We start from the raw sequence: 70,355 nt of genomic DNA on the forward strand, positions 1-70,355 counted from the left end.
GCCCTTGAAAAGTAAAAATGGTAAGGAAACGAGCATTCCCCATTCTTTCTTCCTTATATATTTTCCAGTTGCATTTATTTGCAATATCTGTTGTTATAATTCCCAGGTCTAAGCAAGAAAAACTATTGTTGCATTAAATCTATAAAATCATGACTGGTGTGGAGAAAGTAAATAAGGGAGTGTTATTTACTCCTCCTCATAACACAAGAACTAGGGGTCACCAAAGGAAATAAATAGGCATCAGGTTTAAAACAAACTAAAGGAAGTATTTCTTCACACAATTCACAGTCAATCTGTGGAACTCTTTTCGAGAGAATGTTGTGAAGGCCAAGACTATAACAGGGTTCAAAAAAGAACTGGATAAATTCATGGCGGATAGATCCATCAATGGCTATTAGCCAGGATAGGCAGGGATAGCCTCTGTTTGCCAGAAGCTGGGAATGGGCAACAGGGAATGGATCATTTGATGATTCCCTGTTCTGTTCATTCCCTCTAGGGCACCTGGCATTGGCCACTGTCGGCCAACAGGATACTGAGCTAAATGAACCTTTGGTCTGACCCAGTAGGGCCATTCTTATGCTCTTAGCTGAGGTGCCATCATTTAAAAACACTAGATTGTTGTCATCACCAGACTTTTCTGAGCATGTACCATGTTTACCAGTTGTATGTCTTTTTTATGACTATTTAGGTCACCACATGTAACACATGGTCTGTGACAGGGTCCACTCACTCTCCTGGCCATCCTGGGGATTAGCTCTGACAGTTGGCGTGTCCCCATCAGGTAGTGCTGATCCCACTGTCCTCTCACCTTGCAGACCTGCCTCACTCCAGGAACTACACCATCATCTTCATGACCCGGCCCTCTGGCTGGATCACTCCGTGTTCCCCCCTTCTGGGGTAGCAAGGTCTCTTCTCCTTAGCAGTCCTAAGGAGTAACTGCAGACTCCTCTGCAGTCCTCAAACATTCCTACCACTTCCCAGGGAGTAACTGCCCTTTCCCAGCCACCCAGCTCCTGGGCTTTCTAGGCCCCACCTATTCCTGCCCAGCTGAGCCTCATTTACTCAACTCCCCGTGCTTAGTTCCTCCTCCCGCAGGTGCAGCCTGGGCAGTTAATTGACCTACCTGGCCACTTTAACTCCTTTCCTCTTTCATGCTGAAAGACAAAAAAGCTGCTGAAAGAGAGGAAAGGGCTCATAGAGGGTATATGGAACTGCTGGCTGTGGAGGAGGGTTTGCCAGATGCAACAAGAAACTGCCAGACTTAAGCTCCAAGTCAAAAAAGCAATGGAAGAACAGCAGAAACTGTATCATCTTGAAAGTCTAGTTTATAACAATGTTGGTATGTTGTATTACTCTGAACAGTTGTCTGTGTTTAACCAGTTTTGCTATGGCCAGGAAGAGGGTGAATTTAACCTGGTGAGAAAGGTGGCAAATAGCTGTTCGTCTGTGAATGAAGTTTATGAATGTTTGTCTAATGTCTCAGAAGTGAATCTGGAATTAGATCAAGCACAAAGAGCTCATTAGTCAGGAAAAAGTTTCTCAGAAGCAGATTAAAGGGGATGGTCAGGTTAAAGCCCTAGCTGAGGAAGGAAAGTGTAGATTTTTGATGGGTGATGGATTGTTGGCTAATACATTTTATAAAAGTACACCTGAAAAAGGTGACTGTGATTTGCTGGAAGTAGCTCAGGCCATGTCTACATCTAAAATTTTGCAGCGCTGGTTGTTACAGCTGTATTAGTACAGCTGTATAGGGCCAGCGCTGCAGAGTGGCCACACTTACAGCAACCAGCGCTGCAAGTGGTGTTAGATGTGGCCACACTGCAGCGCTGTTGGGCGGCTTCAAGGGGGGTTCCGGGAACGCGAGAGCAAACCGGGAAAGGAGACCAGCTTCGCCGCGGTTTGCTCTCGCGTTCCCCAAACCACCCTGCAAACCGCAGGGAAGGAGACCTGCTTGCTCGGGGTTCCGGGAACGAGAGAGCAAACCGGGAAAGGAGACCAGCTTCGCCGCGGTTTGCTCTCGCGTTCCCCGAACCACCCTGCAAACCGCAGGGAAGGAGACCTGCTTGCTCGGGGTTCCGGGAACGAGAGAGCAAACCGGGAAAGGAGACCAGCTTCGCCGCGGTTTGCTCTCGCGTTCCCCGAACCACCCTGCAAACCGCAGGGAAGGAGACCTGCTTGCTCGGGGTTCCGGGAACGAGAGAGCAAACCGGGAAAGGAGACCAGCTTCGCCGCGGTTTGCTCTCGCGTTCCCCAAACCACCCTGCAAACCGCAGGGAAGGAGACCTGCTTGCTCGGGGTTCCGGGAACGCGAGAGCAAGCCGGGGAAGGAGACCAGCTTCGCCGCGGTTTGCTCTCGCGTTCCCCGAACCACCCTGCAAACCGCAGGGAAGAAGACCTGCTTGCTCGGGGTTCCGGGAACGCGAGAGCAAGCCGGGGAAGGAGACCAGCTTGATTACCAGAGGCTTCCTCCTTCCACGGAGGTCAAGAAAAGCGCTGGTAAGTGTCTACATTGGATTACCAGCGCTGGATCACCAGCGCTGGATCCTCTACACCCGAGACAAAACGGGAGTACGGCCAGCGCTGCAAACAGGGAGTTGCAGCGCTGGTGATGCCCTGCAGATGTGTACACCTTCAAAGTTGCAGCGCTGTAACTCCCTCACCAGCGCTGCAACTTTCTGATGTAGACAAGCCCTCAGTGTAGTGTGGAGAACAGCAGTTTACCTGATAAGTAAGCTGCCCCACTCTCCTGGTATTTGTCTGTAACCAGTCCTGTGTGCTGGGACAAGGGAGAGGAGGACGAGGAAGGAGGGAAAGTTTGGATGAGCCTAGGCAGCCTTGTGAGCTGATGGCTTTGTCTAGTCAGCAGTTTGGGAAGGCAAGGATAGTGGAAGATGAGTGTCCCTGTACCTTACCTGTTACCTGTATGCAGAATTGTGACAGTAAAGGAAATGTCTGTTAGGGGTATAGACTTGCCTATGGAGGGAATTACCCAAATCTCCAAGCTGTTGTCTGTGAACTGCCCTGTGTGCTGGGACAAGGGAAATGAGATCCCAAGCTATTAAAGGGGAATATTTCTCCAGCTCTTCTTTGTCTGTGAAGCAGACAGAAAGTGCTTCCCAGTTTATGCTACTTGACAATTTATCAGTGGTCCCAGAATTGGTTCTGGATACAGCTAAAGCCCAGAAAAGGAATGATCCTAAGTTTGTATCTGCTAGGGAGAATGGCACTGTAACAAGGTTGTATCCACTTAGTGTCCTAGCAAATTCTGATGCTTGTATTTTGCCTGTGCTAATGTGTCGCTAGGAAAGGGTGTAGCAACTCTGTCAGTCTGTGTGTGATATCTTAGGTGGGGCACAAGAAGAGCACAAAAGTGATTTGATTGTGTTACCTACTGACAGTTTGAAAACTTCTAGCAAGCAGGAAAAGATTCCTGAACTTGTGTGTGGCAAAGGGAAGGAGACTGCTTCTGACCTTTTGACTATGAAATATAGCAGCTTGCCTGAAAGGGGATTCTGTAAGAATCCATTGCATGGGCCAAAGGTGATTCTGGATGTAAGTGAAACTCAGAAGCAATGCTTCTGTGGAGCAAGGTAAAGGTGAATTGGTGCTTAGAAAGATTCCTGAAGAGAGATTTTCAGGGTAGTCTTTGCAAGCAGTTTGTTGCAACTGAAGGGTGTGGAAGTGATTTTAATCAAGGAAGTTTCAGTTCCTAACAGAGAAATTTTGTGTTGTGAATGGATCTGCTGACTTTCCTTTTGATCCAGTGTGGATAGCTTTAAGAAGGTCTCAGGCCATGTCTACATCTAAAATTTTGCAGCGCTGGTTGTTACAGCTGTATAGGGCCAGCGCTGCAGAGTGGCCACACTTACAGCAACCAGCGCTGCAAGTGGTGTTAGATGTGGCCACACTGCAGCGCTGTTGGGCGGCTTCAAGGGGGGTTCGGGGAACACGAGAGCAAACCGGGAAAGGAGACCAGCTTCGCCGCGGTTTGCTCTCGCGTTCCCCGAACCACCCTGCAAACCGCAGGGAAGGAGACCTGCTTGCACGGAGGTTCGGGGAACACGAGAGCAAACCGGGGAAGGAGACCAGCTTCGCCGCGGTTTGCTCTCGCGTTCCCGGAACCACCCAGCAAACCGCAGGGAAGGAGACCTGCTTGCTCGGGGTTCGGGGAACGCGAGAGCAAGCTGGGGAAGGAGACCAGTTTGATTACCAGAGGCTTCCTCGGTGATGCTGGGATACCTGCTTATTCCACAGAGGTCAAGAAAAGCGCTGGTAAGTGTCTATACTTGTGATCCAGCGCTGGATCACCAGCGCTGGATCCTCTACACCCGAGACAAAACGGGAGTACGGCCAGCGCTGCAAACAGGGAGTTGCAGCGCTGGTGGTGCCCTGCAGATGTGTACACCTCCTAAGTTGCAGCGCTGTAACTCCCTCACCAGCGCTGCAACTTTCTGATGTAGACAAGCCCTCAGATGAAGAAAAAGCTGTTAAGAGAGTTGGACAGCCCCATAACCAAGAGGCTGAGTTTGACCAGTTTGTTGGAAAGACAAGGTTGCTGGGAGAGGAATGTCTCCATGCCACTTCTGTGAGTGAACAGTCTGTGTCTCAGGTTCAGAGGGAAGACTGGGTAGCTCAGTCGGCAGAGCAGAACAGCTGTGTAGTTAATCTCTCGAGAATGCAGGGGATGGCAGGTGTACTCTCAGCTCTAGACATTTGGGATATGACTGTAGTCTCTCAGTGGACTTAACATCTGATTCCATATGGAAGCAGAGGTTGGTAATGAAAGGACAACAGAACCTTGCATTTAACATGCTAGTAAAAATGGATGGTCTCTCTTTAAAACGGAGTCCAGCCTTGGAACTGGTAACAGTTAATGATCTGAAAACTGGTAAAAGGCTTCTGTCTGTTTGGATGCAAATTGGCTGACAGGGAGAAGAAAGACTTGCTCCTAGCTGCTAGCAAAGAGAGCACACCCATTCAGCCAGTGGATTCTGTTAAGCAAGAGAAATCAGGGTTTGATCCTTCAGGATAAGGAGGAAAGCGAGATCTTAATTTTTGCAAAGGGAAGCCACAAGGTAACCCTAAAAGGCCCAAACACCAATGGTACTGAGCCAAAGGTGTGGCATGACAAAAATGATTGTAGATGGACACTTGCAATGGATTCGTTGTTATTGCTGATGGTGATTTTTGTAACTAATGTATTGCTATTACCAGAAACTGTAAAAATGTACAATGTGCCTAATCTTTTGGGAAAACCCTTGAACATGTTAAATCATATGTAAGAACACACTTCATGTTAAAAGACCTTGTGATACAGATGTTTCTCAGTTATTGCCTGTAAACAGTCTCGAAACTTTTCACAGGAGAAAAGACATTCCAGACCTGATGAGCGGTATGAAAACGGAAACTGAGGCCTGTTACCACATTGCTTTCATAGGTAAATGCCAAGATTCCCGTACTATGAACAATCCACTATTGTTCTATCCAAGTTTTACCTTGAGTTTGTAAAAAGATTCAATCATGTTATTGAACATGACTTTGATAAACCATTTCTGTTATACACTTATACAGCTTCTTACCTCATACTGTAGTAAGACAGAACCAAGGATGGGGAGCTCTTGGGATGCAGTCAGCGATGTTTGTATCATCCCTTCCTGCATCAATTTTGTGTTGGGGGTATGATGTTATTGACATGAACTGTGACCATATAGATCATTGTTGCAACCAAGGTCCTATAGTTGCTCAAATTTTGTACAAAGAGGTCAAGTAGGGAGTCTATGAAAAGGTTGTAATTTTCTGGTTATGATTATGCTGTCTGTATGTGTGTATCATTTTTGTAATTGAAATTATAAGTATTGGCTAAGCACTTGTAGCTCAATGTATTTGATTCTAAGTGGCATTAGTGAAGCATTTGGTCAGCTTCTTGAGAAAAGAATTATCAGATTAAGTGCCCAATCAAGAAACACTTAACTGACAATGGATCTTGGGGAAACTCCAATCCACAGATGAGAAGCCTTCCTGGGAACACTCAAAGTAGCATGTGAACAATGGCTGCTCTACCTGTAAAGAACTGAGTCATGCATGGACATGTGACTCCAAACTCCACCTTGCTATTATGATTTTCCACAGTAAGAACAAAGGGGGCCTTCCACATGGCAGAGGGTATAAAAGGCCCTGGAAACCTCTCTATTTTGTCTTCAATCCTGCTTCTCACCTCTGAAGGAACTTTGCTACAAACTGAAGCTCTGAACAATGGACTGAATGACCATCCAAATCTGTGGATGTACTCCAGAGACTTAATTTGTGCCAGCAGTTTATTCCAACATTTCTACAAGCCTGAACCAGGAACTTTGCCATTGCTGTATGTAATTGATTCCTTTAACAATTTTAACTCTCATCTATATTTATTTGTATTTATGAATAAACCTTTAGATTTTAGATTCTAAAGGACTGGCAACAGCGTGATTTGTGGGTAAGATCTGATTTGTATATTGACCTGGGTCTGGGGCTTGGTCCTGTGGGATCAGGAGAACCTTTTTTCTTTTACTGGGGTATTGATTTTCATGACCATTCATCCCCATAAGGAGTGGTCGGGTGATACAAGGGAACTGGAGTATCTGAGGGAATTGCTTGTATGACTTTGGGTTAGCAAGTGGGGTAAAATGTAAGTCCTCTCTGTTTGGCTGGTTTGTAAAGGATGCCCAGCCTTGGGCTGTGACTGCCCTGCTCCAAGCAGTTTGTCCTGAGTTGATACTCTCAGTACTGTCCTGCCAGAGGCTGCATTGCTACAGGAGTCATCCAGGATTTCAGCTGGGAAGTCTCTGAAGCTCAGGACGTGCTACCTCAGCTAGGGAAGTATGTAACACACACACCTTCTGCGTGTGGTGGTGTATCCCATCTAGTGGCACTGAGACCACTCAGGGCTGGTCTACACTACGGGGGAAAATCGATCTTAGGCTACGTCTACACTACAGGATAAATTTGAATTAGCTTAAACCAATTTTATAAAACAGATATTATAAAGTTGATTGTGCATGTCCACACTAGGCACATTAATTCGGTGGTGTGCATACATGGTCCGAGGCTAGCGTCGATTTCTGGAGCGGTGTACTGTGGGTAGCTACTGTAAAATAATGAGGCCAATAACTTCGATTTGCATCCACACTAACACTAATCCGATATAGTAATATCGATTTTAGCATTACTCCTCTCGTTTTGTAGGAGTACAGAAATCGATTTAAAGGGCTCTTTAAATCGATATAAAGAGCAGTGTAGTGTGGACAGGTGCAGCGTTGAATCGATTTAACGCTGTTAAAATCAGTTTAACAGCGTAGTGTAGACCAGGCCTTTGATACGCAACTTCAGCTACGTGAATAACGTAGCTAAAGTCGAAGTATCTAAGATCGAATTACTCACCGTCCTCACCGCATGGGATCGATGTCCGCAGCTCCCCCTGTCGATTCCGCAACTCCGTTGGGGTTGGTGGAGTTACGGAATCGATATAAGCGCATTCGGGGATCGATATATCACGTCTAGATGAGATGCGATATATCGATTCCCGAGCAATCGATTGCTACCCGTCGATATGGCGGGTAGTGAAGACGTACCCTTAGAAAGAGAGAGAAAATGAGTCTGCTTTACAGCCTTAGCTAACAGCCAATTGGCTTTTAGCTCATGCTGTACAAGCTCATGCATTAAACTCCAGAGGTTCCTGGTTCAATCCCACTCACTGATCAATCTGCAACATTACAGAGGCAGCTGCCACTCCAAAAGGGAGAGAGCTGCCATGCCACGTCCGGCCATGAAGAGGTGCCGAGCAATGAGTTGACACCCTTCAGAGCCTCCTGTGATTGACTGCAAACTTTGGACAATAGCTGGTGAATAGGAAGTGTCACACCCTGGTGTTGCCCTCAGAGTGTCTTGGGTCAGAGTCCAGTAGGAGGCCTTGGGCTCCCCCACCATCTGCTGCACCCTTCTCCCCCTGGCATGTCAAAGGGCCGAAACCCTGACCATTAGGCAACATCTCCATGAGCAAAGGCCATCATGATGCACCCATCTTTGAAAGTTTGCAGAGGCAGAAAGGGGAGGGATGATGAGGGTGGCTTCTTGGGGAGAGGGAGAGCGGGAGCCTTATGGAAATCTCTTGTTTACTGCCATCTATCCAATGATCAGACAATTGATGCCTAAAACGTTCCCTGACATCTTGTAATTGATTGGATCTAGACTGTAAAATAGTTACCACATTTACAGATGCAGAAATATCAGCGAGTTGAATGGAAGCCCATTGCAAGCTCAGCTAATTATGCAATGTGGCTCCAGCCCAATTTTCATTCACATTGTTTTTCTCCAAAACACTTTCACTAATCATTTTGGTCAGCTTTGGAAAGTTAGACCTTTCAGTGTACCAAATATCAATATTGATGGTTGGGACTGCCCTCTATTGGTCATAAGAACAGCCAAGGGTCCATCCAGCCCAGAATCGTATCCTCCCACAGTGGCCTGGCCAATGCCAGGTGCCCCAGAGGGAATCGACAGAACAGGTGATCATCAAGTGATCCGTCGCCCATTCCCAGCTTCTGGCAAACAGAGGCTAGTGTTACCTCAAGGGGAATAAGGCAACGCTTCAAAAGGAAAAAACTTAGAAATGGTAGGGGAGAAACAGGAAAGGAAAGCCCCTTTCTCAGAAGATACAAACTCGACTCCCTCCTGTATCTATCACCAGTGGTTTTAGCCTCCCTCTTTGTGTGGTGCAAATAAAATAAAGAGGAGACAAGGTGATTTGGCACAAACAAAGGTAAGTGTATTCAGGGTAAAGGTACAGAAAAACTGGGAGGAATAGGGGAAAATGCAAACTTAATTAATACAATGAAACAGTGACTGGTTTTGGGAGCTTAAAGCTCAGGCCCATATACCCTCCCTTGGAAACTGGAAAACAATAAATGATGCCCCAATACCTTTTCCTACTGTTCAGGTGCAGTGGATACCACGTACAGGGGTGATGCCCAGGACCTTCCACTCTCCGGCTGATTTAGAGCCTTTGAGGAGGAGCACTGGGGAGTCCAGACGACTGTTGGATTTTGTCGCTGGCAGGGAGGCCCTCTGGGATGACAGACACCAGGAATGCAGGATGGCAGGAATGGTGGTGACAGGCCTCCTGTTCCTCAGTCTCATGGCGGGACTGATGGGGTTCTTCACTCTTCAGCTCGGGAGCACTGTGAAGACCCAACCGTGTACAGGCTGTCGCTGGGGTGGGCAGCCCTGCGCAGACGCTGAACAAGTCCTTATATCACTCTTGTGGCGGGAAAAGTTCTGAGGAGACGGAATGCTGAAGGCTGGTTTTGGCGAGAAAGAACAGTTTTGACTGGTTTGAGCCTGTGTCTTGATGGTAAACAGTCTGCTCTCAGAGATGGAATCCAAGGGTCAATAGTTCATATGCTCCATATTGGATCTTATTTTAAAGCCAGTGATTTACCTCATACACACCTTATTAAACAATTAATTGAACATATTAAACAGTTTATACTTCTTACACCTAACACCTCATTGTTTCGTAACTGTACCCATCCTGGCTAATAGCCAATGATGGACCTATCCTCCATGAACTTATCTAGTTCTTCGTTGAACCCTGTTATAGTCTTGGCCTTCACAACATTTTCTGGCAAAGAGGTTCCCCAGGTTGACTCTGTGTTGTGTGAAGAAATACTTCCTTTGGTTTCTTTTAAACCTACTGCCTATTAATTTCATTTGATGACCCCTGGTTCTTGCGTTCTGAGGAGTAAATAACACTTCCTTATTCACTTTTTCCATACCCATCATCATTTTATAGACCTCTATCATATCCCCCCTTAGTCATCTCTTTTCCAAGCTGAAAACTCCCCCCAGCCTTATTAATCTCACCTCATAGGAAAGCTGTTCCATTCTCCTAATCACTTTGGTGGCCTTTCTTGTACATTTTCCAATTCCCATATATCTTTTTGAGATGGACAGACGAGCTCCAGTAGTCAAGATGTGGCATACCATGGATTTATAGAGAGACAATAATACATTTCTGTCTTATCTATCCCTTTCCTAATGCTTTCCTAACATTTGGTTTGCTTTTTTGACAGCCGATGCACATTGAGTGGATGTTTTCAAAGAACTCTGCACAATGACTCCAAGATCTTTCTTAAGTTGTAAGAGCTAATTTAGACCCCATCATTTTAGATGTAGAGTTGGGATCATGTTTTTCAATGTGCATTAGTTTGCATTTATCAACATTGAATTTCATCTGGCATTTTGTTGCCCTGTTACCCAGTTTGGTGAGATCCCTTTGTCACGCTTTACAGTTTCTTTTGGACTTAACTTGAGTTGGTTTGTATCATCTGCAAATATTGTCATCACACTGTTTACCCCTTTTTCCGTATCACTTAGCAGTATGTTGAACAGCACTGGTCCCAGTACTATTTATCTCTCTCCATTCTGAAAAGTGACCAATTAGTCAGACCCTTTCTTTCTTGCCTTTTAACCAGTTACCTATCTCAGAGAGGAACTTCCATCTTATCCCATTTTGCTTCAGAGCCTTTCGTGAGGGACCATGTTAAATGCTTTCTGAAAATCTAAGTATACTATATCCACTGCATCACCTTTATCCACATGCTTCTTGAGTCCCTCAAAGAATTCTAGTAGATTTGTGAGGTATGATTTCCCTTTACAAAAACCATGTTCTCTTCCCCAACAAAGTGTGTTTATCTATGTGCCTAATAATTCTGCTCTTTACTATAATTTCACCCAATTGGCTGGTACTCAAGTTAGCATCAGTGGCCTGTAATTGCCAGGAGCCATCTCTGGGGCCTTTTTTAAACATTGGTGTCATATTAGCTATCTTCCAGTCATCTGGTACAGCAGCTGATTTGAAGGATAGGTTACATACTAGTTAGTTAGTTAGTTAGTACTGGAATTTCACATTTGAGTTTCTTCAGAACTCTTGGGTGAATACCATCTGATTCTGGTGATTTATTCCCTTATTCTTTATCCACCGTAAGGAAGCCCACAATAGAGTTACCCCTAGCTGGGTACAAAAGTTGGTATTAGAAAAGTATCTATACTTTTAAAAAAACCCTCCAAGGATGATTTACTCCTGGCTGTGTGAGACCTCCCCTATCTGTTTCCCAATAGGAAGTGCCCCATGCTAACCTCATTTCTTCCCACAAGTCACAGACAGGTACAAAAGAAGAAGTGTTTCCTGCTCTCTGGTTTGGATTCAGTGAACTGTACCAGTCCCCCACTGTTCCCCTGATGGGCTGTGTTAGTTAATTAGCAGATTGATCCCTGTCCATTTGGGGTCCTGGGGTTGTCAGTGACCAAGAACATCAAACAGGTTATGATGTGTCTAAATGCAGGGGTTCTCAAACTTCATTGCACTCTGACCCCCTTCTGACAGCAAAAATTACTACATGACCCCAGGAGTGGGGACCAAAGCCTGAGCTCTCAGAAGCCCCACCGAGTGGGGAGGCCAAAATCAAAGCCCAGGAGCTTCAGTCCCAGACAGGGAGCCTGCAACCTGAGCCTGACTGCCCAGGGCAGAGGCCCTCAGGCTTTGGCTTCGGCCTCAGGCACTGGGACTCCTGCTTCAGCTTTGGCCCCAGGCCCCAGCAAGTCTAAGCCAGTCCTGGTGACTCCATTAAAATGGGGTTGCAACCCACTTTGGGGCTCTAACCCACAGCTTGAGAACTACTGGTCTAATGTAAAGTGTCTCCCTGCCCAGCAACACTAACGTTCCAGTCATACACATCATCCAGCCGAGTTTCCCCATTTCCCTTTCCCAGAATGAATTTCTGACTTTTCCTTATTGCCCAGATTCCAGTGCCAAGAGCAGTGATAGCAGCAAAGAGTCCTGTGGCACCTTATAGACTAACAGACATTTTGGAGCATGAGCTTTCGTGGGTGAACACCCACTTCGTTGGAGTAGTGTTGTTTCCCTTCACAAGTGATGTCTTGCAGGGCACATACACCACAGCACAGCATTCCCCCGAGTCCACACTTGTGTTACTGCAGGATGGGTTATCTGTAAGCCAGGGAGCGACTCCACATCATGTGTCCCTTTCCTCCCTCCCTTGGAAGGTACCAGGAGAGAAAGAGAACGTGTCCCCAGGGCTGAGGCATCATGGGATTGCTGGAGTTGCCGCATGGTCTCCAGGAACGCTTAAGCCTTCCCTATCAGTTTTGCAGCATCAGAACAGGAAAGCCTGGATTGGAGCAAGGGAAAGGCCTGTTTTCCAAAGAATCCTTCCCTACAGCCCGGAGAATTTAGAGCAGAAACCCCTGTGGGAGTTCATGTTGCTCTAAAAACTGCTGCCAAGGGGTGTGCAGCTTTTTGACAATACCACGCAAAGTGATCGGTTTGTAGAGACGTATAAACCCTGCACTGACATGTGGCTCCTACCTCGTCCAAAGTAACCTGCCGTACTCCCACAAAGAGCCATATTAACAGGCAACACTGCAAGTGACCCCCAAGCCTTTCTATTTCTATGACCATATGTATCATGTCCTTTTCCTCGTGGCTAGTTCAGAAAAAGAGGACAAGAGCCCACTACTGTGACCACCTCAGGGATTTGTTGGGTTGAGATCAGCTGGCACAAGCATGCAATAGTGACAGGATCTGGGACTTCAAGCCCCTAGAGTGATCTCTTACCTTCATAGATCTGCCCTTTCATCAGACACAGCTATTTTAAAGGTTAGTGTTATAGTAAAGAGACCCCTTCACCACACAAGATAAAGCCTGCAGTATTCATCATTAACTCTTTATTTCAACTCCCCTGGCTCCCAAAGGGCTTTTCCTCCCTACAGCAGCCAGCCACCTTCGAATTCTCCCTCTTCTCTCCCTGGCTCTGCTGACTTGATTGCAGCAGATGGTCCAGCTCTGCTCTTTCACTTCCATCCTTCAGTTCTGTGGATGGTGTGGCTGCATTTGCCATTGAGGCTGCATTTGCCATTGAGCAGCCTGATGGAAATACCTGAGTCCTCTGTCAAGGCACGCAGGCCCAGCACCTAAAGCCAAGCCCCACTGAGAGCAGTGGGAGATTAGCCTTGAGTGTCAGGAGTGGAGGCTTGGCCCATGGGGATCCAAGACACTGCAGCTGCTGCCACCTACATGGGGAATCCTCCAACACATCGCCAAAGGGCTCTTCCACATTCTGCAAACTGGTCTCAGGGACTGACTGTCTAGGAGAACAGAAATCCTTTGTTAGAGCAGGAGAGTCTCTTCAATGCAGCATTGTTTACACAGCTCCCAGAGTGTCACAGTGAAACACCAACTAGTCTGGAGTCTCTCAAGGAGTTCTCTGCTCAGTCACTTGGCACTCACTAACAATGGTCTCTGATGTGGCATTGCAAAGAGGAAGTGCCCAGATTCAGTCCCCATGGATGCCCAAGGTGTCTATATGTGCCCATGGTTTGACTCACCTAGTATTACAGGCTGTTTAGCCTGGTCCTGGCCATGTGTGGTGCATCTGCTCCTGGCCCTCTCTGGCACATAGCTCCATCACACACAAGAACATAGCCCACCAAGGACAATCTATCAGCTCCCATCTGGGGTTCAGCTCCAAGACAGATAGGGAGCCCTAGTCAGACCGTAGAAAGACAGGGTGATGTTCTTCCATGGAAACTGCTAGAGCTTCAGCCTCTGCTCCCACCTCTACCCACAGGCTAAGGGCTTCAAAAGTGGTCCCTGATCCCAGGTAAACAAAGTAACTGAGCTGAGGCCAGGGTGGGTGGAATTATTGCTGGGACTGATCCCAAGAGAAGAGCAGATTTCTCTTCTGCTCTAGGGAGATTCCCATAGGAAAAGCAGCTGGGGTGGGGGCAATACAAGCACTATCCATCAGCCCTTGAAGAGCAGGCAACTGGGACGTGGGGAGACAAGGGACTGGTGTATCTTGCTGGAGAGCAGAAAAGGGCATTGGAGAAACTGTACAAAAGTCAATGTCATGGCTGGGTCAAGGGCAGCCAGAACTACTGGTCAGAGCCAGAGTCCACACTCACATGACAGGAGTCGAGAGTCAGCTGGGTCAGGATACTGGAAGATCAGAAGCAAAAGACAAACTTGCGATCACAACCACAAATCAGATGCCAGGAAATCAAGCCAGGGGAATGGCAGCAGAAACAGGCAGCAAACAGACCAGAACATGGAGCACCTCCGGTCTTCAGTCAGCTTCCTGTTTCTGCTGCTGCCTTAAGCAGGGCCAGGGGGCCAATTAGCTTCTCTGGGACTTCTCCAATAGGATTTCAGGAGTGGAGCCTCAAACTGGGGATGAACTTCATGGGTCCTAGGTAAGCAATTTCCAGCAGGCTGTCAGGTGGAGGGTTGCACTGTGGCTTCTCCCATGAACCCTGCAGACCTGGGTTGAAGACCCCTGGGTCGTGAAAGTGAGTGATCTCTTCCCCGCTCAAACCTCCTGCAGAAAATATTCTCCAGGATCCTGGATACATCCTCTGAGAATAACATGAGGATATCATGATGAGAAATAGGTCTCTGTACCAGGGCTGGGATCCAGGGATAGGGAAAGCTCCCAACCAAGATATGTAGCAAGAGTGTCCTGTTTGTTGCAAGAGCCCCAAGTGGCAGGAAGAGTGAACGGTTCTTCCCTCCAGGAGATGCATGGGATCTTCTATATGAGCCTCAATGAGACCCATGGCGCTTGGTTTGACAGGATGAGATCACCTGTCCCACCGCTCCCTGAACTGGGCTGGCTGCAGGATATATTTGTGTGAGAGGCTGGCACACAGCCTGAAAGACAGATGTGACCATCAGGGATCTCTCACCCCAGGGGGAGAACAAAGGGTTTGAACCCCAAAGAATAAGCAATTGAATCAACTGATTCAATGCAGAATTATTGTGCCATACAGGTACATCATAAGGTCTTCTCATGGATTGGTAACTGGTTAAAAGACAGGAAACAAAGGGTAGGAATAAATGGTCGGTTTTCAGGATGACGGCTGGCTCTGCAGTCCTTGCCAAGAGCAGCTCTCTGCAGAGGGCCTAGTGCACAGCAGGGTAGAGAACAGCCAAGCTGCTAGGGGTGGGAGCTGGGCTTCCTGGCAAAGTCCAGGAACCAAAGTCCAGCATCTGCAAGAAAGGGATTCCTCACAGGGGGGCAACATCATCTCCCACACACTGGGAGTCTCCCCCTGACCTTTGATTAATCCTATGGCCTGTTCCCATCTCTGCCCACCACACTCACAACTCAGCAGCTCCAGCTACTGAAGGGAGCAAGAACAGAGGCTTTCCTGCTCCTGGGACAGAGAAGTAGGTTGATGATCTACCTGTATGTGAGCACTGGCCTTCCCCATGCCCAGGGTCTAGACTCCATTTAGGGCAGCGTACAGGAACTGCGATTCCTGTTCTGGATCTAGGAGCGGCTTCAGTTTGCTGGCAGGAGACTGTACATGAGGCCTTGCAGTGGGGAACGAAACAGGCGCTAACATGGGCATGGAAGTTTGAGGAACATGGCAGAGGCCTGTGTGGGGCAAGAAGGGCAGGGACTTGGGAAGAAAGAGCAGAGGATCAAACCCTTTCTTAATGTGGGTCAGGATGATCCTCATTTGAAAGACAGAGAAAGTGAGGCACCAGGTGGGAGAGTGACCTGGCAAGGATCACGTAACAACTCAGTGCCAGGGCTGCCACACAACCTGTTCCCTGTTCTCCTCACTGGATCCTGCAGTAGTGAAGTGGGATGTGGGGAGGTTGAGACCTTTCCCCAAGTCACCCCAGCCACTAATGCCAAAACCGCAGGATGGCAGCCCTGGTGAATGGGGCGGATCGGCAGTCCCTGCTGACTGAATCCTCCCATTCTCTCCAGACTGGGTCCAGCCCTGCTGAGAGCAGGACAAGCTTCCCCCCTCCACGTGCCTCAGCCCTGCCCGGTCAGTCGCCATCACCCATCAGTCCTTGGCCTCCCAGGCTGCCAGTGATGGGAGCAACTCTGGGTGGTGGCTCGGGGGACACAGACACTAGGACACTGGGAACTGGATGTGGCCCTGTGGGACTGGAGAGGTTCACAGAGAACACTTGTTGGACTCCCCTGCCCTTCCCAAGAGCGATAGCACCATGTCCTAAGAACATAAGTTCGGGATGAGCCAATGCTTCTCATTGATTAGCCAGGCTAAAGAGCTGGTCTGGAGCTGCTCCGGCGACAAGCTGGCTCCCTCCTGCTCGTGGAGGTGAATTCATCTCCTTTCCCAGGAGCACCTGCTCTCCCTCTCATTCTCCACCAGGCTCCTTGCTGCTAGGCCAGCGAATGGCCATAGGATGGGGATGAGGCCTGGGCCTTGCCCCAATCTCCTGTGTCTAATGCAGCTGCTCACCTTGCCCCCAGTCAGCTGCTGGCTTCCCCAGGAGAGAATAGGTGAGGAGCAGCTCAGCCTGGCTGACATGCAGCAGGGGGTCGTGGATGGCCAGCACTGCCGTATGGACGAAGAACCTTCCCTGTCCCTGCGAGAAGAACTTCCCAAAGACCTAAAACCAGCAGGGCATGACGCATTAGCAGATTGCCCAGAGCGAGGCTCCAAATCCCGAGGCTTAAACGGCGTCTCCATCTAGTGGTCCCAGGATGCAGCCACTGCAGGGGACCCAGCCACCCCCACGCCCTGAGCTGTTTCATGCCCTGGCAGAATGTCCTTACCTCCTGCACCGTGGCTGTGTTCCTGTAGCCCAGGAGCCTGCTGCCCTGGTGTCAGTCCCAGTACCACAGGTCTTCGGCCTCATGGATGCTCAGGCCTGGGAAAGAGACATACACACATTTGTCCTTCTAGTTGCAGTGCTTGTGTCCTTCCAGTCCCATTGGAGACTGCACAGTGTCCTGGCCCAACAGAATTGCGGGGCATGGTGTAGAACACAGAAAGAGAAAGAGAGAGAGAGACTCATCCTCCAGCCGGGCTTGGTCTGAGAGAAATTGGCTGGGGTCCCAGTCTCACTCTTCTAGCGGGTATCATTTCCCAGCTGGGTTCCTTACCCCTCTGGTGCAGCAGCAGCTGGTAGAGCCAGGAAACCCCCTCCCTGGCTTGCCGGCTGATGTCCTGGCTCGGTCACGGAGGGACAGAGCCAGCTGTGCCATGTGGTGACCCATCCTTGGGAATTCCGCTGAGTTCTAATGGATGGGAGAGGGAGAATGGACTCCATCAGCATTTTCCTGTCAGCTCCCAGTATCCCCCGGTTCAGGACTCTCCTTCCCCTCAGCCCCTCTGCAGGACATGGTAGAGGATGGGAGCTAGAGCCAGAAACTTAATTTCTTCTGTCCCCAAGGGAGCCTGGAGCACAGGGATGTGGGCAGGGTCCTCCATGAGGACTTGCTTCCCCAGCTGCTCCAGGATGACAGGAAGGCATGAACCTGGAGCACAGTCCCCTTAAAAGCCCAGAGTCACCACTTAACTAGGACAAGAAGAACTTGACTCTAGCCAGGCTCATTCTTTGCTCTCACTCTGCCACCCCAAGAGGAACACTCCTAATGCAGACTCCCTGCAGCAGCAGATCCTACAGTCTGTCAGAGCAAGCCCTCCTACGCCTGGAAGCTGGGGTCAGAGGTCACTTACGTCAAACTCAGGAAGGGTGATGGTGGATCTGAGCAGGGCCATGCTGCTCCCAATAGCCCTGGCTCTCTCTTCCGACACCCTGAACACGATCCTGTAGTTAATGTGCTGTGGGGAAAGGAGGCAGCTCAAGATCAATGGACAGATGAACGTGTTGTGCAAATGAGAACCCAGCCCCCCACCCATCCCCAGGGGGCTGAGACATTGTGCATTTGGTGGAATACCTGATTCACTGATTGCAAAGCTTTAGAAGGGGATTGTTGCCCACAGGATGATTCTCGAATCTGCAAGTCACAACTTGTCACTGTCTCTCTAGATTGGAACAATGGTCGGTGTCAGGGCTGGTCCCATCCTCTCTGCACTCCTGATACCTGAACAATCCCCTCAGAAATCTCAGGGCCTGTCAGAGCGAAGGGCTGATTCTCTGGGGTCCTCCTGTTTCTCTAGGAAGGAGCCTGTGACTCTTCTCTGAGGACCATGTTCTGGATCTCTCAGTAGGGGTTCAGACTCTCACTCTCCAAGACAGCCGGAGCCCTGTGGTTAGTGCTCAACAGAACCAGGCAGAGCTCTGGCTTGAAGTCCCAGCGTCTTCTTCTGCCCTTCAAAGACGAAGGGCCTGGCACTGCATTGCACTGACCATCATGACCAAGGACGCCCACTGGAGGCCCGGCTGGGAGGACAGACGGAAAATGGATCTAAGAGTGAAGGAAAACTTGCTGCCACCCCTCTCATCGGGCTCACCTCCAAGATGTAGTGGAGCCGGTCTGTGTCTGGGGACTCTGCCAGCAGGCCAGGAGGTCAGGCAAGACCCTATGCAGATCCTGCAAAGCAAGGGAGAGCCATGGGTCAGAGTTAGGGAAACTGGGGCTACACCTGCCACAGGATGGGAAGAGGGGTTTCTGGGAAGCACTGCTGAGACCCCCAAACACATATCCTGGCCTCTCTCAGGGGTTCATGGCAGGATGACAGCTGGCTCTTGAGCTCCTCTGACTTTAGCATGATGTACCTGGACTTGGGTGGTGTCCTTCTCCTTGCCCAGGGTGAAGACGGCGTGGAGGGCAGCTCGGAGGAGCTGGGTCTCCAGCTCCAGGGCAGGTGTCATGGTGCTGGCAAGTGACAGGAGCCGGTATTAGACTGTGCAGTGTGAGGGTGGGACTGGCACCAACACACATGTGAAGCTGCAGGGAAATAGGCACAGGCTGGCAAGAATGGAAACTGAAGCACCAAGCCAGGGAATGACAAGGCCAAAGTATCCCCGACAGACAGTGGCAGTTCAGGAATAGTGACTGTTCCCTGGACCCTGCTGCCTCTCCTGTATCTCATCCTGGGAGAGAGCCTCTCCCCAAAGCCACTGCAATGTTACTGCAGTGAAAAGAACAGTGCAGCCAGGAGAGAGTGAACCTTCCCCCCACCTCTGCCAGAGCAGCCACCCTTCGGAGGTGACCTGGAAGTGGGAGGGGCAGTGACTCCCAGCCCCGGGCCTGAGCAGCACCAGGGTTAGGGGAACCGGGTGGGAAGGTCTAGGTACCTGAGGTTGCCCACAGAAATCAGGGAGCTAGCTAGGACGGTGCCCGGTGGAATGTTATCAGGCAGCTCCTCAATGACCTCCTGTGAGACCAAAGGAGACAAAGGAGCATGTGAGATTTGGGCCTCACTGACACTTCCCAGTGAGGAGATTACACAGTCAGGGCCCCACACAGCCAGCAGCAACCCCCACCTGCCTCCCACTCCTTTGATTCCCAATTTACATAGTTCCCCATTTACAGGGAGCCAGAGCAGTACGTGCAGCAGGGAGCGGGAGTTGCTGGTGGCCTCAGAGGCACAGGCCTTGCAGTGCCTCGGTAACCTGGCACGAGTGCCGGATGATGCAGAGCTGGCGCATCACATTGGCCATGACGCCCTCCTGCTACAAGGAAACAAGAAACTGTCAGAGACCTCAGATGCCCCTGAGGAATCAGGGGAGATTAAGGGCCCCTGAAACCAGCAGCATTTCCACCCAGCCCCTGCCCACCTCTGAGGGATGCATTCACCCTCCTGACCCCCAGGATGGAGTCTTGTTGTCCTTTCTAGGACCTGCAATGCCAACCTCCTTCCTTGCAGGGGGAGCTTCTGCTACCTCCCGCTCAGTGCCCCTCACAGCTGTTCCACCTCCAATCCACAGCTCAAGTTCTCAGACCCCTCTGCTCCACTCCCACCCAGGATGGGCAGGGAGGGGGCTTTAGCAGGGGTGCAGGAGGGATTCTGGCAGCAGTGAAGTGGGATGTGGGGAGGTTGAGACTTTTTCCCACGTCACCCCAGCCACTAACACTGAAGCTGCAGGATGGCAACCCTGGTGAATGGGGAGGATCGGCAGCCCCTGCTGACTGAATCCTCCCGTTCTCTCCAGACGGGGGCCTGCCTTGTTGGCAGCAGGAAAAGTTTCTCACATCCATGTGCTTCAGCTCTGCCTGGTCAGTTGCCCCAATCTCCTGAGTCTAATGCAGCTGCTCACTTTGTCCCCAGTCAGCGGCTGGGCTTCCCCCAGGAGGGAGTAGGCCAGGACCAGCCCAGCCTGGCTGACACACAGCAGGGGGGCGTGGATGGCCAGCACTGCCATGTGGATGAAGAACCTTCCCTGCCCCTCCGAGAAGAACTTTCCAAAAACCTAAAACCAACAGGGCGTGAGGCATTAGCGGATTGCCCAGAGCCAGGCTCCAAATCCCAGGGTTTGAACGGCATCTCCGTCTATTGGTCCCAGGATGCAGCCACTGCAGGGGACCCAGCCACCCCCACGCCCTGAGCAGTCTCATGCCCTGGCAGAGTGTCCTTACCTCCCGCATCGTGGCTGTGTTCCTGTAGCCCAGGAGCCTGCTGGTCCTGGTGCCAGTCCCAGACCAACAGGTCTTCGGCCTCATGGATGGTCAAGCCTGGGAAAAAGAGACACACACACATTTGTCCTTCTGGTTGCAGTGCTTGTGTCCTTCCAGTCCCATTGGAGACTGCACAGTGGGCAGAGACCTCGCTGTGTGCCTGGCCCAACAGAATTGCAAGGTGTGGTGTAGAACACAGAAAGAGATAGAGACTCGTTCTCCAGCCGGGCTTGGTCTGAGAGAAAAAGGCTGGGGTCCCAGTCTCACTCTTCTAGCAGGTGTCATTTCCCAGCTGGGTTCCTTACCCCTCTGGTGCAGCAGCAGCTGGTAGAGCCAGGAAACCCCTTCCCTGGCCTGCCGGCTGATGTCCTTGGCTGGATCACTGAGGGACAGACCCAGCTGTGCCACATGGTGACCCGTCCTGGGGAATTCCGCTGAGTTCTAATGGGAAGGAGAGGGAGAGGGGACGCCATCAGCATTTTCCTGTCAGCTCCCAGTACCACCCGGGCCAGGACTCTCCTTCCCCTCAGCCCCTCTGCAGGAGATACTAGAGGATGGGAGTTAGACCCAAACCCTTAACTTCTTCTGTCCCCAAGGGAGCCTGGAGCACAGAGATGTGGGCAGGGCCCTCCATGAGGACTTGCTTCCCCAGCTGCTCCAGGATGACAGGAAGGCGTGAACCTGGAGCACGGTCCCCTTAAAAGCCCAGAGTCACCACTTAACTAGGATAAGAAACACTTGACTCTAGCCAAGCTCATTCTCTGCTCTCACTCTGCCTCCCCAAGAGGAACATTCCTAACGCACACCCCCTGCAGCAGCAGATCCTACAGCCCATTGGAGCCAGCCCACCTATGCCTGGAGTCAGGAAGCTGGGGTCAGAGGTCACTTACACCAAACTCAGGGAGGGTGACGGTGGATCTGAGCAGGGCTGTGCTGCTCCTAACGACCCTGGCTCTCTCTTCCGACACCCTGGACACGATCCAGTAGTTAATGTGCTGTGGAAAACAGAGGCAGCTCAGGGACAATGGACAAGTGCACGTGTTGTGCAAATGAGAACCCACCTCCCAACTCCAGGAGGTTGAGACATTGTGCATTTGGTGGAATATGTGATTCATTGATCGCAGAGCTTTAGAAGGGGATTGTTGCCCGCAGGATGATTCTTGAATCCTGCAGGTCACAACTTGTCACTGACTCTCTAGATTGGAACAATGGTTGGTGTCGGGGCTGGTCCCATCCTCCCTGAACTCATGATTCCTGAACAGGTCACCAGGAAGCAGACAGACCCCTAACCCGTCCCTGGCTCTCAAGTCCTTGGTTGGATGAAGGGACTGAGTGTGAGCACAATCCTCCCAGGAATCTCAGGGCCCGTCAGAGAGAAGGGATGATTCTTTGGGGCCCTGTGACTCTTCTCTGAGGACCATGTTCTGGATCTCCCAGGAGAGGTTCAGACTCTAACTCTCCAAGCCAGCCGGGGCCCCATAGTTAGTGCTTAACAGAACCAGTCAGAGCTCTGGCTTGAAGCTCCAGCTCCTACCTCTGCACTGCACTGACTGCCCTGACCAAGGACATCCACTGGGGCCCGGCTAGGAGAACAGACTGGAAAATGGATCTAAGAGTGAAAGTAAAAATTGCCCCCACCCCTCTCCTCGGGCTCACCTCCAAGATGTAGTGGAGCCTGCCGGTGTCCAAGAGGTCTGGCATGACGCTATGCAGATCCTGCAAAGCAAGGGAGAGCCATGGGTCAGAGTTAGGGAAACTGGGGTTACACCTGTCACAGGATAGGAAGAAGGGTCTCTGGGAAGCACTGGTGAGGCCTCCAAACACATATCCTGGCCTCTCTCATTCACATCCCACTGCAGGCAATTAGCAAGGATTCATGGCAGGATGACAGCTGGCTCTTTAATCCATGACTTTAGCATGATCTATCTGATCTCCTGATCCTGGGAGTGAGCCTCTGCCTAAAGCCATTGCAAAGTTACTAGAGTGAAAGAACAGTGCAGCCAGGAGAGAGTGAACCTTTCCCCCACCTCTGCCAGAGAAGCCACCCTTGGGAGGTGACCTGGGAGTAGGAGTGGCAGTGACTCCCAGCCCTGGGCCTGAGCAGCACTAGGATTAGGGGAACCTGGCAACAGGGTCTCAGTACCTGAGGTTGCTCACAACAATCAGCGAGTTAGCGAGGAAGGTCCTGGGTGGAGAGTTATCAGGCAGCTCCTCAATGACCTCCTGTGAGACTGAAAAGAGACAAAAGAGCATGGGAGATTCGGGCCTCACTGACACTTCCCAGTGAGGAGATTACATAGCCAGAGTCCCACGCAGCAAGCAGGATCCCCCACCTGACTTCCATTCCTCCGATTCCTGCCCACTAGTGACCAATCTCCGCATTTCTCCCATTTCTTCTCCCCAGTCTTCAGCCTCAGCAATCCCTGCCCTCAGCTGCCCCTCCAGCACCACCCAAGCCGCACCCATTGACCCGGAGAGACACTCTCCCGTCCCATATCTCTGCCCTCCCTACAGCTTCTTGGCGCCGTGTCTCACTCACCACAATCCTCTCCACCACACCCACCTTGCAGCAGTGCGGCTCCAGTGTGTCCTGCCCTCTCTGCTGTGCAGCAAGACACGTGGGGTGGATGGTGTTTAGGAACATGAGCTGCTGGGCCTTCTCCTGCTCCCACGAGGAGTACGGTATGCAGAGAGAGAACCAGTTAGCCAGGAGAGAGAGCCGCCCCACCCACACCAGCTGCATGCCTCAGACCTCAATGGGGGATAGTGGGGACCCATCCATTGCCCAAATCACCCACCACTCCGACACAAGCAGGGTCAGGAACTGGGACAGTGTTTATGGGGGGAGGAGGAGACCTGGCTAGTGTATGAAACTCCCCCACCTCCGGGGTCCCAGATCATGGAGGAGAAAGGTCCCCATTAGGGCTGGTGCATCATCAGGGACAAGACCCTCTGCAGGGGGTCAGGGTGCTGGGAAGGGGCAGGACAATCTCGGTTTCAGCACAGCTGGGGAATGTTTGTACCTTTTCTCGGCCCTGGAGCTGCTCTCAGGTTATTGAGAGCAGCCTTCTCTGTGGCCACATTCACCCATTCCTCCTCCTCATCCTCTGAGTCCCTGGGGGGTCCCTGCACCAGGGAAAGAAGGGGACAGGGTGATGCCTGCTGCCACTCGGGGGAAGGATGGGGCATGGTGGGGCAATGTGCCCCCTTGTGCCTCCGGGACCCAGGGAACATTGGGCCCCACACTCCCCCTTCTCAGTGATACCCACACTGTCCTGGACTCTGTGAGGAGCCTCACCACCGCCGCCCGCCCCCAAACTGTAGCATCAAGGACCAAAGTGATAGCATCTAGTGTCAGTGGGGTTCACGTAGCTCAGGCCAGACCCCTGGGATCAGGACCCACCCCCATAGCACTGGTCGAGTGCCTGTGCCCAGGGCGTTCACAGCCCCCTCCTCACCCCTCCCTGAGCCCAGCTTGGCTCCTCACCTCGAACAAACCAGCCTGAACCATGAGCCTCGCTATTGCCCGAGTCCCAGGCACTGCTGCTGTCCCATGGGGAGCGGGCCGAGCTGTTGGTGCTGAGACAGGGATCCTCCATCTCCTGCCCTGGGGAGCCTGGAAGGTCCTCACTGACCGGGCAGGGCGATGCCTCTGGGAATCAGGGCTGGGGCCAGTGCTTCCCACACAACAAGCTCCAGAGCCACCCTGCCCGGCTCCCCTCCTGCGCTGGGTCCTGCCTGCCCAGCCACATCCTGGGGCAGCTCCATTTCCGCCTGGCCTCTCCCAGCTCGGCACCTGCGCCGGGAGTGGGTTTTCTCCACCAGAAGGATAAACACTTCCACCTCCTGGCCCAGCCAGGAGCTCCTTCCCCGCCAACAGGGATGCTCTGCTCCTGGGAAAGATGGCAGCTGCTTCCCTTAGGCTCTGGGGCCACCTACAGAGCCTTCTTCCTCTGAACATCCTCAGGAGCCTGGCCATCCTGGAACCAAGTGTGGAGCAGGCATGAGTCTGGGTTCAAGGCAGCCTCTCACTAACCAGCCTGCTGTTTGGTCCCTCCCCATCCCTGCCCCAGACAGAAGAGCCCCTCCTCCCCCTACAGCAGTGCAGGAAGTGCAGGCTACACACACTGGCTGGAGTTCATTGCATGATCTGCTCCCCCTCAATGTTCCCCCTCGTCATCCCTGGGGCTGCAATGCCCGGGGAGTCTCCTCCTTTTTGAGCACTGGTCTCAGTCACTAAGATCATTGGTCGCTTTGGACAAGCAGCTCCCTCCTGCCGTCCCAGGACACACTCCCCAGCAGGCTAGAGAAGGAACAGAACCCAGGAGTCAGGACTTCTCCTGGGAAACCATTCTTCTGGGGGTGGTTTGCAAATCCAATCTCCTTTGCCAGAGATTCTCTCCACCTCTTTCTGCCTCTCCCCAGACTGACAGGGGACGTCACAGAGGAGCTCTAATGCCACTCACTTGCTCTAGGTGATGGAGCGATGGATGGAGGATGTTCAGTGTCATCCCTTGCCCTCCTCCTCACTCCCTAAGCCCAAGGCAGGCTGGAGAGGGGGGTGGTAACTTGAGGAGTTATCCTGCCCAGCCAGCAGGCAGGGTGATGACACAGGGCGATCGACTGGTTATGACAACAACAGTCTGTCTTATTGCCAAGGGATGGAGAAACTTAGCCTGCAGCAGGGGGTGCAGATCACTGCCCTAGTGCGGGAGTGACACCGCCTTCTAGCGTCTTATATCCCGGCACTTTACACACCTTCCTGGAGCCTCCCAAACCCCCAGGCTGCAGGGGCTGCGACCCAAACCCCACTGATGAGAAACAGGCCTGGGGAGGAGGGTCACACCAAGTGTCAGAGCCAGAGATGGGACTCAGCAGTCCTTATTTCCAGGCCCCTTCACTAACTCCTGCTGCAGCACCTGACCATTAAAGGTCGGAGCGCACTATCCAGGAGGAGCAGTGTTTGGCTCTGGGGTTTCACTTCAGCCCAGGGGCCCAGCTATGGAATTTGACTCAAGAAGACCAAGTCTCCAATTTCCTGAGGGCATTTTGAATTCCAGTCCTGTGTTCCAAAGTGATTGGGGTCATCTGCAAATTTTAGAAGCCCTCTCCACTCCATTTTCCAAATCCTTAATGAAAATATTGAATAGTCCCGGACCCCAGACTGATCCCTGCCGGACCCACTAGGTACATCCTATCATTGGACAGCCAGACATGGAGAAGGACTCTTGGAGTATGGGCTTACAACCAGCTCTGCACACACATTCTACTAATTGCATCTAGACCACATCTCCCTAGTTTGCTTGTGAGAATGTCCTATGGGATTGTGTCAAAAGCCTTATTAACACCAAGATACATACATCTACTGTGTACCCACCTCCACTAGGCCCGTAACTCTGTCAAAGAAGGAGCTAAGATTGGTTTGGAATGATTTCTTCTTGACAAATCCATGCTCATTAGTCCTAAGAACCAAATTATTCCATAGGTGCTGACAAACTGATTGTTTAATAACGTGTTTCAGTATCTTTCCAGGTATGGAAGGGAGGCTGGCTAGTCTGTAAGTCCCAGGGTTCTCTTTGTTCCCCTTTTAAAGATAGGTCCTGTCTTCTTAATGGATGAGATGATGTTCTTTTTCGGGGATCTCACACGAGAACTGGGGCACAGCACCTGGTTTGTTAAGGCCACAAAAATGGAGGTCGCAACCTCTTCTCTCCTCCTGGCAAAGAACCCCAGGTACCTAAAAGAGTGGGACTCACATCCCTGAATGGTTAAAATTTGGCCCTGACCATTTCTGATTTCCGCAGACTAGACATTTTTGCAAAGTTTAGAATTCCTTGGTGCTAAACACCGTGAAAATCCCCTTTCTCCTTCACAAAAGGCTTTAACGCCCTTATCTCACCCAGGCTCTTGACTGACCAGAGTTCGAGAATTGTCCCTGTTCCCATTGCACAGATGGGAGGAGCCTCAGGTACAGAGAAGGGAATTGACCTACACAAGGGCCTACGGTGGCAGAGCCAGAAAGAGAAGCCACCAGTCCTGACTTCTGTTCTAACAGACAGCAAACCTCCCAGAGACATTGATATGTTGTTGCAAAACAAAAGCACCTCCTGTTTGTCATAGTGTGTTAAATTGTCCCATCGCACACAAAGAGGAGACACTTAGATCTCGAAAATTAGATAAGATGCTTCAGTCTGAGCTAAGTAGTTCCTGCTCTGAACAATTGCAAAATAATACAATACAAATAAAATAGACTATTTCTGCTATTCTATTATGTCATAATCTGATTGGAGTAAACATGATAGGACACCTCATCTTATGCACTGCTCTTAGTGACACTCTCCAGTGGGTCCCCATCCTCCACCCACCGTGAGGTAGGTAGGAGCAGATCCTTATCCCTACTTGCAAGAGGGAGAAGCTAAGACTGAGAAAGGAGAATTCACTTGTCTTAGGTCACACAGCCAGTCAGTGGCAGAGTTGGGAATAGGACCCAAGAGCCCTGACTTTCAAATTAACCATCGGATCTTGAATTTCATACATTGAATGACCTGAATAAGGTGCTCTCAAATGAGTTCCAGACAGCAACAGTTCATAGTAATTATTCAGCCAGTATTTTAGAAGAACTGGAATGGTAGAGAAAATTCTGAACTGCTCAGAGACAATTAACACAGAGAAGCAGCAAAATTTGTCTAACATATGACTAGTTATGACTTATTTACTTGGTCTTAAAAGAGAACAAGAGGGACCTGAGTCTCCTCCCTGTCAATAACCTCTTCCTCTGCCAATCAGAGTGGGGACCAAGGGGCGGGAGTCTGAGGGTTCTCACCACAGAGACCAAAGGATGGCCCAGGTCACCGTTGGGGATCACTGTCCGAGCACTATTTCAGCACCACATTTTTGGGTGGACCTCCCACAATGAGAGCTGCAGAGCACCCCCCACAACACACACACACACACACACACACCCCTCATGGTGGTGGGAGTGGAACGGGGAAAGGACAAAAGAAGTAAGAGATGAAGAGAAAGGAGGGAGGGAGGGATGGAGGAAACGGTAAAACAAAAAGGACAAACCCGAATGTCCCCAGTGATTCTAAGGGACAAAATCCCAGGTGGGGAATAAAATTTGGTCACCTTAAGCTAGTGTTTTCCATGCCTAGAATTCAGCTGGCACCAGATGGATCAGACTGAACAGGTTCCAAACCTCTAGGAGGCTCTTACCTTCTAAATAGGGATGGCTGTTTTCCAGTACAATCAGGAAAAAGAAAGGAGAAAACTCGAAAGAGGTTCTCCTCATGCTCATTTACGTGAACCCTAATACTCTCTCAGTCCTCCAAGAGAGACCTCGAGAAGGAGACTTGCTGAAGCAAAGCCACAGGGGTCCAAAAACCTAAAAACAACAGGACATGAGGCATTAGCAGACAGCCCAGAGCCAAGTTCCAAATCCTGGGGCTAGAACAGCATCTCCGTCTAGTGGCCTCAGGAGGCAGCCACTGCAGGGGACCCAGCCACCCCCACTCCCTGAACTGTCTCATGCTCTGGCAGAGTGTCCTTACCTCCTGCACCGTGGCTATGTTTATATAGCCCAGGAGCCTGCTGTCCTGGTGCCAGTCCCACACCCACAGGTCTTCGGCCTCATGGATGGTCAGGCCTGGGAAAGAGACACACACACATACACACACACACACACACACTTGTCCTTCTGGTTGCAGTGCTTGTGTCCTTCCAATCCCATTGGTGGATGCACAGTGGGCAGAGTCCTCGCTGCCTGCCTGGCCAAACACAATGGTAGGGGGTGGTGTAGAACACAGAAAGAGAGAGAGAGACTCGTCCTCCAGCCCAGCTTGGTCTGAGAGAAATTGGCTGGGGTCCCAGTCTCACTCTTCCAGTGGGTGCCATTTCCCAGCTGGCTTCCTTACCCCTCTGGTGCAGCAGGAGCTGGTAGAGCCAGGAAACCCCCTCCCTGGCTTGCTGGCTGATGTCCTGGCTCAGTCACTGAGGGACAGAGCCAGCTGTGCCACGTAGTGACCCATCCTGGGGAATTCCACTGAGTTCTAATGGATGGGAGAGGGAGAAGGGACTCCATCAGCATTTTCCTGTCAGCTCCCAGTACCCTCTGGGCCAGGAGTTTCCTTCCCCACAGGCCCTCTGCAAGAGATGATAGATGATGGGAGCTAGAGCCAGACCCTTAATTTCCTCTGCCCCAAAGGGAGGCTGGAGCACTGGGATGTGGGCAGGACCCTCCATGAGGATTTGCTTCCCCAGCTGCTCCAGGATGACTGGAAGGCGTGAACCTGGAGCACGGTCCCCTTAAAAGCCCAGAGTCACCACTTAATTAGGACAAGAACTTGACTCTAGCCAGGCTCATTCTCTGCTCTCACTCTGCCACCCCAAGAGGAACACTCCTAACCCACAGCCCCTGCAGCAGCAGATCCTACAGCCTGTCAGCGCCAGCTCACCTACGCCTGGAATCAGGAAGCTGAGGTCAGAGGTCACTTACATCAAACTCAAGGAGGCTGATGATGGATCTGAGTAGGGCTGTGCTAACCCTAATGACCCTGGCTCTCTCTTCCGACACCCTGGACACGATCTAGTAGTTAATGTGCTGTGGCAAAAGGAGGCAGATCAGGATCAATGGGCAGTGTCAGTGGGGTTCATGTGGCTCAAGCCAGACCCGTGGGCTCAGGACCTGCCCCAATAGCACTGGTCGAGTGCCTGGGCCCACGGTGTTCACAGCCACCTTCCCACCCCTCCCTGAGCCCAGCTTGGCTCCTCACCTTGAACAAACCAGCCGTGCCCATCGGCCTCACTGCTACTCGGGTCCCAGGCGCTGCTGCTGTCCTGTGGGGAGTGGGCCAAGCTGCTGGTGGTGGGACATGGATCCTCCACCTCCTGCCCTGGCGAGGCTGGAAGGTTCTCAGTGACCGGGCAGGGCGATGCCTCCTGCTGGGAATAAGGGCTGGGGCCGGTGCTTCCCACACAAGCCCCAGAGCCACCCTGCCCGGCTTCCCTCCTGCGCTGCGTCCTGCCTGCCCAGCCACATCCTGGGGCAGCTGCATTTCCGCCTGGCCTCTCCCACCTCAGCGTCTGCGCCGGGAGCGAGGTTTCTCCACCGGAAGGCTGGGCACTTCCACCTCCTGGCCTGGCTGGGAGCTCCTTCTGGAGGGGCTGCTCCACTCCTGGGGAAGATGGCAGCTGCTTCCCTCAGGCTCTGGGGCCACCTGCAGAGCCTTCTTACTGAACATCCTCAGGAGCCTGGCCATCCTGGAACCACGCAGGGAGCGGGCGCGAGTCTGGGGTCAAGGCAGCCTCTCACTAAATAGCCTGTCTGGACCCTCCCCATTCCTGCCCCTGCCAGAGCAGTCCCACCTCCCCCCACAGTAGTGCAGGGAGTGCAGGCTACACACACTAGTCAGAGTTCATTGCATGATCTGCTCCCCCTCAATGTTCCCCCTCGTCATCCCTGGGGCTGCAATGCCCAGGGAGTCTGCTCCTTTTTGAGCACTGGGTTCAATCACTAAGATCTTCAGTCACTTTGGACAACGAGCTCCCTCCTGCCGTACTAGGCCACACTCCCCCTCCCCCCGGCACCCCAAAGCTAGAGAAGGAACAGAACCCAGGAGTCCGGACTTCTCCCGGGAAACCATTCCCCATGTCAAAGTCTCTAGGCATAGCAAGCCCAGGGCTTTTCCCATTGATTTCCATGCTCAGCAGCTCACAGGGTGTGGCCCAGATCACAGAATCTCAGCCTGGGGAAAAGCCTCCCACAAGGGAAGGGCTGGGAGCCCCATTGCTGGGACCTTGCCAAACACAGTGGAGACGGCTCTGGACAAACCCCTCCCCAGTCTGAGCGCGAGGGGCTCCTGGGGGCTGTTTGCAAATCCAAATGGGACTCACATTCCTGAATTGGCTGTAAAAAAGACAATTATTAAAATTTGGCCCCGACCATTTCTGATTTCTGCAGACTAGACATTTTAGCAAAGTTTAGAATTCCTTGGTGCTAAACACCGTGAAAATCCCCTTTCTCCTTCACAAAGGGCTTTAACACCCCTTATCTCACCCAGGCTCACAACTGCCCAGAACTCGAGAATTGTCCCTGTTCCCATTGCACAGATGGGGAGGAGACTGAGGTACAGAGAAGGGAATTGACCTACCCAAGGGCCTACACTGCAAGGCAGTGGCAGAGCTAGAAAGAGAAGCTACCAGTCCTGACTTCTGTTCTAACAGACAGCAAACCTCCCAGAGATAGGGATATGTTGTTGCAAAACAAAAGCGTTTCCTGTTTGTCACAGTTTTAAATTGTCTCATCGCACACAAAGAGGAGACACTTAGATCTCGAAAATTAGATAAGATGCTTCAGTCTGAGCTAAGTAGTTGCTGCTCTGAACAATTGCAAAATAATACAGTACAAACAAAATAGACTATTTCAGCTATTCTATTATTTCATAATCTGCTCTGAGTAAACATAATAGGACACCTCATCTTATGCATTGCTTCTAGTGACACTCTCCAACAGATCCCCATCCTCCACCCATCGTGAAGTAGGTAGGAGCGGATCATTATCCCTACTTGAAAGAGGGAGAAGCTAAGGCTGAGAAAGGAGAATTGATTTGTCTTGGGTCACACAGCCAGTCAATGGCTCTTACCTGCTAAACAGGGATGTCTGTTTTCTAGTAAAATAAGGAAAAAGAAGGGAGAAAACTCCTCACATTCACATACGTGAACCCTAATACTCTCTCAGTCCTCAAAGAGAGACCTCGAGAAGGAGACGTGCTGAAGCAAAGCCACAGGGCTCTCTGAGGTCTTTCTGGTCCTGTGCCCCTGTCCTGCCTGGCTGAGGTCAGCATCTCTCTGTGAGGTCTCCACCTCCCCACCATCTTTGACCAATATGCTGAGGTCCTGAAAAAGGCTTTTGTGATGTCACTGACACCCCCACCCAGCCCTGCAGTGCTAATGTCCTGCTGCAGGCCAGACACTTTGGAGGTCTGAGCTACTCCCTGTGGATCACCCCGCTCAAGGAGTGTTCATTCTGGGAAGCAAGCCGGCTAGACAATAAAACATCAGATGCTGTTTCCAAAGCTACACTCTGTTTTTCAGAAATGAGTAGACTTTATGGCCAGAAGAGACTGTTACAGCATCTAATCTGACCCCCTGCATATCACAAGCCTCCCCTATACAACAATAGCTACTTTTGGGGCAAACATTCCAGAAAGGCATCTAGTCTTTATTAAATAACATCAAGAGATGGAGAATCCACCACTTTCCTTGGTAGCTTGTTCCTGTGCTCAATCATCCTCGCTGTTGAATATTTGTGCCTTATTTGTCATATAAATTTGTTTCTTTTCACCTTCTAGCCATTCCCAAACCTGAGCCGGCTTTTGTAGGTGACAAATCTGAGGAATTGTCACAGATTGAGATATCACTGGAGGTGGTTTTGGAATTAATTTATTAATTTAACAGTAACAAGTCACCGGGACCAGATGGCATTCACCCAAGAGCTCTGAAAGAACTCAAATGTGAAATTGTGAAACTACTAATTATGGTTTGTAACCTGTCCCTTAAATCAGCTTCTGTACCCAATGATTGGAAGATGGATAATGTAATGCCAATATTTAAAAAGGGCTCTAGAGGTGATCCCAGCAATTACTGACCAGTAAATCTAATGTCAGTACCAGGTAATTAGTTGAAACAATCTTAAAGAATAAAATTGTCAGACACAAAGAAGAACACAAATTGTTGGGCAAAAGTCAGCATGGTTTCTGTAAAGGGAAATCATGTCTCACTAATCTATTAGAGTGCTTTGAAGGGGTCAACAAACATGTGGACAAGGGGAATCCAGTGGACATAGTGTACTTAGATTTCCAGAAAGCCTTTGACAAGGTCCCTCACCAAAGGCTCTTATGTAAATTAAGTTGTCATAGGATAAAAGGGAAGGTCCTTTCAGGGATTGAGAACAGGTTAAAAGATAGGGAACAAAGGGTAGGAATAAATGGTAAATTTTCAGAATGGAGAGGGGTAAATAGTGGTGTTCCCTCAGGGTCTGTCCTAGGACCAATCCTATTCAACTTATTCATAAATGATCTGGCGAAATGGGTAAAAAGTGAGCTGGTAAAGTTTACAGATGATACTAAACTGCTCAAGATAGTTAAGACCAAAGCAGACTGTGAAGAACTTCAAAAGGATCTCACAAAACTAAGTGATTGGGCAACAAAATGGCAAATTAAATTTAATGTGGATAAATGTAAAGTAATACTCATTGGGAAAAATAACTCCAACTATACATACAATATGATGGGGGCTAATTTAGCTACAACTAATCAGGAAAAAGACCTTGGAGTCATCGTGGATACTTCTCTGAAGACATCTATGCAGTGTGCAGCAGCAGTCAAAAAAGCAAACAAGATGTTAGGAATCATTAAAAAGGGGATAGAGAATAAGATGGAAAATGTATTATTGATGTTATATAAATCTATGGTACGCCCACATCTTGAATGCCGTGTACAGATGTGGTCTCCTCATCTCAAAAAAGATATACTAGCATTAGAAAAGATTCAGAGAAGGGTAACTAAAGTGATTAGGAGTTTGGAACGGGTCCCATATGAGGAGAGATTAAAGATGCTAGGACTTTTCAGCTGGCAAAAGAGGAGACTAAGGTGGGATATGATAGAGATATATGAAATCATGAGTCATGTGGTGAAAGTGAATAAGGAAAAGTTATTTACTTGTTCCCATAAAATAAGAACTAAGCACCACCAAATGGCAGCAGGTTTCAAACAAATAAAAGGAAGTTCTTCACACAGTGCACAGTCAACTTGTGGAACTCCTTGCCTGAGGAGGTTGTGAAGGCTAGGACTATAACAGGATTTAAAAGAGAACTGGATAAATTCATGGAGGTTAAGTCCATTAATGGCTATTAGCCAGGATGGGTAAGGAATGGTGTCCCTAGTTTCTGTTTGTCAGAGGGTGGGGATGGATGGCAGGACAGAGATCACTTGATCATTGCCTGTTAAGTTCACTCTCTCTGGGGCACCTGGCATGGCCATTCTTATGTTCTTATGGGTCTTGTTATGCCTTTCTCTGATAGATTAAAGAGCTCTTTAATACCCAATATTTTCTCTCCATTAAGGCACTTCAACACTTCAATGAAGTCACCTTTCCATTTTCTTTTGATAAGTTAAACAGGCTGAGCTCTTTCAATAGCTCACTAGAAGGCAGTTTTCTCCAGCCCTCAGAATATTTCGTGGCTCTTTCTCAACATCTTTTTTCAAAGAAGGACACCAACACTGGAGGCAGTATTCCAATAGCAGTCTCACTGTTGGTGTGTCACTTCCCTCTCCTACTCACAGCTCTGCCCATACGTCTAATGATGGCTTAAGCCCTGTTCAGACTGGGAGCTCATGTTCTTAGGAACAAAACGAGGGTAGCACGATGATGGAGGCGTCTCTGTCCCAGAGCTGGGAGCCAGGGACAGGGGAAGCTCCCAGGCAGGCTATGCATAGGGGATCCCATTTCTCCTCTAAGAGACTACACGCCCCAAGGAGAAAATGGCGCTTACCTCCATGACAGAGGGGTCTTCCATTTAAGCCCCCTGACAGCCAGCATTGCTTGTTTTGATGGGATGAGGTGACCTGTCCCCACTGCTCCCTGAGGTGGCTCAGCTGCAGGCTGCGCCCGTCTGGGAGGCTGTGCCAGATCCCAGGGCCTGGAAAACAGCTGGGAATGAGGCTCCTATTCCTTTCACACCCAGAGAACCCATAGAAGAGCCACGGGGAGAAGAAAGGGCAGGAGGTGAAGCTAGCCCTGAGCCTCTGTCCCGCCCCCACCTCCTCAAAAGTGGAGATTTCCGAGCTTCAGTGGGCCTCGGGGTGGGGCCCTGACACAACAGCCCTTCTACACCATATGGGGCAGGGAGAGCTCTCCTGGCCGCAGGGGGAATGGGATAGAGGTAGACCAAGGAAGGGGGGAGGGGAATGGGTGTGAGGGAAAGAGCTCCTGCTCCAGATGAAGGAATTTGGGGGCAGAGGAAAGGACCCTGCTCCACTGAGAGGGGAGAGGGCCTCTGTGAGTGCCAGGGGGCTCCATTTCCCCTTCCGCTAGCTCCCCATTTACAGGGAGCCAGAGCAGTACCTGCAGCAGGGAGCAGGAGTTGCTGGTGGCCTCAGAGGCACAGGCCCTGCTGTGCTACAGGCACCGGGCACAAGTGCCGGATGGTGAGGAGCTGGCACGTCACATTGGTCGTGACGTCCTCCTGCTGCAAGGGAATGAGAACTTGTCAGATACTCAGACACCCCCAAGGAATCAGGGGGGATTAAAGGCCCCTGGAACCAGCAGCATTTTCACCCAGCCCCTGTCCACCTCTGAGGGATGGATTCACCCTCCTGACCCCCCAGGAGGGAGTCTTGTTGTCCTTTCTAGTGACCCTCAGCACCAACCCCCCTCCTTGTAGGGGGAGCTCCTGCCACCTCCCCCTCAGTGCCCCTCACAGCTGTTCCACCTCCAATCCACAGCTCAAGTTCTCAGACCCCTCTCCTCTACCCCCACGCAGGTTGGGCAGGGAAGGAGCTCTAGCAGAGGTGGGGCAGGAGGGATTCTGGCAGCAGTGAAGTGGGATGTGGGGAGGTTGAGACCTTTCCCCAAGTCACCCCAGCCACTAATGCTGAAGCCGCAGGATGGCAACCCTGGTGAATGGGGAGGATCGGCAGCCCCTGCTGACTGAATCCTCCTGTTCTCTCCAAGGATATTTTGTGCCCTAGGCGAAACTTCCACCTTGCACCCCACCTCTGATGTCCATCCCCCACCTTCCTATGGCCAACTTCCCCCCAGGGGCCCAGATATTCATGAAGTGCAGGGGGCACGGGGGGGTGGAGAAGGCTGCAAAGAGGGGGGTCATTTGGGGCTCTTCCAGGGGGTGAAGGTGGCAGAGAGGGGGTGCAAAGGATTGTTGCAGGGGGTGGAGGTGGCCAATAGGTGGAGGGGGCAGGGGTGTAGTGGCAGGGAAGAGATTGCACAGAGGCAAAAGGGGCTCGTTACAGGGGGTGCTGTGGCAGGGAGGGGTTTGCACAAAGGAGAAGTGGGCAAGGGGGTGGTGGCTGTGCCTGGGGTTGTTGCAGGGGGGTGAAGGTGGCAGGGAGGGGTTTGCACAAGGGAGGAGTGGGCAGAAGGGAGATGGCAGGCGGGGGAGGGATCCCGAGGTTGATGCAGGAGTGAAGGTGACCATGACTGGCTTGGGGGGTTGCCGGGTGGAGGTTGCCTAGGGGCAAAAGTGGCAGAACAGGGTGGGTTGTTGGAGTGGTGGGTGCACAAGGGAGAAGGTAGCTGGTTGGAGAGGGTGGTGCTGGCTGGGGGAGGGGTGCCCAGGTTGTCCCACATATACCATTCCCAGTCCTGTCTCCAGAGCGGATCCAGCCCTGCCAGCAGCAGGACAAGCTTCCCCCACACATGTACCTCAGCCCTGCCTGGTCACTTGCCATCACCCGTCAGTTCTTGGCCTCCCAGGCTCCCAGGGATGGGAGCAACTCTTTGTGGTGGCTCGGGGGACACAGACCCTAGACCACTCGGAACTGGGTGTAGGAGATGCTCACAGAGAGCACTTGGGGAACTCTCCTGCCCTTCCCAAGAGCGAGAGCACCATGTCCTAAGAGCATAAGTCCGGGATGAGCCAATGCTTGTCATTAATTCCCCAGGCTAAAGAGCTGGGCTGGGGCTGCTCCAGGGACAAGCTGGCTCCCTCCTGCTCGTGGAGGTGAATTCATCTCCCTTCCCAGGAGCACCTGCTCTTCCTCTCATTCCCCACCAGGCTTCTTGCTGCCAGGCTAGCGAACGGCCATAGGATGGGGATGAGGCCTGGGCCCCGCCCCAATCTCCAGAGTCTAATGCAGCTGCTCACCTTGTCCCCCATCAGCTGCTGGGCTTCCCCCAGGAGGGAGTAGGCCAGGACCAGCTCAGCCTGGCTGACATGCAGCAGGGGGTCGTGGATGGCCAGCACTGCCGTGCGGATGAAGAACCTTCTCTCCTCCTCCGAGAAGAACTTTCCGAAGACCTAAAACCAACAGGGCGTGACGCATTAGCAGATTGCCCAGAGTCAGGCTCCACATCCTGGAGTTAGAACGGCATCACCGTCTAGTGGCCCCAGGACGCAGCCACTGCAGGGGACCCAGTCACCCCTACTCCCTGAACTGTCTCATGCTCTGGCAAAGTGTCCTTACCTCCCCTACCCTGGCTGTGTTCCTGTAGCCCAGGAGCCTGCTGCCCTGGTGCCAGTCCCGGACCCACAGGTCTTTGACCTCATGGATGGTCAGGCCTGGGAAAGAGACACATACACACACACATTTGACATTCTGGTTGCAATGCTTGTGTCCTTCCAATCCCATTGGTGGATGCACAGTGGACACAGTCCTCGCTGCGTGCCTGGCCCAACAGAATTGCAGGGCATGGTGTAGAACACAGAAAGAGATAGAGACTCATCCTCCAGCCAGGCTTGGTCTGAGAGATGATATTTCCCAGCTGGGTTCCTTACTCCCTGGTGCAGCAGCAGCTGGTAGAACCGGGAAACCCCCTCCCTGGCCTGCCGGCTGATGTCCTTGGCTGGGTCACCGAGGAACAGAGCCAGCTGTGCCACGTGGTGACCCATCCTGGGGAATTCCGCTCAGTTCTAATGGATGGGAGAGGGAGAAGAGACTCCATCAGCATTTTCCTGTCAGCTCCCAGTACACCTGGGCCAAGACTCTCCTTCCCCTCTGCCAGAGATGATAGCTGATGGGAGCTAGAGCCAGACCCTTAATTTCCTCTGCCCACAAGGGAGCCTGGAGCACAGGGATGTGGGCAGGGCCCTCCGTGAGGACTTGCTTCCTCAGCTGCTCCAGGATGATTGGAAGGCATGAACCTGGAGCACAGTCCCCTTAAAAGCCCAGAGTCACCACTTAACTAGGACAAGAAGAACTTGACTCTAGCCAAGCTCATTCTCTTCTCTCATTCTCTGTCACCCCAAGAGGAACACTCCTAATGCAGACTCCCTGCAGCAGCAGATCCCACGGTCTGTCAGAGCAAGCCCTCCTACGCCAGGAAGCTGGGGTCAGAGGTCACTTACATCAAACTCAGGGAGAGTGACGGTGAATCTGAGCAGGGCCGTGCTGCTCCTAACGGCCCTGGTTCTCTCTTGCGACACCCTGGACACGATCCAGTAGTTAATGTGCTGTGGCGAAAGGAGGCAGATCAGGATCAATGGGCAGGTGCATTTATTGTGGAAATGAGATCCCCTCCCTCATCCCCAGGGGGCTGAGACATTGTGCATTTGGTGAAATATCTGATTAACTGATTGCAGAGCTTTAGAAGGGGATTGTTGCCTACAGGACGATTCTTGAATCCTTGTCATTGTCTCTCTAGATTGGAACAACGTTTAGTGTTGAGTCTGGTCCCATCCTCCCTGCACTCCTGATACCTGAATAATCCCCCCAGGAATCTCAGGGCCTGTCAGAGAGAAGGGCTGATTCTCTGGGGTCCTCCTGTTTCTCTAGGAAAAAGCTGCACTGACTGCCCTGACCAAGGAGGCCCACTGAGAGCCCGGCTGGGAGGACAGACTGGAAAATAGATCTAAGAGTGAAGGTAAAATTGCCCCTACCCATCTCATCAGGCTCACCTCCAAGATGTAGTGGAGCCTGCCCGTGTCTGGAGACCCTGCCAGCAGGTTCCTCAGCATGGCGTCCAGGAGGTCTTGCAAGAGCCTGTGCAGATCCTGAAAGCAAGGGAGAGCCATGGGTCAGTTAGGGAAACTGGGCTACACCTGCCACAGGATGGGAAGAGGGGGTCTCTGGGAAGCACTGGTGAGACCCCCAAACACATATCCTGGCTTCTCTCATTCACATCCCACTGCAGGCGATTAGCAAGTGTTTCCCCAAATCTCTGTGTAGAAAAGGAGGTGACATACACAACAGCATCTATCAACCGGGAGAATTAGAAATCTGTGTGCCTCCCACCCGTTTTGCACTGAAATAAATGATAGTAAGAATATAACCTTAAACAGAAAGAAGATTTAGTAGGATACATACAACCAGGGGAAGAGTCACTATGGGGGACACTACAAATACAACTACCCCTGAATAGATTCCAGTAAGAGGGGGCATAAAGCCCAGGCCCTTAAACTCTCCCTTGGCTAAACTAAGAAATGCCCCAAAATAATGACTGTCTCTCTTCTCACTGCAGATGGAGGACACCGGCGACGGATGGTTCATCTTCGGATCTCGGGAACATCGGAGGGTCCGGCTCTCTTACCACCGAAGCAGGAAATCACAGATCTGAGCTGACGGCAAAGCCTTCACTGGCTCCTTTGGTGGATTACAGGAGTCAGATAAGCATCAGAGTCCTTGACAGATGTTAGTAGCCACAGTCTTGATCCAATGCCGTGCAAAGCCGCTGGGCGTGGCTGCCTCGAGGGGGACAGCGCCTGCGTCACCACTGACCGTCCCGTCTCCGCTCTCTGTGGTGCGCCTGAGGAGTCTGCGGACAGGTCCTGCCCCCAGCCACTTCCAGCCAGTTCTCAGCCCCTCAAGTTCTGCCTAGAAACAGAGTTTTGGCGGGAAAATGCCATCAGCAAGGGCGCCAAGATGGAGTTCAAACCCTCCCTAACATATGCGCATATAATCACACAGCCAGCAGGATCCCCCACCTACCTCCGGCTCCTCCGATCCCTGCCCACTAGTGACCAATCTCTGAATTTCTCCCATCTCTTCTCCCCAAATCTTCAGCCCTGGCAATCCCTGCCCTCAGCTGCCCCTCCAGCACCACCCAAGCCGCACCCATCGGCCTGAAGAGACCCCCGCCCCTCCAATGTCTATGTCCTCCCTCCAGCTTCTGGGCACCATGTCTCGCTCATCACTATCCTCTCCACCACAGCCGCCTTGCAGCAGTGCGGCTCCAGTGTGTCCTGCCCTCTCTGCTGTGCAGAGACACACGCAGGGTGCATGGCATGCAGGAACATGAGCTGCTGGGCCTCATCCTGCACCCACCAGGAGTGGGTTTAGTGGAGAGAGAGCCAGTTAGCCAGGGACCGCCCGCCCCACCCACACCAGCTGCAGGACTCAGGACTGAATGGGGATAGTGGGGACCAACATATTGTCCAAATCACCCACAACTTCGACACAAGCAGAGGTCAGGAACTGGGACAGTGCCTGTGCGGGGAGAAGACCCCGGCTGATGTGTGACAAACACCCCCACCTCCTGGGTCCCAGATCATGGAGGAGAAAGGTCCCCATTAGGGCTGGTGCATCATCAGGGACAAGACCCTCTGCAGGGGGTCAAAGTTCTAGGACAGAGCAGGACAATCTCGGTTCCAGCACAGCTGGGGAACGTTTGTACCTTTTCTCAGCCCTGGAGCTGCTCTCAGAGGTTATTGAGAGCAGCCTCCTCTGTGGCTACATCCACCCATTCCTCCTCCTTGTCCTCTGAGTACCTGGGGTCCCTGCAGCAGGGAGAGAAGGGGACAGGGTGACACGCCTGTTGCCACTCAGGGAAAGGACATCACATCTACTGTTTACCCACCTCCTCTACGCCCATAACTCTGCCAAAGAAGGAGCTAGGACTGGTTTGAAATGATTTCTTCTTGACAAATCCATGCTCGCTAGTGCTAAGAACCAAATTATACCATAGGTGCTGAAAAATTGATTGTTTAATAATGTGTTCCAGTATCTTTCCAGGTATGGAAGGGAGGCTGGCTGGTCTATAAGTCCCAGGGTTCTCTTTGTTCCCCTTTTAAAGATAAGTCCTGTTTTCTTAATGGATGGGAAGATGTTCTTTTTCAGGGATCTCACACGAGAACTGGGGCACAGCACCTGGTTTGTTAAGGCCACAAAAATGGAGGCAGGAACCTCTTCTCTCCTCTTGGCAAAGAACCCCAGGTACCTAAAAGAGCGGGGCTCACATCCCTGTACGGGCTTTAAAAAAGACAATGCTTAAAATTCAGCCCTGACCATTTCTAATTTCCACAGACTAGACGTTTTAACAAAATTTATAATTCCTTGGTGCTCAACACTGTGAAACTCCCCTTTCTCCTTCACAAAGAGCTTTAACACAGCCCTTATCTCACCACTGTCCAGAGTTCGAGAATTGTTCCTGTTCCCATTGCACAGATGAGGAGCCTGAGGTACAAAGAAGGGGAGTGACTTACCCAAGGGCCTACACAGCAAGGAGGTGACAGAGCCAGAAAGAGAAGCCACCAGTCCTGACTCCTGTTCTAACAGACTGCAAAACCCCGCAGAGGCAGGGATAGAGCTCAGGAATTGAGATGGTGGGGAAATTTCATTGAAACCGTTTGTGTCAGAAAATCCCACTCAGACTAAACCAGTTTTTTTCTTGAAATCATAAGAAGTGGGATGAAAATTCTTTGCAAAAATATGTTGTTGCAAAACAAAAGCATCTCCTGCTTGTCACGGTGTGTTAAATTGTCTTGTTGCACGCAAAGAAGAGACACTTAGATCTCAATAATTAGATAAGATGCTTCAGTCTGACCTAAGTAGCTGCTGCTCTGAACAATTGCAAAATAATACAATACAAATAAAATAGACTATTTCTGCTATTCTATTATGTCATAATCTGATCGGAGTAAACATGATAGGACACCTCATCTTATGCACTGCTCCTAGTAACACTCTCCAATGGATCCCCATCCTCAACCCATTGTGAGGTAGGTAGGAGCGGACCGTTATCCCTACTTGAAAGAGGGAGAAGCTAAGGCTGAGAAAGGAGAATTCACTTGTCTTACGTCACAGCCAGTCAATGGCAGAGATGGGAATAGGACCCAAGAGCCCTGACTTTCAAACTAACCATCAGATCTTGAATTTCATACATTGAATGACCTGAATAAAGTGCTCTCAAATGAGTTCCAGACCAGCAACAGTAATTATTCAGCGAGTATTTTAGGAGAACTGGAATGCTAGAGAGAATCCTGAACTGCTCAGAGACTATTAATGCAGAGAAGCAGCAAAATTTGTCAAACATATGACTGGTTATGACTTATTTACTTGGTCTTAAAAGAGAACAAGAGGGACCTGAGTCTCCTCCCTGTCAATAACCCCCTGTTCAGCCAATCAGAGTGGAGACCAAGGGGCGGGAGGCTGAGGGTTCTAATCAGAGAGCCAAAAGGATGGCCCAGGTCACCGGTGGGGACCACTGTCCGAGCACTATTTCAGCCCCATATATTTGGGTAGACCTCCCACAATGGGAGCAACCAAGCTCCCCCCATGACACACACATACAGGTGGTGGGAGGGGAACAGGGGAAAGGACAAAAGATGTAACAGGAAGGAGGGAGGGAGAAAAAGGTAAAACAAAGAGGACAAAGTCTAATGTCCCATTGCATCCAAAGAAGTCAGCTGTAGTCCACGAAAGCTCATGTTGAAATAAATTTGTTAGTCTCTAAGGTGCCACAGGTACTCCTGTTCTTTTTTCTAACGTCCCCAGTGATTCTAAGGGACAAAATCCCAGGTGGGGAATAAAATTCGGCCACTTTAAGCTAGTGTTTTCCATGCCTAGAATTCAGCTGGCACCAGATGGATCAGACTGAACAGGTTCCAAACCTCTCGGAGGCTCTTACCTTCTAAACAGGGATGGCTATTTTCCAGTACAATCAGGAAAAAGAAAGGAGAAAACTCAAAAGAGGTTCCTCCTGGCACTCATGTATGTGAACCCTAATACTCTCTCAGTCCCCAAAGAGAGACCTCGAGAAGGAGACTTGCTGAAGCAAAGCCAGAGGGCTCTCATAGGTTTCCCTGGCCCCTCACCCCTGTCCTGCCTGGCTGAAGTCAGCATCTCTCTGTGAGGTCACCACCTCCCCACCATCTTTGACCAATATGCTGAGGTCCTGAAAAAGGCCTTTGTGATGTCACTGACACACCCACTCCTCCCCTGCAGTGCTAATGTCTTGCTGCAGGCCAGACACTTTGGAGGTTTGAGCTACTCCTTGTGGACCACCCCACTCAAGGAGTGTTCACTCTTGGAAGCGAGCCGGCTAGACAGTAAAACATCAGAAACTGCTCCCAATGCTATACTCGGTTTTTCAGAAATGAGTGGACTTTATGGCCAGAAGAGACCGTTAGAGCATATAAACTGACCCCCTGCATATTACAATAGCAACTTTTTGGGCAAACACATTCCAGAAAGGCATCTAGTCTTTATTAAATGACATCAAGAGATGCAGAATCCACCACTTTCCTTAGGAGCTTCTTCCTGTGTCAATCATCTTCGCTCTTAAATATAAATTTGTCTCATTTCGCCTTCCAGACATTAGGTTTTGTTATGCCTTTCTCTGCCGCATTATAGAGCCCTTTAATACCCAACATTTTCTCTCCGTTAAGGCACTTCAACACTTTAGTGAAGTCACCTTTCAGTCTTCTTTTGATAAGCTAAACAGGTTGAGCTCTTTCAATAGCTTTCTAGAAGGCATTTTTCTCCAGCACTCAGAACATTTAAGCCAAACTTACGGATTTTTGTTTTTTGCACAAAAGAAGTCATGTTTCATTTCTAATGAGATTACAAACATAAAATGCTATTTGTTGTTCAGATGTGGAATTGTGTAGCTGAAAAACTGCTTTTGACAAAAGGACCAAGGGCACAGAAAGGAAGATTTCTTCTCTAGCCAAGGCTGGCTTGTATCAAGAGACTCTGCTAGAACTCTGAGACTGAATCTAATATGGCAGCCCCGCTGACTGAACCCTCCCGTTCTCTCCAGACTGGGTCCAGCTCTGCTAGCAGCAGGACAAGGTTCCCCCACCCATGTGCCTCAGCCCTGCACGGTCAGTCGCCATCACCTGTCAGTCCCTGGTCTCCCAGGGTATAAGCAACTGGGGACTGGGTGGGGCCCGGTGGGACAGGAGAGGCTCGCAGAAGGCAGTTGAAGGACTCTCCTGCGCTTCCCAAGAGAGATAGTACCGTATCCTAAGAACATAAGTCTGTCATGAGGTAATGCTTGTCATTAATTAGCCTGGTTAAAGAGCTGGGTTGCAGCTGCTCCGGGCACAAGCTGCCTCCCTCCTGCTCATGAAGGTGAATTCATCTCCCTTCCCAGGAGCACCTGCTCTCTCATTCCCCACCAGGCTCCTTACTGCCAGGCCAGCGAATGACCATAGGATGGGGATGGGGCCGGGGCCCCAGCTCAATCTCCTGAGTCTAATGCAGCTGCTCACCTTGTCCCCCATCAGCTGCTGGGCTTCCCCCAGGAGGGAGTAGGCCAGGACCAGCCCAGCCTGGCTGACACGCAGCAGGGGGGCGTGGATGGCCAGCACTGCCGTGCGGATGAAGAACCTTCTCTGCCTCTCTGAGAAGAACTTGCCAAAGACCTAAAACCAACAGGATGTAAGGCATTAGCACATTGCCCAGAGCCAGGCTCCAAATACTGGGGCTGGAACAACGTCTCCATTTAGTGGCCCCAGGACGCAGCCATTGCAGGGGACCCAGCCACTCTCACACCCTGAGCTGTCTCATGCCCTGGCAGAGTGTCCTTACCTCCGGCACCGTGGCTGTGTTTCTGTAGCCCAGAAGGCTGCTGTCCTGGTGCCAGTTCTAGGCCCACAGGTCTTCGGCTTCATGGATGGTCAGGCCTGGGACAGAGACACACATACATTTGTCATTCTGGTTATAGGGACGTGTCCTTCCAATCCCATTGGTGGATGCACAGTGGGCAGAGTCCTTGCTGCGTGCCTGGCCCAACACAATGGCAGGGGGTGGTGTAGAACACAGAAAGAGATAGAGACTCGTTCTCCAGCAGGGGTCAGTTCAAGAGAAATTGGCTGGGGTCCCAGTCTCACTCTTCTAGCAGGTGCCATTTCCCAGCTGGGTTCCTTACCCCTCTGGTACAGAAGCAGCTGGTAGAGCTGGGAAACCACCTTCCTGGCCTGCCGGCTGATGTCCTTTGCTGGGTCACTGAGGAACAGAGCCAGCTCTGCCACGTGGTGACCCATCCTGGGGAATTCCGCTCAGTTCTAATGGATGGGAGAGGGAGAGGGGACTCCATCAGCATTTTTCTGTCAGCTCCCAGAATGCTCCGGGCCAGGACTCTTCTTCCCCTCAGCCCCTCTGCAGGAGATGATAGATGATGGGAGCTAGACCCAAACCTTTAATTTCTTCTGTCCCCAAGGGAGCCTGGCCTACAGGGATGTGGGCAGGGCCCTCCAAGAGGACTTGCTTCCCCAGCTGTTCCTGGATGACAGGAAGGCATGAACCTGGAGCATGGTCCCCTTAAAAGCCCAGAATCACCACTTAACTAGGACAAGAAGAACTTGACTCAAGCCAGGCTCATTCTCTGCTCTCACTCTGCCTCCCCAAGAGGAACATTCCTAACCCACAGCCCCTGCAGCAGCAGATCCTACAGCCCATCGGAGCCAGTCCCTCTACACCTGGAGTCAGAAAGCTGGGGTCAGAGGTCACTTATGTCAAACTCAGGGGGGGTGATGGTGGATCTGAACAGGGCCGTGCTGCTCCTAATGACCCTAGCTCTCTCTTGCAACACCCTGGACATGATCCAGTAGTTAATGTGCTGTGGGGAAAGGAGGCAGATCAGGATCAATGGGCAGGTCCACCTGTTGTGGAAATGAGACACACACACCCCATCCCCAGGAGGCTGAGACATTGTGCAATTGGTGGAATATCAGATTCACTGATCGCAGAGCTTTAGAAGGGGATTGTTGCCCACAGTACAATTCTTGAATCCTGCAGGTCAAGACTTGTCATTGTCCCTCTAGATTGGAACAATGTTCAGTGTTGGGGCTGGTCCCATCCTCCCTGCACTCCTGATACCTGAACAATCGCCCCAGGAATCTCAGGGACCATCGGAGAGAAGGGCTGATTTTCTGGGGTCCTCCTGTTTCTCTAGGAACGAGTCTGTGACTCCTCTCTGAGGACCACGTTCTGGATCTCTCGGTAGGGGTTCAGACTCTCACTCCCCTAGCCAGCCGGGCCCCGTGGTTAGTGCTCAACAGAACCAGGCAGAGTTCTGGCTTGAAGTCCCAGCCCCTTCCTCTGTCCTTCAAGGAGGAAGGGCCTGACACTGCACTGCACTGACTGCCCTGACCAAGGACGCCCACTGGGGGCCCAGCTGGGAGGACAGACTGGAAAATGGATCTAAGAGTGAAGGTAAAATTGCCTCCACTCCTCTCATCGGGCTCACCTCCAAGATGTGGTGGAGCCGGCCGGTGTCTGGGGACTCTGCCAGCAGGTTCCCCAGCATGGCGTCCAGGAGGTCAGGCAAGACACTATGCAGATCCTGCAAAGCAAGGGAGAGCCATGGGTCAGAGTTAGGGAAACTGGGGCTACACCTGCCACAGGATGGGAAGAGGGGTCTCTGGGAAGCACTGGTGAGATCCCCAAACACGTATTCTGGCTTCTCTCATTCACAACCCACTGCAGGCAATTAGCAAGGATTCGTGGCAGGATGACAACTGGCTCTTCAGCTCTTCTGATTTTAGCATGATCTACCTGGACTTGGGTGGTGTCCTTCTCCGTGTGCACAGTTAAGACGGCGTTCCGGGCAGCTCGGAGGAGCTGGGTCTCCAGCTCTGGCTCCAGTGCAGGTCTCATGGTACTGGCAAGAGAGAGGAGTCGGTATTAGACTGTGCAGTGCGGGGGTGGGACTGTCACCAACACGAACATGAAACTGCAGGGAAATAGGCACAGGCTGGCGAGAATGGAAACTGAGGCACCGAGTCAGGGAATGAGAAGGCCATGTTTTCCCAGACAGACAGTGGCAGGGCAGGAATAATGACTGTTCCTTGGACCCTGCTGCCTCCTGTATCTCATCCTAGGAGCAAGCCTCTCCCCAAAGGCTTGCAATGTTACTGCAGTGAAAAGAACAGCACAGCCAGGAGAGAGTGAGCCTTGCCCCAACCTCTGCCAGAGCAGCTACCCTTGGGAGTTGATCTGGGAGTGGGAGGGCCAGTGACTCCCAGTTCTGGGCCTGAGCAGCACTGGGATTAGGGGAACCGGGCAACAGGATCTCGGTACCTGAGGTTGCTCACAGCAATCAGGAAGTTAGCGAGGACGGCACCAGGTGGAGAGTTATCAGGCAACTCCTCAATGAGCTCCTGTGAGACCCAAAAGAGTGTGTGAGATTTGGGCCTCACTGACACTTCCCAGTAAGCAGATTAGACAGTCAGGGTCCCATACAGCCAGCAGGATCCCCCACCTGCCTCCCACTCTTCCGATTCCTTCCCACTAGTGACCAATCTCCAAATTTCTCCCGTCTTTTCTCCCCTGTCTTCAGCTCCAGCAATCCCTGCCTTCAGCTGCCCCTCCAGCACCAGCCAATCCGTAACCATTGGCCCACAGAGACCCCCTCCCCTCCCATGTCTCTGTCCTCACTCCAACTTCTGGGCACCTTGTCTCGCTCACCACAATCCTCTCCACCACACCCGCCTTGCAGCAGTGCGGCTCCAGTGTGTCCTGCCCTCTCTGCTGTGCAGCAAGACACGCGGGGTGCATGGTGTGCAGGAACACGAGCTGCTGGGCCCATTCTGCACCCACCAGGAGTAGGGTATGCAGAGAGTGTTATATCCTTGGGGGCAGCCGGTTTAGGAAGAAATCACTTGAGGCCAGAGAGCAGACAGCTAACAAAGCTACCATTTATTTACAGACATGGAGCTCAACTGACCAGCTCAAGCTAGCTGGGCTATCCCCTAATAATCTAACTCAGTTTGCCATAGGAACAAAAACCATGACAACCAAATACACAACAGAGAGAGGTCTGGTTAGCCAGGGACCTCCCTGCCCCATCCACACCAGCTGCAGGGATCAGGCCTGAATGGGGATAGAGGGGATACACCCATTGTGCAAAACATCCACCACTCCAACACAAGCAGGGTCAGGAACTGGGACAGTGCCTGTGCGGGGAGAAGACCCCGGCTGGTGTGTGACAAACACCCCCACCTCCCGGGTCCCAGATCATGGAGGAGAAAGGTCCCCATTAGGGCTGGTGCATCATCAGGGACAAGACCCCTCTGCAGGGAGTCAAGGGGCAGGACAATCTCGGTTCCAGCACAGTTGGGGAACGTTTGTACCTTTTCTCAGCCCTGGAGCTGCTCTAGGTTGACAACAGCCTCCTCTGTGGCTACATCCACCCATTCCTACTCCTCATCCTCTGAGTCCCTGGGGGTCCCTGCACCAGGGAGAGAAGGGGACAGGGTGACGCCTGCTGCCACTCGGGGGAAGGACAGCGGCATGGGGGGCAATGTGCCCCCTTCCCACTGCCAGACCCAGGGCAGATCGGGCCCCACACTCCCCCCTCTCACTGATGCCTTCGGCCCCCAACTCCTTCAGGAGTCCATAGCAAACAGGCACCCCCACATTGTACTGAACTTCCTGGGAGGAGCTTCACCCCTGCCTTCCCCCCACACTGGAGCACAGAGGACCAAAGAATCCTGTGGCACCTTATACACTAACAGACGTTTTGGAGCATGAGCTTTCGTGGGTGAATACCCACTTCCTCAGATGCATGTCATTCACCCACGAAAGCTCATGCTCCAAAACGTCTGTTAGTCTATCAGTTGCCACAGGATTCTTTGCTGCTTTTACAGATCCAGACTAACACGGCGACCCTTCTGATAAAGGACCAAAGTGGCAGCATCTAGTGTCAGTGGGGTTCACGTGGCTCAGGCCAGACCCCTGGGATCAGGACCCACCCCCATAGCACTGGTCGAGTGCCTGTGCCCAGGGCGTTCACAGCCCCCTTCCCACCCCTCCCTGAGCCCAGCTTGGCTCCTCACCTCGAACAAAGCAGCCGTGCCCATCGGCCTCGCTGCTGCCCAAGTCCCAGGCACTGCTGCTGTCCCATGGGGAGCGGGCCGAGCTGTTGGTGCTGAGACAGGGATCCTCCACCTCCTGCCCTGGGGAGGCTGGAAAATCCTCACTGACCGGGCAGGGCGATGCCTCCTGCTTCCCTCAGGCTCTGGGGCCACCTGCAGAGCCTTCTTCCCGAACATCCTCAGGAGCCTGGCCATCCTGGAACTGAGTGGGGAGCAGGCATGAGTCTGGGGTCAAGGCAGCCTCTCACTAACCAGCCTGCTCTTTGGTCCCTCCCCATCCCTGCCCCGGCCAGAGCAGCTCCTCCTCCTCCCACAGGGGTGCAGGGAGTGCAGGCTACACACACTGGCCAGAGTTCATTGCATGACCTGCTGCCCCTCAACGTTCCCCCTCGTCATCCCTGGGGCTGCAATGCCCAAGGAGTCTCCTCCTTTTTGAGCACCAGGCTCAGTCACTAAGATCATCAGTCACTTTGGACAAGCAGCTCCCTCCTGCCGTCCCAGGCCACATTCCCCCCCAGGCTAGAGAAGGAACAGAACCCAGGAGTCAGGACTTTTCCTGGGAAACCATTCCCCACATCAAAGTCCCTAGGCATAGCAAGCCCAGGGACTTTCCCATCGATTTCCATGCTCAGCAGCTCATAGGGTCTGGCCCAGCTCAGAGACTCCCAACCTGGAGAACAGCCTTCCACAAGGGAAGGGCTGGGAGTACCATTGCTGGGATCTTGCCAAACACACTGGAGACAGCTCTGGAGAAGCCCCTCCCCGATTTAAGAGCGAGAGGTCCTGGGGGCGGTTTGCAAATCCAATCTCCTTTGAGAGAGATTCTCTCCCCCTCTTTCTGCCCCTCCCCAGACAGACAAGGTGTCATAAACAGATAGCTAAGGGTTAATGTCTCTTTCACCTGAAACACCTGACCAGAGAACCAATCAGGAAACCGGATTTTTTCAACCTTGGGTGGAGGGAAGTGTGTCTCTGAGTCTTTTGTCTGTCTGCCTGTTTTCTCTGAGCTTTGGAGAAGTACTTTCTACTTTCTAGTCTTCTGTTTCTAAGAGTAAGGACAAAGAGATCAGATAGTAAGTTATATGGTTTCTTTTCTTTGGTATTTGCATGAATATAAGTGCTGGAATGCTTTGATTTGTATTCTTTTTGAATAAGGCTGTTTATTCAATATTCTTTTAAGCAATTGACCCTGTGTTGTATCATCTTAATACAGAGAGAACATTTGTATTTTTTCTTTCTTTTTTATATAAAGTTTTCTTTTAAGACCTGTTGGAGTTTTTCTTTACTTCAGGGAAATTAAGTCTGTACTCACCAGGGAATTGGTGGGAGGAAGAAATCAAGGGGAGAGCTGTGTGTTGGATTGCTAGCCTGATTTGGCATTTCCTCTGGGTGAAGAGGAAAGTGCTTGTGTTCCAGGATTGGGAACGGAGAGGGGGAATCACTCTGCGTAGTTTCACAGAGCTTGTGTCTGGGTATCTCTCCAGGAGCATCTGGAGGGGGGAAGGGAAAAAGGATTATTTCCCTTTGTTGTGAGACTCAAGGGATTTGGGTCTTGGGTCCCCAGGGAAGGTTTTTCAGTGGGACCAGAGTGCCCCAAAACACTCTAATTTTTTGGGTGGTGGCAGCAGTACCAGGTCCAAGCTGGTAACTAAGCTTGGAGGTTTTCATGCTAACCCCCATATTTTGGACGCTAAGGTCCAGAATCTGGGAATAAGGTTATAACATGGTGGCAGCGGTGGGATATAGACAGAATCCAGAAGCCAGTAGGAATATTATATTTTTCTTTTCTCTGCTAAGGGCTTTTTAGCAGAGAGAAACAGTTTGGTTTTAAAAGGGAACCAGAGAGAATTTTTTTTTTCTGCTCTCTCTAGCAGTTGTGGTTTGCATATTAAGCGAGAAGACTGTTAAGGGTCTTTTGTCATGCAATAGCCCTCCCATTAGCAGGCAAGTACCAGCACTTATATGCATGCAAATAAAGTGGTTTTTCTGGTTTCCCTTCATTGAACATTAGCTAGAGAGAAAAGGAAAAAAGCACTGTTGCTAGGCAGACTTCAGGAGGCAACAGAGAGCCTGCAGTTCAGAAAATAAACACCGGAGGGCACCCCAACACAAGAAAACAGGAACCATGACTTCTAAGGCAAAGATTGACGCCGAAGAACAAATCAAAGACGCTGAACACAGGCGACAGATGGAGATGAAAGAAAAGGAAGAAAGCCTCAAACTGGCAGCCTTCCAAAGAGAACAGGCAGCCCAAGAGGCAGCACACAAAAGAAAACTAGAAGAAGAAGAGGTGGCCCACCGAAGGAAGCAAGCAGAAGAAGAGTTGGCCCACAGAAGGAAGCAAGAAGAAGAAGAGGTGGCCCACCGCCGAGAAATGGAAAAGCACCAAAAAGAAATGGAAAAGCACCAAAAAGAAATGGAAAAACAACAAAAAGAGAATGAAGAGAAGGAAAAACAGAGAAAACATGAACTGGAGATGGCAAAAGCTGGGCTGCATGTGCCAGCCAACCCTAACAACCCGGCGCCAATTATTGCTCCCCAGCACAGGAAATTTCCCACCTACAAGGCAGGTGATGACACCGAGGCCTTCTTGGAAAATTTTGAAAGAGCCTGTCTTGGGTACAGCATCCCCGAAGACCAGTACATGGTAGAATTAAGGCCACACCTCAGTGGACCTTTAGCAGAGGTGGCAGCTGAAATGCCCAAGCTGCAAATGAATGACTATAAACTTTTTCAAACCAAGGCCAGATACAGGATGGGGATAACCCCAGATCATGCCCGTCGGCGCTTCAGAACCCAAAAATGGAAACCAGAGGTGTCATTTCCCAAACACGCCTACTACATTGCAAAAAACTATGAGGCCTGGTTAACAGGAAACAACATTCAAACCTTGGAAGAAGTGAACCTCCTCATACAAATGGAGCAGTTCTTGGATGGTGTTCCTGAAGACATCACACGGTACATACAAGATAGAAATCCCAAAACTATCGCTGAGGCGGGGGAGATTGGAGCCAAATGGATGGAACTGGCAGAAAGCAAAAAAGCTACTGTCAAGGGGAACGATTACCCCAGGGGGCACACAGACCATAAACCCTACAACCGAGGACAGCCAAAGACCCTCCATACCACCCAAGTAAAGCCACAGATACCCTACTCTTCAACCTCACCAGTCTCCAGTAACTCACCTCGGCCCAGTGACCCATCAGATGGAAGATGCTTTAAGTGTAATGAACTGGGACATATCAAGGCCAACTGTCCCAAGAACACCATGCGAGTGCAATTCATTACACCACCATCACCCCAAAGATCCCCAGGCCCAGATGCCTCTCAAATACCCTTGGAGCGAAGGGAAAATTTGAGAGTGGGCGGAAAGAAGGTTACTGCGTGGAGAGACACGGGGGCACAAGTGTCAGCTATCCACCAATCCTTCGTTGACCCCAAATTCATCAACCCAAAGGCCAAAGTTACCATTTACCCCTTCATGTCACAAGCTGTAGACTTGCCTACAGCTCAACTGCCTGTCCAGTACAAAGGCTGGTCAGGAATGTGGACTTTTGCAGTCTATGACAATTATCCTATCCCCATGCTACTGGGGGAAGACTTGGCCAACCAAGTGAAGCGGGCCAAGAGAGTGGGAATGGTTACCCGTAGCCAAACCAGGCAAGCTTCCAGACCCATTCCTGTTCCTGAGCCGTCCACAGAGGCCCTGTCTGTGTTACCAGAGACCCAGACAGAGGTAGTGGACCCGGATTCCATGCCTACCACTGAAACAGCCACAGCATCTCCAGTCCCAGGCCCGGAACTGGAACAGCAACCCGCACCAGCAAGTGCAACCACATCTTCAAACTCAACGCCAGAGGGCGCCAGCGAGCCAGAACTGGCAGAAGCACACGACAGCCATACCCAAAAGGCTCAGCCAGAGCCTGAAATACCCTCAGGTGCACCAGCGGAGAGCGGTTCACCAGCAACGAAAACAACCCCATCACCTACATCGCTTCCAGAGGGACCAAGCCCAAGTCCACAGTCTGAGGAAGAACTGGTGACCCCAGCCTCAAGGGAACAGTTCCAGGCTGAGCAGGAAGCAGATGACAGCCTTCAGAAAGCGTGGGCGGCGGCACGGAGCACCCCACCGCCTCTCAGCTCTTCTAATCGATCCCGGTTTGTTATAGACCAAGGACTTTTATACAAGGAAATTCTTTCTGGTGGACACCGGGAAGAATGGCAGCCGCAAAAACAGTTGGTGGTTCCAACTAAGTACCGGGAGAAGCTCTTAAGCTTAGCCCATGATCATCCCAGTGGCCATGCTGGGGTGAACAGAACCAAGGACCGGTTGGGAAAGTCCTTCCACTGGGAGGGGATGGGCAAGGATGTTGCCAAGTATGTCCGGTCTTGTGAGGTATGCCAAAGAGTGGGTAAGCCTCAAGACCAGGTCAAGGCCCCTCTCCAGCCACTCCCCATAATTGAGGTCCCATTTCAGCGAGTAGCTGTGGATATTCTGGGCCCTTTCCCAAAAAAGACGCCCAGAGGAAAGCAGTACGTACTGACTTTAGTGGACTTTGCTACCCGATGGCCAGAAGCAGTAGCTCTAGGCAACACCAGGGCTAACACTGTGTGCCTGGCCCTAACAGACATCTTTGCCAGGGTAGGTTGGCCCTCTGACATCCTTACAGATTCAGGGTCTAATTTCCTGGCAGGGACCATGGAAAAACTGTGGGAAACTCATGGGGTGAATCACTTGGTTGCCACCCCGTACCACCATCAAACCAATGGCCTGGTGGAAAGGTTCAATGGAACTTTGGGGGCCATGATAAGAAAATTCATCAACGAATTCTCCAATAATTGGGACCTAGTGTTGCAGCAGTTGCTGTTTGCCTACAGGGCTGTACCACATCCCAGTTTAGGGTTTTCACCATTTGAACTGGTGTATGGTCACGAGGTTAAGGGGCCATTACAGTTGGTGAAGCAGCAATGGGAGGGGTTTACGCCTTCTCCAGGAACTAACATTCTGGACTTTGTAAGCAACCTACAAAGCACCCTCCGACACTCTTTAGCCCTTGCTAGAGAGAACCTAAAGGATGCTCAAGAAGAGCAAAAGGCCTGGTATGACAGACATGCCAGAGAACGTTCCTTCAAGGTAGGAGACCAGGTTATGGTCTTGAAGGCGCAACAGGCCCATAAGATGGAAGCATCATGGGAAGGGCCATTCACGGTCCAAGAGCGCCTGGGAGCTGTAAACTACCTCATAGCATTTCCCAATTCCTCACTAAAGCCTAAAGTGTACCATGTTAATTCTCTCAAGCCTTTCTATTCCAGAGACTTACAGGTTTGTCAGTTTACAGTCCAGGGAGATGATGCTGAGTGGCCTGACGGTGTCTTACTACGACGGGAAAAAAGACGGTGGCGTGGAAGAGGTGAACCTCTCAACCACCCTGGAACGTCTGCAGCGGCAACAAATCAAGGAGCTGTGCACTAGCTTTGCCCCATTGTTCTCAGCCACCCCAGGACGGACTGAACGGGCATACCACTCCATTGATACAGGTAATGCTCACCCAATCAGAACCCCACCCTACCGGGTGTCTCCTCATGCCCAAGCTGCTATAGAACTGGAGATCCAAAACATGCTACAGATGGGTATAATCCGCCCATCTACCAGTGCATGGGCATCTCCAGTGGTTCTGGTACCCAAACCAGATGGGGAAATACGCTTTTGCGTGGACTACCGTAAGCTAAATGCTGTAACTCGTCCGGACAACTATCCAATGCCACGTACCGATGAGCTATTGGAAAAGTTGGGACGTGCCCAGTTCATCTCTACAATAGACTTAACCAAGGGGTACTGGCAAGTACCGCTAGATGAACCTGCCAAGGAGAGGTCAGCATTCGTCACCCATGCGGGGGTGTATGAATTCAATGTCCTTCCTTTCGGCCTTCGAAATGCACCCGCCACCTTCCAGAGGCTGGTAGATGGTCTACTAGCTGGACTGGGAGAATTCGCAGTTGCCTACCTCGATGATGTGGCCATTTTTTCAGACTCCTGGCCCGAACACCTACTCCACCTGGAAAAGGTCTTTGAGCGCATCAGGCAGGCAGGACTAACTGTTAAGGCCAAAAAGTGTCAAATAGGCCAAAACAGAGTAACTTACCTGGGGCACCAGGTGGGTCGAGGAACCATAAACCCCCTACAGGCCAAGGTGGATGCTATCCAAAAGTGGCCTGTCCCAAGGTCAAAGAAACAGGTCCAATCCTTCTTAGGCTTGGCCGGATACTACAGGCGATTTGTACCACACTACAGCCAAATCGCTGCCCCATTAACCGACCTAACCAAAAAGACCCAGCCAAATGCCGTTAAGTGGACTAATGAGTGTCAAGAGGCCTTTACCCAGCTTAAGGCGATGCTCATGTCTGACCCTGTGCTCAGGGCCCCGGACTTTAACAAGCCATTCCTAGTAACCACAGATGCATCTGAGCGTGGTATAGGAGCAGTGCTCATGCAGGAAGCAACAGATCACAACTTCCATCCTGTCGTGTTTCTCAGCAAGAAACTGTCTGAGAGGGAAAGTCACTGGTCAGTCAGTGAAAAGGAATGCTATGCCATTGTGTACGCCCTGGAAAAGCTACGCCCATATGTTTGGGGACGGCGGTTCCAACTACAAACTGACCATGCTGCACTAAAGTGGCTTCATACTGCCAAGGGGAACAACAAGAAACTTCTTCGTTGGAGTTTAGCTCTCCAAGATTTTGATTTTGAAATTCAACACATCACAGGAGCTTCTAACAAAGTTGCTGATGCACTCTCCCGTGAGAGTTTCCCAGAATCCAGTAGTTAAAAAGTGTTCTTAAAATGTAAAAGTCTGTTAGTTATATACTTAGTAGTATATGTAAAGGTGCATGTGTTGTATTAATCTGTTTATTTTCAAGTTCTAGAAGGAAATTGCCGCCAGTGAGCTTCCCCACTGTCTGCAATTTGGGGGGCGTGTCATAAACAGATAGCTAAGGGTTAATGTCTCTTTCACCTGAAACACCTGACCAGAGAACCAATCAGGAAACCGGATTTTTTCAACCTTGGGTGGAGGGAAGTGTGTCTCTGAGTCTTTTGTCTGTCTGCCTGTTTTCTCTGAGCTTTGGAGAAGTACTTTCTACTTTCTAGTCTTCTGTTTCTAAGAGTAAGGACAAAGAGATCAGATAGTAAGTTATATGGTTTCTTTTCTTTGGTATTTGCATGAATATAAGTGCTGGAATGCTTTGATTTGTATTCTTTTTGAATAAGGCTGTTTATTCAATATTCTTTTAAGCAATTGACCCTGTGTTGTATCATCTTAATACAGAGAGAACATTTGTATTTTTTCTTTCTTTTTTATATAAAGTTTTTTTTTAAGACCTGTTGGAGTTTTTCTTTACTTCAGGGAAATTAAGTCTGTACTCACCAGGGAATTGGTGGGAGGAAGAAATCAAGGGGAGAGCTGTGTGTTGGATTGCTAGCCTGATTTGGCATTTCCTCTGGGTGAAGAGGAAAGTGCTTGTGTTCCAGGATTGGGAACGGAGAGGGGGAATCACTCTGCGTAGTTTCACAGAGCTTGTGTCTGGGTATCTCTCCAGGAGCATCTGGAGGGGGGAAGGGAAAAAGGATTATTTCCCTTTGTTGTGAGACTCAAGGGATTTGGGTCTTGGGTCCCCAGGGAAGGTTTTTCAGTGGGACCAGAGTGCCCCAAAACACTCTAATTTTTTGGGTGGTGGCAGCAGTACCAGGTCCAAGCTGGTAACTAAGCTTGGAGGTTTTCATGCTAACCCCCATATTTTGGACGCTAAGGTCCAGAATCTGGGAATAAGGTTATAACACAAGGGACACCACAGAGGAATCCTAGTGCCACTCACTTGCTCTAGGTGATGGAGCGATGGATGGAGGATGTTCAGTGTCATCTCTCGCCCTCCTCCTCACTCCCCAAGCCCAAGGCAGGCTGGAGGGCGGGGGGTGACCTGAGGAGTTATCCTGCCCAGACAGCAGGAGGGGTGATGACACTGGGCGATCGACTGGCTGTGAAAACAAGAGTCTGTCTCATTGCCAAGGGACAGAGAAACTCAGCCTGCAGCAGGGGCTGCAGGACACAGCCCTAGTGGGAGGGGTAACAGCACTTCCCAGCTCCTCACATCCCGGCACTTTACACACCTTCCTGGAGCCTTCCAACCCCCTGGGCTGTAGGGGCTGCGACCCCAACCCTACCGGTGAGAAACAGGCCTGGGGAGGGGAAGCTACTGGCTCAGGGTCACACCAAGTGTCAGAAGTATGGATTGGACCCAGCAGTCCTTATTTCCAGGACCCTTCACTAACCCCTGCTGCACACTCCCTCCCACTGCTGGCAATTACGACCAGGCCCTCATGGCCACTCCCTCTGCCTTTGAGAGGGAGTGTTCTCTGCTGTAGTGATTGCACCAAGGTATTGGGAGTCAGGACTCCTGGGTTCCATTGCTGGTTTTCCTACTGACCAGTGTGACTTTGGGCAAGTTGCTCCCCCCCCAGTGCTCTGTCCTCAGCAGTCAAATGGGGGTTTCCTACTTTCCCGCTATTGGAAAGTGCTGGGAGAATCCCCCAGAAAAAGCTGCTCTGACAGCGCTAAGCAGCATCTGACCATGAAAGTGGGAGCGCACTGCCCAGGAGGAGTGTTTGGCTCTGGGGTTTCACTTCAGCCCAGTCTATAGAGAGGGGCCCAGCCATGGAGTTTGGCTCAACAAGACCAAGCCTCTAATTTGTTTAGGGTGTTTTGAATTCCAGTCCTGTGCTCCAAAGTGATTGGAGTCATCTGCAAATTTTAGAAGCCCTCTTCACTCCACTTTCAAAATCCTTAATGAAAATATTGAATAGTACCAGACCCCAGACTGATCCCTGATGGACCCACTAGGTACATCCTATCAGTTGGACAGCCAGACATGGAGAAGGACTCTTGGAGTATGAGCTTTCAACCAGCTCTGCACACACATCCTACTAATTGCATCTAGACCACATCTCCCTAGTTTGCTTGTGAGAATGTCCTATGGGACTTTGTCAAAAGCCTTATTAACACCAAGATACATCATATCTACTGTTTACCCACCTCCACTGGGCCCGTAACTCTGCCAAAGAAGGAATTATGATTGGTTTGGAATGATTTCTTCTTGACAAATCCATGCTCACTAGTCCTAAGAACGAAATTATTCCATAGGTGCTGACAAATTGATTGTTTAATAATATGTTCCACTATCTTTCCAGGTATGGAAGGGAGGCTGGTTAGTCTGTAAGTCCCAGGATTCTCTTTGTTCCCCCTTTAAAGATAGGTCCTGTTTTCTTAATGGATGGGAAGATGTTCTTTTTCGGGGATCTCACACGAGAACTGGGGCACGGCATCTGGTTTGTTAAGGCCACAAAAATGGAGGCAGCAACCTCTTCTTTCCTCCTGGCAAAGAACCCCAGGTACCTAAAAGAGTGGGGCTCACATCCCTGAATGGGCTTTAAAAAAGACAATGCTTAAAATTCAGCCACGACCATTTCTGATTTCCCCAGACTAGACGTTTTAGCAAAGTTTAGAATTCCTTGGTGCTCAACACCATGAAAATCCCCTTATCTCACCCAGGCTCACAATTGCCCAGAGTTTGAGAATTGTCCCTGCTCCCATTGCACAGATGGGGAGCCTGAGAAGGGAAGTGACCTACCCAAGGGCCTACACAGCAAGGAGGTGGCAGAGCCAGAAAGAGACTCCTGTCCTGACTCCTGTTCTAACAGACAGCAAACCCCCCAGAGGAAGGAATAGAGCCCAGGAATTGAGATGGTGAGGAAATTTCATTGAAACCATTTGTATCAGAAAATCCCACTCAGACTAAACCAGTTTGTTTCTTGAAATCATAAGAAGTGGGATGAAAATTCTTTGCAAAAATATGTTGTTGCAAAACAAAAGCATCTCCTGCTTGTCACGGTGTGTTAAATTGTCTTGTTGCACACAAAGAGGAGACACTTAGATCTCGAAAATTAGATAAGATGCTTCAGTCTTAGCTAGGTAGTTGCTGCTCTTAACAATTGCAAAATAACATAATACAAATAAAATAGACTATTTCAGCTATTCTATTATGTCATAATCTGATCGGAGTAAACATGATAGGACACCTCATCTTATGCACTGCTCCCAGTGACACTCTCCAGTGGATCCTGTGATGAAGTGGGGGGTTTTCTTGATTTTTCTATGTTTTCCAGTGGGTTGCATGCAGAGGGAGGGGGACTCAGTGTCCCCGGGTGTTACTGGTTTACCGAGGACAGGGGAGAGGGAGTTTGTTGTTACAGAGGACCAGAGAGGGAATTTGGGACCCCAGTCGATGGCCTGGAGGATGGAGATCCCAGCGACTGGTGACCTGGTGACCCGGAGACCCAGCTCAGGAGTCACAGACGATTCTGGCCAGTGGGAGGACAATGGGCTGCGAAGAGAGGACCCCGGTGACCTGACCAGACCATTCCAGCCAGAGGGGCCAGAGGAGAGCTGAGAGGAGAGGAGACCCAGGCCTTCCTGTTTACGACCCTGTTTACCTGGAGAGAAGACAATGGAGAGGCGGGGCTTGTGGCTGGGGATATCAGATGCCCAGCTGGGAAGCAGGGGGCCTCTGGGCTGGAGAGGGGGAGCAGGCAGAGCCCTCCAGGATGCAGGGTAACTGGGATGTGCTGTGCTGAGGGAGGCCAGGCTTGAGGCCCTGAGAATTTCCTGTGCTGTGTTCAACTCCCAATAAACCCTCCTGTTTTACGCTGCCTGAGAGTCACTCCGGTCTAGAGAACAGGGTTGCATCAACCCCTTTGGGGGTGAGGAGGCCTGAGGGGTCCAGAGCACGTGGACTCCCTGAGGGGACCCATGGCAAGAAACAGGTGTGCTAAGGCTCAGAGAGGTGCGGCTCCGGGAGGTGGAGGGGCCTGACCCTGAGAGGGAGTGGACCCGAGAAGAGCTGTCTCACGGAAAGGGGCACCCCCCACAGATCGCACGGGGCCACAACTGGGCACAATCGGTGAGTCCATGACAGATCCCCATCCTTCACCCAGAGAAGCAGCAAAATTTGTTGAACATATGACTGGTTATGACTTATTTACTTGGTTTTAAAAAGAGAACAACTGGGACCTGAGTCTCCTCCCCGTCAGTAACCCCCTGCTCAGCCAATCAGGATAGAGATCAAGGAGCGGGAGGCTGAGGGTTCTCACCAGAGAGCCCAAAGGATGGCCCAGGTCACCGGTGAGGATCACTGCCCGAGCACTATTTCAGCACCACCTTTTTGGGTGGACCTCCCACAATCGGAGCTGAGGAGCACCTCCTCCACACACACACAACCCTCCTGGTAGTGGGTGGGGAACAGGTGAAATGACAAAAGAAGCAAGAGATGAAGAGAAAGGAGGGAGGGAGAGATGGAGGAAAAGATGAAACAAAAAGGTCAAACCCTAATGTCCCCAGTGATTCTAAGGGACAAAATCCCAGGTGCGGAATACAATTCTGCCTCCTTAAGCTCATGTTTTCCATGCCTAGAATTCAACTTTCACCAGATAGATCAGACTGAACAGGTTTCAAACCTTGAGGAGGCTCTTACCTTCTAAACAGGGATGTCTGTTTTCTAGTAAAATCACTAAAAGGAAAGGAGAAAGCTCGAAAAAGGTTCCTTCTGGCGCTCATGTCTGTGAACCCAAATACTCTCTCAGTCCCCAAAGAGAGACTTCGAGACAGAGACTTGCTGAAGCAAAGCCACAAGGGTCTCTAACATTTCCCTGTCCTGTCTGGCTGAGGTCAGCATCTCTCTGTGAGGTCACCACCTCCCCACCATCTTTGACCAATATGCCGAGGTCCTGAAAAAGGCCTTTGTGATGTCACTGCCACACCCCTCCCTTGCTATGCTAATGTCCTGCCCCTGGCCAGGCACTTTGGAGGTTTGAGCTACTCCCTGTGGATCACCCCACTCAGGGAGAGTTCGTTCTAGGAAGCAAGCCAGCTAGACAGTAAAACATCGGACGCTGCTCCCAATGCTACACTCAGTTTTTCAGAAATGAGTAGACTTCATGGCCAGAAGAGACTGTTAGAGCATCTAATCTGACCCCCTGCATATCAAAGGCCTCATGTATGACACAATAGCTACTTTTGGGGCAAACACATTCCAGAAAGGCATCTAGTCGTCATTAAATTACATCAAGCTATTCCGCTGGGTAGGAAAGATAGAAAATGTGGCAAAAGACCACCTTGGCTTAAACACGAGATCTTGCATGATCTAAAAAATGGGTAGGCCCACTGCTCAGTGAGGAGGGAGAAAAAGTAACAGGAAACTTGGAAATGGCAGAGATGCTTAATGACTTCTTTGTTTCGGTCTTCACCGAGAAGTCTGAAGGAATGCCTAACATAATGAATGCTAATGGGAAGAGGGTAGGTTTAGAAGATAAAATAAAAAAAGAACAAGTTAAAAATCACTTAGAAAAGTTAGATGCCTGCAAGTCACCAGGGCCTGATGAAATGCATCCTAGAATACTCAAAGAGCTAACAGAGAAGATATCTGAGCCTCTGGCTATTATCTTTGGAAAATCATGGGAGACGGGAGAGATTCCAGAAGACAGGAACAAGGGCAAATATAGTGCCCATCTACAAAAAAAGGGAAATAAAAACAACCCAGGAAACTACAGACCAGGTAGTTTAACTTCTGTGCCAGGGAAGATAATGGAGCAAGTAATTAAGGAAATCATCTGCAGACACTTGGAAGGTGGTAAGGTGATAGGGAATAGCCAGCATAGATTTGTAAAGAACAAATCATGTCAAACCAATCTGATAGCTTTCTTTGATAGGATAATGAGTCTTGTGGCTAAGGGAGAAGCGGTGGATGTGGCATTTGATACGGTCTCGCATGACATTCTTATTGATAAACTAGGCAAATACAATTTAGATGGGGTTACTATAATGTGGGTGCATAACTGGCTGGATAACCGTACTCAGAAAGTAGCCATTAATGGTTTCCAATCCTGCTGGAAAGGTATAACAAGCGGGGGTTCCGCAGGAGTCTGTTTTGGGACCAGCTCTGTTCAATATCTTCATCAACAACTTAGATACTGGCATAGAAAGTACGCTTATTATGTTTGCAGATGATACCAAACTGTAAGGGATTTCAACTGCTTTGGAGGACAGGGTCAAAATTCAAAATGATCTGGACAAATTGGAGAAATGGTCTGAGGTAAACAGGATGAAGTTCAATAAAGATAAATGCAAAGTGCTCCATTTAGGAAGGAACAATCAGTTTCACACATACAGAATGGGAGGAGACTGTCTAGGAAGGAGTACGGCAGAAAGGGATTTAGGGGTTATAGTGGACCACAAGCTAAATATGAGTCAACAGTGTGATGCTGTTGCAAAAAAAGCAAACGTGATTCTGGGATGCATTAACAGGTATGTTGTGAGCAAGACATGAGAAGTCATTCTTCCGCTCTACTTTACGCTGGTTAGGCCTCAACTGGAGTATTGTGTCCAGTTCTGGGCACCGCATTTCAAAAAAGATGGGGAGAAATTGGAGAGGGTCCAGAGAAGAGCATCAAGAATGATCAAAGGTCTTGAGAACATGACATATGAAGGAAGGCTGAAAGAACTGGGTTTGTTTAGTCTGGAAAAGAGAAGACTGAGAGGGGACATGATAGCAGTTTTCAGGTATCTAAAAGGGTGTCATCAGGAGGAGGGAGAAAACTTGTTCACCTTAGCCTCAAAGGATAGAACAAGAAGAAATGGGCTTAAACTGCAGCAAGGGAGGTTTAGGTTGGACATTAGGAAAAAGTTCCTAACTGTCAGGGTAGTTAAACACTGGAATAGATTGCCTAGGGAGGTTGTGGAATCTCCATCTCTGGAGATATTTAAGAGTAGGTTAGATAAATGTCTATCGGAGATGGTCTAGACAGTATTTGGTCCTGCCATGCGGCAGGGGACTGGACTTGATGACCTCTCAAGGTCCCTTCCAGTCCTAGAATCTATTAATCCACCACTTTCCTTGGTAGCTTGTTCCTGTGGTGAATCATCCTCGCTGTTGAATATCTGTGCCTTATCTGTAATATGAATTTGTCTCTTTTCACCTTCCAGCCATTGGGTCTTGTTATGCCTTTCTCTGCTAGATTACAGAGCCCTTTAATACCCAATATTTTCTCTCCATTAAGGCACTTCAACACTTCAATGAAATCACCTTTCCATCTTCTTTTGATAAGCTAAACAGGTTGAGCTCTTTCAAGAGCTCACTAGAAGACAGCTTTCTCCAGCCCTCAGAACATTTGGTAGCTTGTTGCTGTCCCAGCATCTTTTTCAAAGGAGGACACCAACACTGGAGGCAGTATTCCAATAGCAGTCTCACTGCTGCTATGTCACCTCCCTCTCCTATTCACAGCTCTGCCCATACATCGCAGAATGGCTTTAGCCCTGTTCACCACAGCATCACGCTGGGAGCTCATGTTGAGTGGCTTCTCCACTATGGCCCCTAAATCCTTTTTCAGAGTCACTGCTTTCCTGGATACACTTCCCCATTCTGGAGATGTGGCCGGCGTGCCTTGTTGCTACGTGTAACGGGGGAATGGTCCTGCTATTGTGGGGAACTTTCCTGGCTTCTGCACTACCCCAGTGAAGTGGGCTAGCAAAAGGATCTGAGTCCTCGCTCCCACTTCCTTTACCCAGACGCCTCCCTGCCCTTGAGGACTCCCCTTCCACTCTCCTGTCTGGCAAAGTCCTCATAACCCCAACAAGGCTGGGCCCAGGATTCCTGACGGGCTCAACCCCCAACCCTGCTGTGGTCACCCAGAACAGGGGTTAGGGTGTCCCCACTCCGGGGTACTCTCTTTGCCCTGCGCACCTCCCTGACCCACTGATCACATCATACAATTTAAAGCAAATACAAGTTATTTAATTAACAATTAATTTTAAAAAGGAATAAGGAAAAATGGGACAGGTTAAAGGAAAACACATCGCTCTGCTCCGTGGCAGGGAACATCACAAACAGTGTCTCTGGAATGTCAGGGCAGTTCACAGTCTTTTCCTTGTACGTCCCAGGTCGCCTTCTCTGGCCCTGGCTGTGCTGCAGGGACGCTGCGGGTTGGACACTTGCTCTGGCGGTGGCCACACACTCTCAAGCTCTGGGTGGCAGGACCATTCTCCCCAGCATCACCCCCACCCTGTCAGGGTTATGATCCCCCTCCAAGTCTGGCCTGCAGGGCCTCTTGGCTGGGAGCATCTCCTTACCCTGGGCCCACTGCCCAGGGTCCCCTTCGCTCTCCCCAGCAGCTCACCATACCCAGCTCCGGACTGCTCCAACTCCAGCTCCACACTGCCTCAGCACAGCTGCTGCTGCTACTCTGCCTTCAGCTCCCTGGGCTGCTTGTCTGGCCTCTCTGGCTCCAGTTGCTACAGCTCTGCTCCCAGGGCTGGTCTGCTCTGCAGGCTGCTTCTGTGACTCTGCTCCCAGCTCTCTCCTGCTCCCTGGGCTGCTTGTCTGGCCCCTCTGGCTCCGGTTGCTGCAGCTCCGCACTCTGGGCAGGTCTACTCTGCAGGCTGCTTCTGTGACTCAGCTCCCAGCTCTCTCCTGCTCCCTGGGCTGCTTGTCTGGCCTCTCTGGCTCTGGTTGCTGCAGCTCCCCTCCCAGTGCAGCTCTACTCTTCAGGCTGCTTCTGTGACTCTGGCTCTGGTTGCTGCAGCTCCGCACTCTGGGCAGGTCTGCTCTCTCTGGGCTGTGCTCTGGCTTTTTGGGCTGCAGCTCTGCTCCCAGCAGCTTTGCCTGGGACCCTGCTCTCTCCTTAGCTCAGCCCCACTCCATCTGACTAAGACAATTCCAGCTCACATAGAGGACGGGACCCCCCAGCCTCCTGACTCCTTGATTAGCCTGCCCGCCCTGTCAATCAGGCTGACTTCCACCATTGGCTCCTGGGAACTGTCAGTCTCAGGCTCCTGATTTCCCATCGACCCCTCCCTTTTTAGTGCTGGGAGCTAGCAACTAAACACCCCCATTGAATGTTAGTAAGGGGGCAACAGTTCCCTTACATGTCACTGCAGAAGATAGATTTTCTGGTAGCCAGCTGGCTCTAATGCACGTGGATGTCGTTCCAAAAGACATGCTCTGGCTCAGTCACATGTTATGGTTGTCTGAAGGAATCACTTGGTGACATTCTAGGGCCTGAGTTATACAGGAGGTGTGGCTAGATGCACATAATGGTCCTTTCTGCAGTCCCAGTTTGTTGTGATCCCTTTGTCACACTTTGCAGTCAAATCAAGTCTCTGGAGTACATCCACCGCTTTGCTCACTGCTTCAGTTTGTTGAAAGGTTCCTCCAGAGGCAAGAAGCAGGACTGAAGTCAAAATGGAGGAGTTTTCAGGGCCTTTTATACTCTCTGCCCTGTGGAAGGACACTTCTTTGTTCTTACTGTGGAAAATCACAGCAGCAAGATGGAGTCTACAGTCACATGGGCAAGACACATGTCCATGCATGACTCAGTTTGCCTTTTACATGTTAGTCTGAACATTCTCAGGAAAGCTTAGATGTGGATTGGCGTCTCCCAAAGTTCATTGTCAGTTAACAGAGTAGCAGCCGTGTTAGTCTGTATCCGCAAAAAGAACAGGAGTTCTTGTGGCACCTTAGAGACTACCAAATTTATTTGTTCCATTCTATGCATCCAAAGAAGTGAGCTGTAGCTCACGAAAGCTCATGCTGATATAAATTTGTTAGTCTCTAAGGTGCCACAAGTACTCCTTTTCTTATTGTCAGTTAAGTGTTTCTTGATTGGGCATTTACTGAGAACAGTCCTTTCTCAAGAAGCCGATCAAATGCTTCATTGAGGCTACTTAGAATCAAAACACATTGAGATACAAGTACAGAGCCAATATTCATAACTTCAACTACAAAAATGACATACAAACAGCATAATCATAACCAGCAAATCCTAACCCTTTTTATAGACACCTCACACAACAACCTTTGTACAATATTTGCTGCAAATATATAACAGTGGTTGCAACAATAATCTATATGGTCACAGTTTATGTCAATAACGTCACAAGAGCCCACATTTTAAAAAGGATGTGGAAAACTTAGAGGGTGCAGTGGAGAGCCACAAAAATGATCCAAGAGCTAAAGAAAATGCTTTACGGTCAGAGACTTAAACAGCTCAATCTGTTTATCCTATCGAGAGGATGTTTCAGAGGTAACGTGATTATGGTGCCTAAGCACCATCCCAGGGAGAAACAACTGAGTACTAAAGGGTTCTTTGACCAAGTGAAGAATGGCAGAGCACGAAATGGCTGGAAGCAGAAGCGAGACTAGTCCAAAGGAGAAATAAGGCACAGATGTTTAGGAGTAAGGGTGATTAGCCATCGAACAAACTCCCAAGGGAAATGGTGAATTCTGCAACCCTTGATATCTTCAGTTTCAGCCTGGATGCCATTCGAGAAAACATGCTTTAGCCAGCGCAAGCAACTGAGCCCAAGACAAGGTAACTGCATGATATGTAAGGGCCTGTGCTGTACAGGAGGTCAGAGTAGATGATGTAATGCTTTCTTTCAGCTTTAAACTCTGTGACTCTCTGCACTGGAGCTGCTGGCTGCACTGCCTGCAACCTACAGCTGAGGATGTTGCTAGGGACCTTAGGGGAACTGTTATGTTTCTAGCTCTCATGGTTGGGAAGAAAAGCTTGAAAATGTGACACGAGTGCAACTGGTTCAGCAACCTCTGCCTGAGTCTGCAAGGAGCCTGAAACAATAGCTCAGAGGGGGAACTGCCCCACTAGTTTCAAGGGCCTGTCGGTTTTGAAACCTGCTGCCCTAAGGGTCCTGCCCTCACTGCCCCAGCAGGGGATTCTGTGTTGGGGGGGGGGACTTTTTGCTGCTTCCACCCCATCATGGCAGCGCTGGGCCCTCGCACCCAGGCTACAGCTGCACTCAGAGCTAGGGGTGTGATCTCCCTGCTCATACACATACGCTCACACTAGTCTCACCAAGCTAGCATGCGTGTAAGTAGTAGTGGAGCCATGGTAGCACAGGTAGCAGCAGAGGAGGCAAGAACAAACCAGCCTGAGAGCAGTAGCTGCATACTTGGCCTAGCTAAGCCACGCTGGCCCTGCTATCATGGCTACACTGCTCTCTATATTTGCACTCGGTGAGCTCGAGCAAGCAGCTGTGTGCGAGCAGGGCAATCACACCCTCGCTCATACTGGAGACATAGCCACAGGGACCCCGACTTAGGTGGGTGGAGGCTGAATCTCCTCTGGGATGGACCCCAGCCTGCATGAAGGCAGGGCGCAGCAGTGAGAAGAGGCCTAGAAGATGGCTCATGTGAATGACCCCTGTGACCTTGGGGGGGGCACAGTTGGCAGGGGGGCCCTAGCCCTAGGTACCCTTTAATCCAGCCCTGCTGGCACACATGGGCAGGGTGTGTTTGTTTCATATGCACATAAGCCCCCAAAGGCCTGAGCCAATTCTACTCTAAGAGGCTGTCAGAGCTAACTCAGGCTCTTACCGGGTGTTCCCCTACCCCACTCCCATCCACACACAAAACCCCCACACCTGAGAGAGGTGGTGCCTTCAACACGAGCTGGTCTGGGGGGTAGAGCCCGGGTTCAGCTTTCACTCGGGCTGGTGACCCACCACTGTGCAGTGAGGACACCGGCTAAACCCCTGCAGTGTTGACAGTCTTCCAGTGCCTTCCCACAAGTCCCCCATGGGCCCAGGGGGAGATCATTTCTCCCACAATCCACTGGGGAAGAATGTCAGAATGGCTCAGCTCAGCGGAGCATAAAACCTGTGAGCTGTACCCCCAAGCAGCAGCCCCACCCCTGGGAGGGAAGCACCAGGAACTCGGGCAGAGCTCTGCGCTCTGGCTGCTCTCAACTGCCCCAGCTCCAGCCAGGCTGGGTGCTCCGACCCTGCTGCCACTTACTGGAGTTAACACGGCAGTGAAATGTACTGTGACTGTAAGACAATCAGGCTTGGGCTTGCCACCAAACCAGGCCACTGTGCTCCCTAAAGGGCCGAGGGCGAGGCAGGGGAGCCGCCTCTCCTCCAGCAGGCGAGGGAGGGATTTACTGCAAACTTAGCCACACCCATTTTGAAAGTACCCAGGGCTGTATAAAGCTTGTGAGGAGCCAGGAAAAGCAATAACATATAGGAAATAGAGTCAGCACAGGAGTGCGGGGGAGGACGGAGAGAAAGAACAAATAGATCAGGAGCCATGTCTGTCCTCCCAGCAGCCCTTCTAGTTCAGCACCTTAGATACAGCACGGCATGCACAGCAAGGACAGAGGTCACGTGAACGTCCGTGGAGCAGCTTTGAGGGGCCAGATGTGATGTCCCTTCCCATCGGATGTAGGAGAGGCAGGGGCAGGTTGAAGCCAGCTGCCATGGTGCTGCAGAGTTCTCCCTTTTTTAACACTATCCTGGGTTCTTTAAGCTCATGCAAGCTCATGACCGCTCTGGGTGGCCCAGCTCTGTGGGCAGGCAGTGCTGTGTGGCTCAGATCACTAGGGGACTATGACAAATACACCAATACTCGGCATTAACCATTCCTGCCACCTTGATTTAATGCATCCAGCTTTGCTGGAGGCCTGTGTAGGTCCAACAAACTCCCACAGGTCTGTCCAAGCAGGTGTTAGGTTTCTTCTAAAACCAGGGATGGATTCTTGGGAGCCACCTCCTCTTCACTGGCTCCAAAGCCCTGGGCAGGACATTGCAAACATCTCCGTTATGGCGCTGAAAGGCAAAGGGCTGAGCAGGACAGCCAGCTGCTCACTTCAACAACCATGGAGCTGCCATCCTGGTCAGGGGCATCCAAATTGCACCATTCTTACTGTGAATTCCTTCTTGGAGTTCTAGCAGCACTGAGACCAGGGACCCATTGTGCTAGGTCTGCACAAACACAGAGTGAGAGAATGTCCCTCAGGCTAGACAGAAGGGAAGTGACTTGCCCAAGGTCGCACAACAAATCAGTGGCAGAGCTAGGAATTGAGTCCAGGTCTGTCCTGAGTCCTTGCCCAGTTGCTTACCCCCTGAACCACACCGTCTCCTAGAATGCAATGAGCACAACTAAAGCTATTGCTCAGGGCATGGCCCCAGGGTTTAGCAGCAACCCAAAGCAAGGATGCAGGTAAAGACTAAAGGTCGGTCTACACTGGGAACTTACACTGGCGATTTACACCCCTGAGAGATGTTGCAATGCCAACCACAGTAGACAGTGCTGCATCAAAGGATGAATTCCTCCATCAACCTAGCTACTGCCTCTCAGGGAGGTGGATTCACTACAGCAATGGGAGACCAACTCCCAGCGACACAGGTTGTGTCTACACGGATGCACTACAGTGGCACAGCAGCCTTGCTGTAGCGATTTAAGTGTAGACATACCCTATGGTTCATTGGTGAAGCTGGGCAGGGCCTCAGGAATGGAACTCAGGGTGCTGCAGGCCAGGAATGAGGCGCACTGGTAGAACTGAGTGAGAGACCTTCGCACAACCACTGCGTCAGTCTGTAGCAGCCTCCCCCCTTGAGAGCATTACAATTTGCCAGCTTTGCACTCAAGACATCTAGGCAGCAGCGGGACAGTGGTGCAGTGCGGGCCCAGTCCCTTGCTTTCTGGCATGCAGGGCTGTCCCGGCCGCAAGGAGCAGCCCCATAGAACCAGGGTAGTGGCTGAGGTGCCTGTGGCTCTTAGCACAGAGGTATTGATGGGGGACAATGATTGTCTCTTTTGCTTAGGAGACCTCAGAGATGTCCCATCTGAGGACAGGCACGAACCAGCTGGGAACTGAGAGCAATTACTACCCACTTAGCACGGTCAGGGCTTTTGATGCTGCTGTTGATGCCATCACACTTCAATTTCCAGGCTATCTAGGGGCCATGAACCCAGACGCAAAGACCTCTGTTCAGATGGAGGATGCAGCTCCAAGGGCTTCAATGGAGTGCCAGTGTTATTCCTTTGTCTGTAGAACCCAGAAAGCAAAGGCAAACTTACTGGGGCATACTGGGGCAAGTTTTCTGTGTCAAATAATTGATGACACTTACCTGGCCCTGGATTTGTATTATCTCCAGTCATGCTCCCGGATCCCATTGTGCTAGGTGCTGTACAGACAGAGCTGAGCCCTTCACCGTCGTTACTGTATTTATCCTCACAACATAACTGTGAGGTGTCCCTTTTCCAGATGGGAAACAGGGTGACTTGCCCAACATCACGCAGAAAGTCTGTAGCACAGCAGAGAAGGGAACCCTGGTCTCTTGAGCTCCAAGCAAGTCCCGGGGCCAGCCTTGCTCTCTAGTTCTCTGCCAGGATACATGGCCAACCCCTCAACCTTCGTGGCTGGTTGCAGATTTGTTGTGTGAGGTAAGAGCCTTTTTATTTCTAGGCCACCTGTCCATGCTCAGAGCACTTTCATAGCAGTGATCAAACTGGTCTCCCGTTGGCTCTGCACTGACCTGGCTGAAGGGACTGTATCTCCAGCTCTTCCTCATGGACCCCATCACCAAAGGCACCAACTGTGAGTCCAGCAGAGGCCAAGGACTGCAGGAGTCCCGGTTCCCAGAGGGGTAGAGAGGGTTTTTTCCTCCTCTCTGCAGCCGATCTTGGAGCAAGTGTCAGTGCATGAGAAGTGTACTGAGAGTAGCTGGTGCATTCCTGCCTTTGCCGCTGTTGGGGCCAAAGGAAGAAAATTCTCAGGAGCAGGTGGTGGAGTCTGAGTCCACTGCTGAGCCCAATGCACTGCAAGGTGCATCACTGTACTGCAGCTGTGGTTGGACATAGGGCTGAGCATGGGGCAGCTGCAGCGAGCGTATGGGGCACAGGAGATCCTCATTAACAGCCTGAGCCAAGTGGGGAGTTGTCTGAGGTGCTGGTGTAAATGACACTTCAGTTACGGGGAACACGTTGCACACCAAGCGGATGGGTGTGAGGACAAGCACTTAACAGGAGGGGGGATCACCTCCACGCCTGCTCTTTGCTATTCCGGCTTCCCTTCCCCTCCCTCGCTGTGCCCAGAAATTCCAGCCAGACCAGAGCCCAGCCACTGGGCTGAAGGTTCCCCTTCACCCTCTGCTGCAGTCCGACCCTGAGCCCCAGCTGCGGGCTCTGAACAAGACCAAGGGCTTGTCTATACTTGAAATGCGAGAGCAGCACAGCTGTAGCCACTACCTATGGGGACCAGACGGGTTCTCCCA

The 70,355-nt window shown here is 51.0% G+C and overlaps 1 protein-coding gene and 1 long non-coding RNA gene across 11 annotated transcripts in view; one reads left to right on the plus strand and one right to left on the minus strand.

Moving 5' to 3' along the window:
- Positions 1-7,282, plus strand: part of LOC115636091 — a 10,270-nt gene extending 2,988 nt beyond the window's left edge. Inside the window, exons 2-3 of the long non-coding RNA XR_003996806.1 lie at positions 6,585-6,589; positions 7,271-7,282. This is a non-coding gene — a long non-coding RNA (uncharacterized LOC115636091). The remainder of the gene's footprint in view (positions 1-6,584; positions 6,590-7,270) is intronic.
- Positions 7,283-18,344: 11,062 nt separating this feature from the next.
- On the minus strand, positions 18,345-44,396 carry LOC115636159. 10 transcript variants are annotated; one of them, XR_003996844.1, is made up of 23 exons: positions 37,492-37,576; positions 36,611-36,705; positions 36,292-36,444; positions 34,533-34,656; positions 33,961-34,107; positions 29,183-29,669; positions 28,906-29,010; positions 28,325-28,459; positions 27,962-28,177; positions 27,627-27,795; positions 23,899-24,391; positions 23,435-23,537; positions 22,975-23,073; positions 22,569-22,642; positions 22,068-22,127; positions 21,302-21,406; positions 20,717-20,852; positions 20,373-20,468; positions 20,054-20,206; positions 19,345-19,468; positions 19,091-19,170; positions 18,569-18,740; positions 18,345-18,383 (listed from the first exon to the last, which is right to left on the minus strand). XR_003996844.1 is itself a non-coding variant. In XM_030535923.1 (17 exons), the coding sequence occupies exons 5-16, from the start codon at positions 34,005-34,007 to the stop codon at positions 19,122-19,124; spliced, it is 1,539 nt and encodes a 512-aa protein (XP_030391783.1). In that variant the 5' UTR covers positions 34,008-34,107; positions 34,533-34,656; positions 36,292-36,444; positions 36,611-36,705; positions 37,492-37,576; the 3' UTR covers positions 18,353-18,383; positions 19,091-19,121. The 10 variants fall into 10 exon arrangements, 1 of the variants encoding a protein (XP_030391783.1); XR_003996845.1 differs by having other exon boundaries at positions 27,962-28,173; positions 28,325-28,553; XR_003996843.1 differs by having other exon boundaries at positions 28,325-28,553.
- Between the last annotated feature and the right edge of the window lie 25,959 nt (positions 44,397-70,355).

The sequence above is a fragment of the Gopherus evgoodei genome, chromosome 16 (genome assembly GCF_007399415.2).
Source record: "Gopherus evgoodei ecotype Sinaloan lineage chromosome 16, rGopEvg1_v1.p, whole genome shotgun sequence".
NCBI classification, from domain to species: domain Eukaryota; kingdom Metazoa; phylum Chordata; order Testudines; family Testudinidae; genus Gopherus; species Gopherus evgoodei.

Bases quoted from the DNA above. Each gene is read 5' to 3' on its own strand.
- LOC115636159 (XM_030535923.1), bottom strand. From the start codon at position 34,007: ATGCTGGCTGTCAGGGGGCTTAAATGGAAGACCCCTCTGTCATGGAG. The intron at 24,392-33,960 runs GTAAGCGCCATT...ACTTGGTTCCAG, and splicing joins AAGACCCCTCTGTCATGGAG to GATGGCCAGGCTCCTGAGGA. The intron at 20,469-20,716 runs GTAAGGAACCCA...TCTTTTTCCCAG, and splicing joins GCTGCTGCTGCACCAGAGGG to GCTTGACCATCCATGAGGCC.